The 59,602-nt window shown below is 39.6% G+C and overlaps 6 protein-coding genes and 4 long non-coding RNA genes across 10 annotated transcripts; 7 read left to right on the plus strand and 3 right to left on the minus strand.

Moving 5' to 3' along the window:
* Positions 1-17,855: 17,855 nt before the first annotated feature.
* Positions 17,856-21,507, plus strand: LOC139467686 (putative nuclease HARBI1). The gene is made up of 5 exons (XM_071249203.1): positions 17,856-17,984; positions 18,511-18,841; positions 19,142-19,465; positions 19,629-19,880; positions 21,016-21,507. Exons 1-4 carry the CDS (start codon positions 17,856-17,858, stop codon positions 19,784-19,786), a joined length of 942 nt encoding a protein of 313 aa, XP_071105304.1. The 3' UTR covers positions 19,787-19,880; positions 21,016-21,507.
* LOC139469281 (nuclear apoptosis-inducing factor 1-like) lies at positions 20,164-21,829 on the minus strand. The gene is made up of 3 exons (XM_071251425.1): positions 21,418-21,829; positions 20,520-20,712; positions 20,164-20,313 (listed from the first exon to the last, which is right to left on the minus strand). The coding sequence occupies exons 1-3, from the start codon at positions 21,827-21,829 to the stop codon at positions 20,250-20,252; spliced, it is 669 nt and encodes a 222-aa protein (XP_071107526.1). The 3' UTR covers positions 20,164-20,249.
* Positions 21,830-23,350: 1,521 nt separating this feature from the next.
* Positions 23,351-26,448, plus strand: LOC139469283 (uncharacterized). The gene is made up of 4 exons (XR_011653720.1): positions 23,351-23,398; positions 23,699-24,022; positions 24,186-24,437; positions 25,575-26,448. It is a non-coding gene; the product is annotated as an uncharacterized lncRNA (long non-coding RNA).
* A 1,384-nt stretch (positions 26,449-27,832) lies between these two features.
* Positions 27,833-30,930, plus strand: LOC139469284 (uncharacterized). The gene is made up of 4 exons (XR_011653721.1): positions 27,833-27,880; positions 28,181-28,504; positions 28,668-28,919; positions 30,057-30,930. It is a non-coding gene; the product is annotated as an uncharacterized lncRNA (long non-coding RNA).
* Positions 30,931-31,377: 447 nt separating this feature from the next.
* LOC139467687 (putative nuclease HARBI1) lies at positions 31,378-34,039 on the plus strand. Its single transcript, XM_071249204.1, has 4 exons — positions 31,378-31,506; positions 32,033-32,363; positions 32,664-32,987; positions 33,151-34,039. Exons 1-4 carry the CDS (start codon positions 31,378-31,380, stop codon positions 33,306-33,308), a joined length of 942 nt encoding a protein of 313 aa, XP_071105305.1. The 3' UTR covers positions 33,309-34,039.
* A 1,821-nt stretch (positions 34,040-35,860) lies between these two features.
* Positions 35,861-39,512, plus strand: LOC139467689 (putative nuclease HARBI1). The gene is made up of 5 exons (XM_071249205.1): positions 35,861-35,989; positions 36,516-36,846; positions 37,147-37,470; positions 37,634-37,885; positions 39,021-39,512. The coding sequence occupies exons 1-4, from the start codon at positions 35,861-35,863 to the stop codon at positions 37,789-37,791; spliced, it is 942 nt and encodes a 313-aa protein (XP_071105306.1). The 3' UTR covers positions 37,792-37,885; positions 39,021-39,512.
* LOC139468254 (nuclear apoptosis-inducing factor 1-like) lies at positions 38,169-39,834 on the minus strand. Its single transcript, XM_071250100.1, has 3 exons — positions 39,423-39,834; positions 38,525-38,717; positions 38,169-38,318 (listed from the first exon to the last, which is right to left on the minus strand). Exons 1-3 carry the CDS (start codon positions 39,832-39,834, stop codon positions 38,255-38,257), a joined length of 669 nt encoding a protein of 222 aa, XP_071106201.1. The 3' UTR covers positions 38,169-38,254.
* Positions 39,835-41,355: 1,521 nt separating this feature from the next.
* Positions 41,356-44,649, plus strand: LOC139469285 (uncharacterized). Its single transcript, XR_011653722.1, has 4 exons — positions 41,356-41,403; positions 41,704-42,027; positions 42,191-42,442; positions 43,580-44,649. It is a non-coding gene; the product is annotated as an uncharacterized lncRNA (long non-coding RNA).
* Positions 44,650-46,307: 1,658 nt separating this feature from the next.
* LOC139469286 (nuclear apoptosis-inducing factor 1-like) lies at positions 46,308-47,973 on the minus strand. Its single transcript, XM_071251426.1, has 3 exons — positions 47,562-47,973; positions 46,664-46,856; positions 46,308-46,457 (listed from the first exon to the last, which is right to left on the minus strand). Exons 1-3 carry the CDS (start codon positions 47,971-47,973, stop codon positions 46,394-46,396), a joined length of 669 nt encoding a protein of 222 aa, XP_071107527.1. The 3' UTR covers positions 46,308-46,393.
* Positions 47,974-49,494: 1,521 nt separating this feature from the next.
* On the plus strand, positions 49,495-52,682 carry LOC139469287 (uncharacterized). Its single transcript, XR_011653723.1, has 4 exons — positions 49,495-49,542; positions 49,843-50,166; positions 50,330-50,581; positions 51,719-52,682. It is a non-coding gene; the product is annotated as an uncharacterized lncRNA (long non-coding RNA).
* The last annotated feature ends 6,920 nt before the right edge of the window (positions 52,683-59,602 follow it).

Raw genomic sequence — 59,602 nt, forward strand, 5'->3', positions numbered from 1 at the left:
TCTAATCTAATGAGGATATTGTTTGGAATATATGTCTTGTAAACATACTAAAACATATGTTCCTCGCTTTGGGGGGAACTATTTTATTCCGGGGTGGCCCATTAAATCTAGTAGTAAGTCAAGGCACCATGCGTGATCTGTTATTTTATGTGTTTAAATTACGATTTGGGGCGTTAATAAAATACACTGACGCAAGTTTATTCTATTCAAATCAATTGGATAATTGAATATGCTTTCTTTTACATATTACATAACATCACTGCACAAAATATTAACAGTTGCAGTAACACACTACGGTAATCGCATTAAACATCATTTTCAACTGTAAAGTATTTCAGTATTTCAGTTATATCATGGTGTATCAGACTGATGTGGGATAAAAATCCGAAGTGGTTCAGGTCATCCAATGGGTGTTCGGGAAAAGGTGAGCGTATCCTGCCACACAAGTGGCACCCGTCACAAACACATGCAAGGACAAGTCAATTGTTCACCTGAACAAAGCACGGAAACACATAATGATGCCCGTCCTCAGTTTTACCGAGCATGTAAATTATTTTGTCCGTCAAAAACATGGACGAGTATAAACAATATGTTCATTCACGTAATACATGTCATACATTTGACAAAATGTATTGACTCGGAGCATTATTGTTAATCACAGCGTATGCAGTTGAACTCATCACCCATCCCATTACTGATAACCCTTCTTGAAGATCTATGAAATCAGAAGCTGCAACACTCTATCTTTTAACTGGCATGTCAGACTTCTATTTCATTACTCAGTTTTATTTGCACGGATTACTATGGAAGGGACATTGTCTCGTTGTCGCATTGACGCCTTTACAAAAACAAGCAAAACGTGTCAAAATTAACAAAAGCGCGACAATTGGCCATTTGTCGCATTGTCGCGTGTTCGCATTGTCGCTCTTAGATAATCCTTTTCTTTATTTTACAAAAGGGCGACGATGCCGTAACGCGACATTTTCAAGGTCAAAATATGTCTCGTTGTCGCATTGTCGCCCCATCACAAATGTGTATAAAAGGCGTAAAGTTCAGTTATTGTTACAGTTAGGAAGTTCAACCTGATAAATGTACGTCTTGAAATGAAAACACAAGTCCGTCCGCGAGTCCATAACGTTTTATTGTGATCTCTTCTCTAAAAGTGCTTAGTGTTCAACTCGCAGTTCCAAACACGTAGTACCTCCTCAATAATCCACATACCTCCAGTGCAGTGGTCTTCCGGAAGATCTTACTCTTGACCGTATTAGACAACTGACGAGTGCACGCCTGACCTGTGACCTCGTTACAACCCTCGTGATGTGTTTGCCGAAGGGAGAGGTGTAGGAAATGTGTGCTCCAGCCCCGCGCAGAGCTCGCGACACACTGTATACTGATGTATACAGTATATTGCAGTTGATATACTGTATACTGCATGTGATACTTATTTGCAACTTTCAAGATTCAAGATTCAATTTGCATATATTTCATATACAACAGACCGCCGTCATATATCACTGGAATACTGCTGAGAGCGGCGTTAAAACAAATTGTTTTCATAATGGAGCGCTGCAGTCATTTAAAATAGAACCGTATACATATGTACATGTAGTACCAACTCACTCTATTTGTTTCGAATATTCAGCAGAAAATATATTATTAACCAGGTATTTGGGAAAAGATATCAGATTTTTATAAGCAGCCACATAGGGATGATAAAGGACCCCTCGCTGATTAGGTTCTTGTTTACTTAAGAGCAGAGTTGGCCATGTTAGATGATATAACCAAAATCCGGGAGCTCCGGCGGGGGGCAAGCTGGTCTTGTTAGTGTATGGTATGAGCTGTGACGTTGACCCAAGAGAATAATGTAGAACATGAGACCAACTCAAGTCTATAATGATTGGGAAAGTCTAGATTTCCACAGCCCTAGCCTGAAACTAAGAATTGTTCTAGGCTCCATTTTAATTGTATTATGTTCATTTTGAAGACATGGATGGACCAACCAGGAAAGAAATTGATGGAATATTAATGTCACATGTTACCACTGATCCAGTTAAATTCATCACACAATAATAAATTAGTATTTGACATTACGGCATTTGATTATTAGGGCATGATCATGTACATGTTCACTGTAGTAATGTACACACCGGTCAACTTGATTATAATTTTTATCAAAGTGTAGCGCGGCATCAACGATTACTTTATGATATCCTCACTTGTCATCGATGTATTGACATCGAACAATGGGCGGCAATTCGAAATTCTTGTGGATAGCTTCAATAGGGGACAGCGCCGGTGTCAGTACAATTTTCCTAGTTATATAAGTATCTACAAAATATAATCTGAAGCAGACAAGAACAATATTTTTTTATTAATGCTTACTTTCATGGATAGAATTAAGGCAATCTAGGCTTGCCAAATCGTTCTAGACTTGAGCTGGATTCCTTTTAAATGTATTATTCCGTATGGTCTGGGAGACGAACGGGCGTCGGTATCGCATGGAGAACTGGGACAGCCTTAATCAGTGTAATCGGATATGTTGTGGAGTTTCGATTTTGGGCTGTTTGCTGAATATATAGAATTGCGAGTTATGTATACTCTGTATTCTTTCGTCATGGTAGCATATATATTTTCTATGTTGCTTTTTGAATTATCCACAAATAATGAGAACTACAATGTAAACCTCTCTCTGGAGATATGTAATAATACTACTGAAGGGCATATCTGAAAAATGGGACTTCTCGACAAATATTTCTTTCTTAAATACTACCCGTTACAGGCATTTTGATCATTATATCATACTTTGTACAGTTTAAAAGTCAAATAATGGCAAATTGTGTATCTTTCTACATTTTGAATTAATTATATTTTCTGAAATAAAACCTTAGCATCAGATAGTGATATACGCGAATATGATCTATACTATTATAAATGAATTAACAATTTCGTATTATGAATTAGATAAACAGAAATATGATAGTAAAACAAATTATTTTAATCTATTCTTGTGAATAGGTAACGAGAGATCTAGACAACACACTAACGTAGCCATTTATGAAAAATGAACATGCACATTGAATGACCGGGAAGAAAGCATCGCAATAATTAAATTATGAATCAAATTATGTTATAAATATAACAGAATATTTAGAAAATATAAGTTTAATTTCTCATTGTTGGAAGGTGTTTAATAATTATATAGATTTTGTTTGATTGTTTGTTGTTTAACGCCGCACTCAGCAATATACCAGCTATATGACGGTGGTTCGTAAATAATCCAGTCTGGACCAAACAATTTAGTCATTATCATCAAGAGCACCGATCTACGCATTTTGGGATACGATGACATGCATCAACCAAGTCAGCGAGCCAAGTCGCCTTCGTACAAGCATGGGTTGTTGAATTCCTATTCTAACCCGGATCTTCACGGGTATTATTTTAAATAATAAGGTACAATGAAATTCTGTATATGTCCATAATAAGTGTGTATAAGTAGATGGATAATATGTCCATACACGCCAAGTTAATGGTATATGCATTAATTTAAATGCAAATGTTTCAATGAAGAGTTCTTTCACAAGTCCATATTTCAAGGCATGTATTTGATATTTATAATAACTCCACAAAAGCTACACAATGGCTACAAAACGGTACCAGCATCACAAATACCAATAATACATGAGATACATATAATTACTTTAAAGTTAAAACATGTATCTAAATAGAAAATTAGAAGGATACACTTCCGACATTTTTCGTATTTTGTTTTCGTTTGGAGAGAGAAGTTGTGTTTGGTATCTGATGGGTGCTAACAGGTGTTCCCTTCCGCCCAGGCCTTGCGGCAATGCTATAGCCCAAAATGAAACAAGCCTTGTTCAACAGGTTCAGACTCAAATTTCTATCCCACTTGGGCTCCTTTTAAATTTAAATATAATTTCTCGGGTCGATATGTGTCAGAAGAAATGAAATATTACAGCACTGGAGAATAGGTTATATGCGCATGTCAGCGTCGATCCTATAATATCCTTTTAAGCAAAATACATATATACTGATGAATTAAGGTAGTAATACTACGCAAATATATGTCCAGATGCATACATCAGTATCATCTCGTGATCTTAATTCGTGCTTTGAGCCCTTTTTCTACTGGAGATTCTGGGGTGTTACATCACACCAGAAAGCCAGGTCCAAATTCAAGTCAAAATTTCATGGTCCATCTTGTATGTTGGAAACCAATATCGCAATATGGCTAAATATTGCTGAACGTGGTATTAACCCGATTACTCACATAATTATTCCATTTTCTACAGTCATCTACGAACACTATCTTTAAGGAGGTATATCTGTATCATCCAAATGTCCATACATATATGTCCACATTTATATGTATAAAGCAAGTCGTCCTGCACTCTTCCTTAAAAGATAAATGTTAAGCATTTCCTCTGTGTGGATTTATATAATGTAATATCGTTTTAATGTAATGCTGATGCAGTAAACGTACCACAGACCTGATGCTAGAATAACATCTAATTTCTGAAATGAACATATTTTAAAGAAAAAAACAGTTGTTTAAACAATTCTTATAAAATATAAGAACAAGGAGCCAAGAGCCAAATATTGGGCTGTGTTGGACATATTTGTTTCGGGGTCTTATGACAGACAAACCTGATGCCTTTAAGTATAAAGATAAGTAAGTATAGATGTTGTACATATTCAAATATGTTCGTGATTAACCCAACCTTGAAAAATATTGAAAGATGAGTGGTAGCTATTTATGCCATTATTTCAAATTAGAATGAGAGCACATCAGGAAAGCATGGTACTTTAATATACGTATCTTGTTAACCCAATATTCTTTTTTAAGTAAGAGCAGCATGTATATCGAGAGTATAGGTTTGGTGCGTGACTTATCACACAGTACTTTCAGAAAGTGTGCAAATTCTGTTTATCGGCAATAAATAACATAAGACTATTCATACGGGTAAATACGATTTACTTCAGAACTAGTATAGATTATTTAAGGTTAGGGGGAAATGTATGTAATTAACAGAACTTTGGCCGGGTTTGAGGGATTTGGGTCCTGGCTTGGGCTTTGTGTTGGACGTGTTGACGGCATTTCCAGGTTTGACGTATCAATGACAAAAATGATGTCAGATGCAATTCTCTGCCTTTTCGGGTGAACAATTGGCTTGCCTTTGGATGTGTTTGTGGCGGGTGCCACTAGTGGATCGGAATGAGCTCGCGTTTTTGCGAGCATCCAATGATATCATTTATTATGATGAATCACGAAACATGCTCCTGATGTTGTCGCAATGGTGCAGTTGGTTTAACAACAAACAAACAAAACATAATATCTTTAAGAATTATGTTAACAATTCCGATGCTAAAAATAATCTCACAATCTCCATACCTCTCTCTCTATGAAAACATAATAACTTTTTTTTAATAATCTGAAGGAATAATAATGGCAATACTATCATAATTATCATCATTATTTATGTTACTTATCCTCAAGTGAAGTAGTCCTCCACACTATACATTCAGTGAAGAAGCCCATGAACATATGAACTATGTAACATACATTCATGGAAATTAGATGAACAGTTGAAGTTAGCAAATGATATTATTCGGTCGAACGTCTATCAGCCATCTATTCTATTCATGAAGAACATTTCACGTGGGACCAACAGAGGGAATTATGACTATTGACTTGCTAATTATTTTTTATATTCATGCCAGCTCAAACGATCTATTGGCTTGATTTATTGTTATGGTATCCACAAAATAAGTAGGATCCGATTTTTTCCGTTTTTGTTGAAATAAAACTGAATAATATTTGCTGTTTACATATCAAAGTTTGCCAAATTGTTACAAAATGTTTGCCCACAGCAAGGCTACGTATCCCCAACATATTGTGCTAGGCACAGTATCACTGGACTGAGGGAGGGCGGTATTCCTCCTTGTGGGTCACCTGCTTGGCAATATGGGACGGGAAAACTGCAGGGGGTGAGGGCAGTTAAGTTGATGGTACAGACAGATAAGAGAGATCATTTTACAAATGTGAAACCTCAGTCCACAAAGGAAGAGGCGAAAGCTGAAACTTGGTGAGGTTTACAGAACAAAGGCAGTTATTTCTAGTTTCTTACTGACTCTCGAAGGTACATTTAATAAAACAATTAATGCGTGTGTGTGTGTGTGTGTGTGTGTGTGTGTGTGTGTGTGTGTGTGTGTGTGTGTGTGTGTGTGTGTGTGTGTGTGTGTGTGTGAGGTAGAAGAAGATTTGTACACCATAAAAATGGCTACGTATGTAGTTGGGGTAGATATGTTGAATGCCCGGCCAGTATGTCCTTTGAGTCACTACAGTTTCAGTCATTAAAATGCGTAAAACAGTATTTGAGTGAAAGAAAACACTATAAGTTAGTGAAACAAAAAACCTCAGTACAGGCACACCCAGTCCCCCAACCCCAAGTCTGCATGTACTAATACTCATACCTGCCACATCCTCAACCACTTAACTTACTCACACAATCATCTGACAACATGTTCGCCAACCCTCGTATCACAACGCATGCACGCATGCACGCACGCACGCATGCACGCACGCACGCACGCACGCACGCACGCACGCACGCACGCTACCATTCCCCTACATCCATCGCAGTATAACTATGACTATAACCGCCTTCGTGCATCCGCACTTATGTTCACATTGCATTGCATATGCATCGAATTACAAGTTTAAAATATCGTATATATTTTACAACATGTACATATTATTTATCAGCAAAGAGAGATTATTATAACGCAATAGATTTCATCCGTCAAAACATCACAAAAAAAGGGGCTGCCTGGAATTTTACAATGGCATCTGAATGCACTAAGACGTTCAACTGGTCAGGAGGTGAGAGTTGCGGAAGATTACGGTAAACTTCAGTTACAGATCTCCATTACGAATATCTAAAGTATGAATAAAGATCACAGCTTGCTATGACGTGTACTTCATGCCTGCAGAATTAGCAATGTCCTTAGCTTTAAATTGTATGTCTAAATGCTTATGTAGACAAAGACCCAAATGTATATAGGCATGACCATATTATATTCTACGCAAATATCACCACATTTAAAAACAAAGCTGGTTGAGTCTTTGAAGGGCATTAAGAACTGATACACACAAGGAAAAATGTTTATGGATGTCAACGGAGGAACACTGCGTTTCGGAATATATGTCTTTCTCCTTCATCAGGTGCATATTATTAAATGCTATGAGGCAGAGAACATATATTTGTACCTGTAAGAACAACAAAAGTAAAAAGATAGCAAAGAAGGGAACGCAACAAGGGAAGCCAACAGATAACTGGCATGGCGCTGATTACCCCGCCTCCCGTTTGCCCATTGTCCATTTCCCATTACCAATCATTCATAAGTTAAGTTTTGGCTTTAATTTGTCCATTGATATTCAACCATCAACGTCTATTATCTCCACCCTAAAAATATGTAGTTTACTGAGAAAGTGGTATCCAAATATAATGTGTGTTACTGTTGACCACTTTCTTAAAGGCATTGTTGGTTCAAAGCTTTCGGTCATAGAAGCCGTGCCATTTGTCTCTTGTCAGAGGAGTACACAAAGTATACGTCATCTGGACTAACATTTTTGGTTCGGTGGCTGGGTTAGATCGCCAACTTTGTGTTCCGGCGATTGGGTGCCTCACTCACAGTGTTGGTTCAAATCCCGGACGGGACTCAACCCAAGAAAGTACGAGAATCTGTACTTTACTCAGAAAGTGTTATCCCAATTATAACATTTGTTGTCAAGAAAACACAATAAAGGTATATTCGGCTTTGGATGGGTAATGATATCACAGACATATACGGATATTGATGATGACTTGGAGGAGCTTCGTAACGCACGTCTTCTCAATTCAGGGATTGGTAAATCAAAATATGTGTGTGCGCGTGCGTGCGTAAAAGTGGGCCTGTTGGATGTTACATAAAACATTCATCTTGAGCGGGATGGTAGTTCGAGTTGGATTAGCATGTTAACTATATGATCTTCTATATATGAGATTGGGGGGATAGATGATAGATATAGCAACAAGTAAGGTCATCTTGAGTGGGAGGGTATTCGCAGATGGATTAGCATATGAACTATGATTCTCTTTAGGCAGAAAATGAGGATCCACGATGTTCGACCTGGTAGAAGTGTGTTATCAAACCTCACAGCATTGTTTTTTTGACTGACTGTAGCGTCAAAACAAACTCATTCATTTACTTGAACTGAATGTTCATCTTAATTGTTATTGATAGTCACGGAGCCATGATCCAGAGTACAGGGTGTCATTAGATAGAAATAAACTAAGTAATAATAGGATTACCAGAAAAACGGGGTTTTACACACAAGCCAATAAACTTCGCTCATTAACACCAGAGTAAGTCAGTACAAGATTGAAAACTGCCCCATAATTATGTATGACATGCTTGTCGGGTATTGCTACATATATATGTGAAAACAAAGTTATTAAAATGAAGAGCAAAACTGATGAAAGTTAACAATAAACGTGTATACGTGTTATATCGTCACTGCAAAAATAATGATCGTTTGTCTTTAGTATTAACATTCAAATACGTTATATCTGTATTAGCGATATTGTCATTGTTCCACCGGTGAGTCAGCGTTAGCCGTACTATCTCGTAGTATAATTGTATTTCTGAAGACATCACGATACAGTTTTTACGATGCATCACGTCTGCACTAGCGCTTGATAACAGCCTTGCGTTTGGTGTGAGGTGAGGTGAAATTGGGTTTAACGTCGCGTCCAAGATTATTGCACTTATATAGCGACGTGCATGCACGTGTATGTGTGTGTGTGGCTGCTTGTACTAGTCCGGACTGATGCCGATTTATAGTGCTAGCTCACTGAGATACTATGCCGCAGTTTAACATGAATACCCCACTCAGACACAGTATACTGACTCCGAGCCGACCAGTCCTTGTTTTAGCCCCTTAATGCCGAGCGCCAGACAGGGTAACAACAAGTACAATCTTTTAACGTCTTTTTGTATGACGCGGCCCGGGATCGAACCCTGGACCTTCCGCTCTCCGGGCGGACGCTCTACCTCTAGACCACGGAGGTGGTCCTTGTGCTTGGGTGTTTCAGTGGTTTAAATCGCTGCTCTTGATATTGTTGATTAAACTTTGATACTATGAACAATATAATGTTATGTGAGAGGTTGACGTTAGAACGGTAACATACTAATAGTATATAGGATGACATAAACAGAACAATGAGAAGTTCGTCCAGATTAGTGTATAGGCAACATTTAATAATTAAAATAATTACATTCAACAACTCCCCTTTTAAGTCCATTTTCCTGACTTATAAGTAAATGCAAGAACAATCGACCGGAATACAATGTATAGTTCTTGTCCACTTCCATATGACTATATAGCATACAATAAGCTATCGGGTCCCGTTTAGATCGGTTTGGGTGGCAGCCTAGATAGCCATAGAATAGTTTCATCTTGGAATCTCCCATATCACTGGGGATACTCTTCAATTTAAATGGAGTTACTCGTTACGATTCCGAATCTTCACGTGTCTGTGTTTATGAACCATTGTCAAATAGTGGTGACATTAAATCTAGGAAACAATACGCGAAATCGCGCATGCACAGAACGGAAAATTTGGTCAAGGCATTAAGTAATCCGCATGCGCAGAACGATTGATTTCAGTACTTCCGCTAGGCGCTTCGAGTGCAGCGTCAAACGCGGGCCTGTAATCTAACACGCGGGGACTGACCAATGAAAACTGAGAAGTAGAAATACCGGTAGACGCTGTTGCTTGATTGACAGTGTCAATCAAGAAAGGGAGGAGCTTATTGCTATCGTCCTCTCCCAGTAAATTCCGATGTCAAATAACGACGTTATTTGGACGGAAAAACGATGGTTTGAAAACGTCCAAATAACGTCGTTTTTCCGTCCAATGACCATATACGGAAAAAAACGACGTTTTCGTGTTTGCAGTGTTATCAGACAATTGTAAAAAAAGCTGTTTGGTCGGCTCGGAGTCAGTGAGTGAGGTATTCATGTTAAACTGAGCCATGGTATCTCGGTGAGAGACCACTATAGATCGGAACTACAAGTACATTACTAGTACAAGCACACACACACACACACACACACACACACACACACACACACACACACACACACACACACACACACACACACACGTCGCTATATAAGTGCAATAATCTTTGACGCGATGTTAAACTCCATTTCACCTCACCTCACCTCAACTCACATCACCTCACCCTAAAGGTGCAATTGTTGAAATGAAATTGTCATTCATAAATGTATGAACACATCTGATAACCTCCTTAACAATTTCTGAAAAATATATTCTTTAATTATGCAGATCCTGTGGGTCGTCCTTGAACAAAATTCTGTTGTCATCTATCCCTCTTTCAGGCAATAAGAAAATACTTAAGCCTATATCCGACCCTCCCACTCACTCAAGGAATCAGTTTTCTGTGTTGTCATTTATTGTTTTCATGGACAAACCCGAGGCAATACGTTGGCAGTTGTATTTCGAAATAGTTCTGGTGACTGCAAGGCACACGATTGACATTCAGACAGGGAAGTGCGTTGGTTTTTGTGACGACACTAGAATCGTCCAAGAATCTACCGCCCTTGAACCATATTTTCAATATGCATATGACTAACATTGAAAGTACTTGAGCGAAGGCGTACTTGTGCGATTGATTTGAAGTCCACAATAGGAATCATGTTATCATCCAAGCTCTCAAAATGTCATCCATGATTTGCAGAAGGAAGCCTGACATACGTCTGACATACTCAGTAGTCATGTTTAATTTTCAATTTTAATCAGTTAGGAAAAATAAAAAGCTGATTTCTCTACATTTCCCCTCATATTTCTTTTAATTGCCGCGATTTAATGTTTTATTTTGATGTCAAGTTGTTCTTCCCAAAGGGAACATTTGAGTTTTTGTTGTGGCAAATCGATCAGGAAATCTCTCTTCATGAATTTAGTCAATCCTGTAAAGCATGAGCCGCGATGTAGCTGTAAAACGAGTGCAAAATGATTCACCCGTTGCCCCGGAAACCACATGGTGCGTGTGTGCTTGGTAGGTGTAGGCACATTATCGCTTCAATATACACCAGTTATACAGCCCTGAACTTCTTGAATTTCTTTATTTGTACTCACGTAGTACACACAAATTCTAGGAAATAGATCACCCAACTTTTGTGCTTGTAAGAACAAAATGCACGCGTAGACGAAAGTAATATATCTCTTGTAGAAAATGCAAAATTGGTATACGCAATATCAAACAAATAAGCAACTGTAGTCCTAAATCACAAACGATTGGTCAGTTTCCACTGCTGGTGCCACACAAGTTATTTTGTAAGAAGGAAATGAACTTCCAAAATGCATCCCTTGTGAAGGTTCACTGTCAAGCATACTACGCTTAAAGCTGTTGATGCTTGTACTCACATGGCAGTTCATGTTGTTGTCTAGATGTCTAAATTTCATTCAACAACCTTTGAGTTACAATCGAGCATGCTCTTTCTGCGAATCTTGCTCAAATGGTGTTTGATCAGTGTTACATTATAGTAAAACGTTCAAAACTGTTTATGGTAGACACGTGGAGGTCGTTTCCAAATTTGACGCATCAGTAGTAAAATATGTCAGATGCAATTCCATATTTTGACTTGTACCACATGTTTCCGTGTTTCTGTGGGGATTCTTCGAGTAAACAATTGTTTGCTTGTTTGTTATATGCAGGCGGTCTGTAATAATCGAGTCTGGACCAGTTAGTATAGTGATTGACAATATGAGCATCAATCTACGCAATTGAGATTCATGGGATCCATCATCCAAGTCAAAGAGCCTGACCAACTAATTCCATTCGACTACAGATCCTATTAGTCGTCTCTTACGACATCCCCGTGAGGACCCGGGGAAGATAAACAAGAATGTGTCCTCAGCACCCCATTGCTGGTCGTAAAAGGCGACCGAATTGGGCAGCCTGTTTGCCGTGGGCTGCGACCCTCTGTCGGCAGAGGAAGGCATTCTGGTGGTTGAGGACGACGGAGCCGGCAATAGAGCTCCTTAGTCAAACACACCACTTCGACCCTAACTTTGCCCAGACGGCCGGTAGAATGGGCCCGATTCTATCAATCGGCTGGCCATGTTATGCCCTGTGCATACAATCTTTCGCACATACGTTTGGTATTAAAAAATAAAGATATTCGAAATGTTTTTATTATATCTATAAAACTTGCTTAGAGCCCTATTCCCAGAAGGCGGTGGCTCATGGGCCAATCTGGTGATGCTGACGTCTTCAGCAAATTCTGTACGTCTCCAATTGATTGTCATGGGCAGAACCAGTCTAACCTTTAATTTGGTAGATAGTTATAGCTTTTCGTGTCTAATTTGCTGGAGTATACCACCCCTTTAACTTCGGCTTTCGCTGCTTGGAGATCCGCTGCAGTATAGGATGTGAAACTTCGCATACTTGTTCCTACAGATGATGACACCCTAATTTCTTCAAGCGGTTCGTATCGGAGTTCAATATGGCCGCCACGTCCAAAAGCTGATGAGCATGTCCTGCTCTATCAGTCAAAGTCGAGCGGGTAAGCATGTCCAGCCCTGTCAGTCAAAGTCGAGCGTGTAAGCATGTCCTTCTCTATCAGTCAAAGTCGAGCGGGTGAGCATGTCCTGCTCTATCAGTCAAAGTCGAGCGGATGAGCATGTTCAGCCCTGTCAGTCAAAGTCGAGCGGGTAAGCATGTCCTGCTCTAACTGTCAAAGTCGAGCGGGTATGCATATCAAGCTCTATCAGTCAAAGTTGAGCGGGTAAGCATGTCCTGCTCTATCAGTCAGAGTCGAGCGGGTAAGCATGTCCAGCCCTAACAGTCAAAGTCGAGCGGGTAAGCATGTCCTGCTCTATCAGTCAAAGTCGAGCGGGTAAGCATGTCTTGCTCTATCAGTCAGAGTCGAGCGGGTAAGCATGTCCAGCCGTGTCAGTCAAAGTCGAGCGGGTAAGCATGTCCTGCTCTAACTGTCAAAGTCGAGCGGGTATGCATATCAAGCTCTATCAGTCAAAGTTGAGCGGGTAAGCATGTCCTGCTCTATCAGTCAGAGTCGAGCGGGTAAGCATGTCCAGCCCTAACAGTCAAAGTCGAGCGGGTAAGCATGTCCTGCTCTATCAGTCAAAGTCGAGCGGGTAAGCATGTCTTGCTCTATCAGTCAGAGTCGAGCGGGTAAGCATGTCCAGCCGTGTCAGTCAAAGTCGAGCGGGTAAGCATGTCCTGCTCTAACTGTCAAAGTCGAGCGGGTATGCATATCAAGCTCTATCAGTCCAAGTCGAGCGGGTAAGCATGTCCTGCTCTATCAGTCAGAGTCGAGCGGGTAAGCATGTCCAGCCCTAACAGTCAAAGTCGAGCGGGTAAGCATGTCCTGCTCTATCAGTCAAAGTCGAGCGGGTAAGCATGTATAAGTTGACACTGGAGGTAATAAGAACGTTTGGGCTTTCCGGACGACATTGTTAAAAGACGTATTATGATTATGGAGGCATCAGCGAGTACATAATACGTCTTTTAACAATGTACAACGGTACAAAAATGCAAAATTTAAATTAAGTTCCTTTTAAATAAAATTTTGTAGGAAAACATGGATTGCCTAACTGGCAAATTAAAATGACGGACATCTTTACTGGTCATAATTCGTCACTTTTTCCGTCTATAATATCGCCATGTATTATACTACACAAATGCAGTTTGAATTTCACTTTGACGACACTGTTAAGACATATCTGAAAGATAGTCTTTCTTATTGATTTAAGCTTGAATAGAAGAGTATATGCAACTATATAATACAGTTATAACTATGACTACATGGGCATACCGATAGTCCTCGTAGAGTGAGTGAGTGAAAAGTTAACGTCACTTCGGTAGAGAGTCCTAGTAGAAGAACCATTTTCCTGATTACATATGTTTCCTTTGAATTGTGTATGGCAGCAGGTCCCACTTACATGTATCTTGGGTCCACTTGCACAAAGCGATCTTAGCGCTAAGATGATCGTAACTCCCATACTTTAACATAATTAGGCTTACAATAGTTGTAGCGCTAAGATCGCTTTGTGCAAGTGGGCCCAGGCCATGAAGTGACAGGTTTTTTATAACCCATTTCTATTAATTAACGTGTTGGGCCTCCCTAATTAACGTTTACTTATTCATGCAAACCAACACAGGATTTTTATGAATATTCGGGAATGTCAAAGGGAATGGCGCGACACGTGTTAATAACCGTTAAAGCACTTCCAGCAATGTTAAAGTCACTAAAAATACAATTATAAAATATATCTTAGTTTTGTAAGTGACTTTATTGATAACATTTTTTCACCATAAAGCTAAAATGTCTGCGCAATCACGACTCAAGCATGTATTTGAAGATAATTCACGAAAGAGTTACACATCGATGCTTCAGCTCATGTGTTGACTGAACCAGATCACCATTAGGTCTTCTATTCTATAATGTCACAAGTGAAACTTCTCCATTTAAGTGAAGCCTGTTATATTTTCGTCCACAGGTACGTCATAAGTGTTACACTTAATTAAATATTCTCCTTTACCTTGCTCCACTTTGACTCACTTCAGTACATGTATAGACCAACTTTTTTACAAATACACCATGATAAAATGTACATAACCATTCAATCGAGTGATGAGCGACAATTATCATAAAATTCGTACAGATATACTCGGAACAGGGTACGTAAAACATTATGCATATAAAATATGCTTTCTTCGATGAACGATTAAAAAACCGACTTTGGCAAGTATAAAACACACACTGGCATCACTGAATAGAAAACAAAGTTTGCTGATATCAGGTTTATCTAAACATTCTGGGACATAGCAACACATTCATTAAAAAGAGTTTTTTCTGATATCGTCATATAATACGACGTGAAACAAAACTTGAACCTCGTCTTCCACGCCGTCATTACTGTGACAGAGACCTTCATATGGACCGGTTTCCACTCAAATAGGAGGCACGCCACCCCTAAACGTGTCTAATGCCGATCTGTAGTTTCTGGACATCTTGTTTAAAATAGTCTTCTGTCCCTATACTTGCTTGTAACATCGGTACACACTCAATTTAAGCCCATTTCGCCCTGTTCCTTTCTGAAGAGGGGACACAGGTGGCCCAGTCGTCTAAGGCGCCACGATTCGCTGTGCAGAGTTGCGTCCCTTGGGCACGCAAGAAAACTATGATTGTGGGTTCGAATCCCGGTTCGTCCCGATTATGTTTCTAGATTTGTCAGCACCATACCCGTGCTCGTGGGTTTCACCAAAGCGGTAAACGTCCGAGACCTGCATCCCTTCGGGCTTTCCTCCTACATTAAGCTGACACGCCGTGATATAACTGGAATAATGTTAAAAGCGGCGTTAAAACCCAACTCACTCACTCAATCATTTCTTAATATCACTCCAACGGGTAACACTCATTCATACACCATATTTCCACCTCTCTGTACACAAAAGATGCATCTATCATACCATACCTATCATAAGAGGTGTCCTAAATCTATATCACTAAACCTCATTATACCATACCATTCCAAACTTTACAACCATTTACAGCGTACCCCAAGGTTTAACTCCAAGGTACATTCTTAAGGCACCTCCGTCTGCGATGGGCGATATCCATCCCATATCCATGTGGGGCAAATTAATCCCAAATAAAATCTAATGACTCTATGATGTACAACATGTATTGCTGATGCATCATAATTTCCCCCAAATTGCCGCACGTAGTCAAGAAATGACCACACCATACTATCGCACAACTGGGAATAGGTTTTGAAATGCATACCGTCTATGGTCTTAACATTGGAAATAAGCAGGCCCAAAACCTTATTAGCAGACTACGCTACCGCGAAAATCAAAGTGATCTATAAACAGTAGACTAAGATAATTATACCTTCTAACAATGTCCAAAACCATATTTATTTCAAATATTAACAACATGATTTTTTCTGTATGACAGACGGTGATCTAAATTGGATTTATATCTCATCTTATTTGAGCAACACCATGTATGAAGAACATCTAACAGTGAACAGTTCAACTTCCTTCTCAGCTTGTTATGCCAATTCATCCGCATATGCAATATTATAACTGTCTACATTTACACCAATGTTAAGACTGTTGAGAGTATGTAACAAATTAAGAACAGGTTAAAAAGCAAGGGAGATAACAAACAACCTTGTATTAAACCACGGTTTACCGTGAACCAGGAAGTAAGAAACCGTTCACTCGAACACTGCATTTAACGTCCTTGTATAATGACTGTCTGGCAGTTAACATTTTGCCTCTGATACCATGATATGAGATTTTATCCCTTAAAATATCTCTATCTACAGAGTCGTAAACTTTCTTAAAGGAGATGTACAGAAAACTATAAATATGGGATTAAATCAGTTGCAAAGCATATTAAAACGAATATCTTGAAGGAAAATATTCCAAAGGGAAGTGACAAAAAATACCCATTAAAAACTACTCGTATTCTGGAAACTACCGATAGTTAATGAGCAGAGTTGTCATCACGTGACCTGACGTCATAGTGGAGAGTTGACTTTCAGACGATCACTGTTTCTGTATAGGGTTTGGTGAATTACCATCGTTCGCCATGGCATCACCAGACAATGCCATCAAAGAAAATGTTGAATTTTCGCTCATAGACCTTTCATATATTCGTCCATGTCAACACGAGCCCGTGGTTTGTCAAATTAGTCTCGACAGCAGCGAGGAAATCGAGGAAGATCTACCGAGTGAAGACGATCCAGCTGATGTGAACACGGAAAGACAGTCTGGTTTGAAACACTATCCTGGTATTTGTAAATATAATGGCTGTTTATCAATTAAGAGACAGTTATTGTGTAAAATGTAAAATATGTAGATTGACGCATATCATTGTCAAAATATTGTTCACAAATTGTCTTTATGCCAAACAAATTAGTAATGGGCCAAAGATAAATTTGTTTTCTGTGCAAATGAATGGTATGTGTTGATTGTATTGTCTAGTTATGGTTGGTTCAGTTGGTTTAAACAGTTGTAATAATATAAACTAGGACTTCACTGATCAATAGAGGAAAATCAGTGACTGGCATTTAGCTTACTACCTGCACCGTGACCCTACTCGTCTTGTCCAAAAACATCCTTTACAACATGGACTACCATATATTAGAGAGAGAGAGATACAGATGAAGAATGACAACAAGAAATAAAAGAACTAAAGCTGACAATATAACACAAAAATATCTGTCACAATATAATTTCTCAACCCCCATTCCTTATTAAATCCATACCCCGTAAAAACTAAGATAGGTGGCGTCACGTTCAATAGTGACGTCATCTGTTTTGTACTATGACGTTTCCTTATTTGAATAATTTGGTCTGTGGCATTGGTGTTGATTGCAATAAATGTTTCAAAACCCATATTGTTGTTTCTTTTTATTTGATAACAAATTCCATCCGGTTTAGCTATAATAACATTAACGCTATTTTCCAGGACCCGGTTGTATCAAACTTTAATGATGCATTAACGTGTCATTAAACCTTCATTAACTAATGTATCATTAAATCCAGTTGTACTAACGTTTTAATGACGTCGTGGTGTCATTAGCGCGTCATTAACTTAATGAAGGTTCTGGGGCATCATTAGTGTGTCATTAACAACAAACATGGCCGCGAACATATTGTTTGAACGCTTAGGACGCACAAGGAAAGACCGTGTTTTCAGAAAACGAACTCAACGCCTCGAATCCATGAGCGATGAAGAAGTAAGGGCACGCTACCGTTTTGGGAAGGCAAGCATCAGATATGTCTGCGATCTTGTGAGAGATGAATTACAGCCCAAATCTGCAAGATCGCACGCACTAAGTGTTGAACTACAGGTAAATGTCGTCAATAGAAACTCAGCTAGTTTGAAAAAAACATATTATTATAGCGCCACATTTATAGCGGCAATCTTTACAATGAATGAAAAGCACTTCTACGTGGGTCAGCTCACTGGTCTGTGTTGGTAAAGTCTTATGTGCAGCCTAATGATACCAACCTTGTAAATATATTTCACAATAGAAAGTAATGTAAATTCATGGATCCCTTTCACTTCACTCCAGAAAGATACGTTTTCAACTTGGCGTTGTCAGCCATGATCAATTTCATAAGGGGGAGTTACTCTAATGACTTAAACTAAATGTGTCGTGCACACTGAAGAGAACAGTTTTGCGTGTTCGATTCAGGCCAAAAGAACCTTTTGATTAATTAAAGCATGCACATCTTATATCAATAATTAACACTTTACTTAGTGAGACATAATGAAAACGCAGCCAAATAAATAACAAAGTGGATATAAGTATTATGGAAATATTTGAAAATTTGTCAAACCTATCATTAGCCTCTGTATAATCATTTTATCAGGTTCTGGTAGCCCTACGTTTCTTTGCAAGTGGAAGTTTCCTACAAATCACTGGCGACACAATAGGGATAGACAAATCAACAGCCTCACGAGTTGTGAGGAAAGTTTCCCTTGCCATTGCGTCTCTTGTGCCCAAGTTTATTACCTGGCCGTCCGAGAGGGATATAGGCGACATTAGAAAGGAATTCTACAATATATCTCGATTTCCTGGAGTGATCGGATGTATCGATGGGACACATGTACGGATACAGGGACCATCAGACAGCGAACCTGCCTTTGTCAATAGGAAAGGCTACCATTCGATCAACGTTCAAGCAGTGTGTGACAGCCAAGGTGTGTTAAATAATTTTTTTATAATAACAAATCAAATGTCACTGTTAAACCTGTGCATGGAGCATAAACGTCCTCCCTTCAAAGTCACAAGGACAATATGTTTACGACCCTGACACCATTCACGTTGTTAAACGAAATAGCTATCAGACAAATCTTTATAGAATGATATGATTTCAGCATTTGTTGTTTAACGCCGCGATCAGCAATGTTTCAGCTATATTGCAGTGGCTGCATTATGAACCAAGTTCGATGGTAATATTGACTTATATTAACATTGACCACATTTGTCTCGTTCTGTAGGTAAATTTACTAACTTAGTGGCGAGATGGCCAGGCAGTACGCATGACAGCCACGTGTTCAAGATGAGTAACGTGCGGCAACACCTGGTAACACACCATACGACTCTACAAGACGGCGTTATTCTCGGTGACAGTGGATACGCATGTCGTCCGTATTTGATGACTCCGTATCTAAAGCCATCTAGCCCCGAGCAAGAGCGATTCAACTCTTCCCATAAAAGAACAAGGTCAACCATAGAAAGAGCATTTGGGTGGCTCAAACGGCGTTTCCATGTTCTGCACGGTGAAATCAGGATGAGCCCAGAGAGAGTTTGCACCATCATTGGTTAGTTTACTAAGATAATAATATACACTGTAACTATGAAATACATTTGAAGATAACCGATTTATAAGTGCTAACACCAGTGGGAAACACTCATTCATATAACATAAAAATCGAATGATAACAATTCTGTAGACCCTTTAAACAATCATACTATATTTCACAGGTGCTTGTGCTGTGTTGCATAATCTGGCGATAATTCTTCGTGAACCCATGCTGGATGTTGATGGAGAGGACGACAGTAACATTGAAGGGCAATATACAGGTCCCGAAGATGGACGGGGCATCCGTGATTATATCACAAGGCACTATTTCACTAACTGAAATGATCAAACTGTCTCTGCTTTAATACAACTATACAGAAGAATGCAGAGATACCATCTGTTGTCACTGAAGAAAATAGTTGACAGTGTTCGCAGTATGTATTTGCCAATGCGTGCAAATATAATTTTTACAAATATTTAACCAAAATCTTTTGTGTGCACTTTTGTCTTTTCGTGTTGAATCAAAGGGATATAGTTTCCGAGCTTTGTTTAACTAAAATTTAGATTCCTGCGTAAATATTGTCCAGTGTACACAGTGCACATTTCCCTTCAGAAAAAATACACCTAAACGCTACACGGATACAATGAGTTTGAATTTGTTGCACAACGCCAAGACTTCACGGTGAGCATGTAAGGTTCTTCTGACCTGACCGAAGAGGTTTCAATCTAAGGGATGGGCGAGTAGAGAAAGGACTTGGCACTACATGTTTGTTAGCATTGCTGCAAGAAGTAAGATTCCAGTATTAATTAATACGACATACTCTTCGATGGACACGATTTGATTTCCCCCCAGTCTGGACCAAAGGCCTGAAAAAATACATTGTTTTTGGATCATGCGAGTCTCCGTGTGTATATACAGTGAATGTTACGCTATATACGCGTGTGTTAAAGGCCAAAATTAGTATGAGTGTTTCAATCTAAGGGATGGGCGAGTAGAGAAAAGGACTTGGCACTACATGTTTGTTAGCATTGCTGCAAGAAGTAAGATTCCAGTATTAATTAACAGGACATACTCTTCGATGGTACTAATGTCGTCATGTAATGCAGATGCGTCGACAGACATTTCTCCTTCTGGGTAGATCTGTGTGCTGGAACAACTGGGCACAGACGCTTCCTGAGTAGGGACATCGCAAACATTTTCTTCTAAAGCCCGTGCTAACAGGTGTAATGTCGAAGGAGAGCCAATTACATCGGCGACTTCCGTACCTGCACACACAGAGTTTTTTGCGCACTTATTGAACATCAGTTAATAATATAATTAATATTTTTACACTGTTAAAACGGGAGAGGTACGGCACCAGGGTTATTATCATTTGTTTTATTACCAAAGGAAATGATATATTAGAATTGTATGATATATTTGTGTGATGACACGGCCTATTTTATGTCTGCAGCCACCTTCAGAAAAATGACTGCTATAATGTGAAATATTTTTTCAACCAATTTTCGTTGTCATAAGAAAATTCTCTCATGAAAAGTATAAATGCTTCACATAAAATTTGCATTTAGAGACGAAGAATGTCAAGATTTGAACTTAACATCGAAAGACACAACATGAACTTCTTGGTTTGGAATAGGGGTAATGAGAGTTGCCCCCCCTTCTCTTTCCACAATGGCTGCCTGTCGGAGAACGGATGAGAAATACCATTACAAATGTAAATATGCACTGTGTATTTTATCACACGCTCCAATTTAATTGAAAGTGTTGTCAAAAAGGTTGGTTAAATGTTCTTTTTTCATTTCCTTTTGATTAATGATCATCAAATCATGTGCAATACCCGATTCCCCATAACCTTGTTCAACGTGTATGAACAGCTGATTAGGCTACTAGTTCGTTGTATCATGTAAAGTACTTTTTTAACACTTACAACAGTTTGTGTATCGATATTTTATTGAATGCACGCGACATACCCATTTGCATCACTAGATCGTCCGATTCGATGCCCGTGAGTCCAGTGAAACTGGGACATTCCTTGTAAATGTCGACTATCTTTTCACTCGTCGTGGAAAGTGGGGCAATACAGGGCCCTCCCCCGGTCTTTCTCATGTCCAGCTGTCTGTTACTGAATTCCCTTTTGGCCGTCTGGTGCATGTTCGTCCATTTTGTTTTTATTTCTTTTGTTGTACGCTGACAAACACCGAGAGCGTTAACTTTGGAAGTAATGTCTGCCCAAATAGCCTTCTTTCTTTCGTGGGTGACGGTGCTACACAACTTACTGTTAAGTATGGAGATGTGTTTCTCCACCAACTCGGCAATAAGCTGAATTTCGGAGCTGTCGAAATTCTTGTTTCTATTCCTAGGTTTAGGTTGATACGATGCCATTTTGACAGACGACCGGAAGTAACGCGTACGTGTTTACATCAAGGAATTGTGGGAAATATTTAGGGGAAACACCGAATTTAATGACAGGTTAATGAAGACACTTACATTAAGGCATCATTAGATAATGATATGCTAATAAACGTTTGATACAACCGATTTTAATGATGCCATTAACTAATGGTGCATTAAGCATTTAATGTATCATTAGGGTTTAATGTAGCCATTAGTTAATGAGGCTTTGATACAACCGGGTCCAGGGCATTATCATTTGCCCGACGAAGGAGGGCAGTTGAAAAGACCGAGGACTTCTGCAAATGATAATGCCCTGGACCCGGTTGTATCAAACTTTAATGATGCATTAACGTGTCATTAAACCTTCATTAACTAATGTATCATTAAATCCAGTTGTACTAACGTTTTAATGACGTCGTGGTGTCATTAGCGCGTCATTAACTTAATGAAGGTTCTGGGGCATCATTAGTGTGTCATTAACAACAAACATGGCCGCGAACATATTGTTTGAACGCTTAGGACGCACAAGGAAAGACCGTGTTTTCAGAAAACGAACTCAACACCTCGAATCCATGAGCGATGAAGAAGTAAGGGCACGCTACCGTTTTGGGAAGGCAAGCATCAGATATGTCTGCGATCTTGTGAGAGATGAATTACAGCCCAAATCTGCAAGATCGCACGCACTAAGTGTTGAACTACAGGTAAATGTCGTCAATAGAAACTCAGCTAGTTTGAAAAAAACATATTATTATAGCGCCAAATTTATAGCGGCAATCTTTACAATGAATGAAAAGCACTTCTACGTGGGTCAGCTCACTGGTCTGTGTTGGTAAAGTCTTATGTGCAGCCTAATGATACCAACCTTGTAAATATATTTCACAATAGAAAGTAATGTAAATTCATGGATCCCTTTCACTTCACTCCAGAAAGATACGTTTTCAACTTGGCGTTGTCAGCCATGATCAATTTCATAAGGGGGAGTTACTCTAATGACTTAAACTAAATGTGTCGTGCACACTGAAGAGAACAGTTTTGCGTGTTCGATTCCGGCCAAAAGAACCTTTTGATTAATTAAAGCATGCACATCTTATATCAATAATTAACACTTTACTTAGTGAGACATAATGAAAACGCAGCCAAATAAATAACAAAGTGGATATAAGTATTATGGAAATATTTGAAAATTTGTCAAACCTATCATTAGCCTCTGTATAATCATTTTATCAGGTTCTGGTAGCCCTACGTTTCTTTGCAAGTGGAAGTTTCCTACAAATCACTGGCGACACAATAGGGATAGACAAATCAACAGCCTCACGAGTTGTGAGGAAAGTTTCCCTTGCCATTGCGTCTCTTGTGCCCAAGTTTATTACCTGGCCGTCCGAGAGGGATATAGGCGACATTAGAAAGGAATTCTACAATATATCTCGATTTCCTGGAGTGATCGGATGTATCGATGGGACACATGTACGGATACAGGGACCATCAGACAGCGAACCTGCTTTGTCAATAGGAAAGGCTACCATTCGATCAACGTTCAAGCAGTGTGTGACAGCCAAGGTGTGTTAAATAATTTTTTTATAATAACAAATCAAATGTCACTGTTAAACCTGTGCATGGAGCATAAACGTCCTCCCTTCAAAGTCACAAGGACAATATGTTTACGACCCTGACACCATTCACGTTGTTAAACGAAATAGCTATCAGACAAATCTTTATAGAATGATATGATTTCAGCATTTGTTGTTTAACGCCGCGATCAGCAATGTTTCAGCTATATTGCAGTGGCTGCATTATGAACCAAGTTCGATGGTAATATTGACTTATATTAACATTGACCACATTTGTCTCGTTCTGTAGGTAAATTTACTAACTTAGTGGCGAGATGGCCAGGCAGTACGCATGACAGCCACGTGTTCAAGATGAGTAACGTGCGGCAACACCTGGTAACACACCATACGACTCTACAAGACGGCGTTATTCTCGGTGACAGTGGATACGCATGTCGTCCGTATTTGATGACTCCGTATCTAAAGCCATCTAGCCCCGAGCAAGAGCGATTCAACTCTTCCCATAAAAGAACAAGGTCAACCATAGAAAGAGCATTTGGGTGGCTCAAACGGCGTTTCCATGTTCTGCACGGTGAAATCAGGATGAGCCCAGAGAGAGTTTGCACCATCATTGGTTAGTTTACTAAGATAATAATATACACTGTAACTATGAAATACATTTGAAGATAACCGATTTATAAGTGCTAACACCAGTGGGAAACACTCATTCATATAACATAAAAATCGAATGATAACAATTCTGTAGACCCTTTAAACAATCATACTATATTTCACAGGTGCTTGTGCTGTGTTGCATAATCTGGCGATAATTCTTCGTGAACCCATGCTGGATGTTGATGGAGAGGACGACAGTAACATTGAAGGGCAATATACAGGTCCCGAAGATGGACGGGGCATCCGTGATTATATCACAAGGCACTATTTCACTAACTGAAATGATCAAACTGTCTCTGCTTTAATACAACTATACAGAAGAATGCAGAGATACCATCTGTTGTCACTGAAGAAAATAGTTGACAGTGTTCGCAGTATGTATTTGCCAATGCGTGCAAATATAATTTTTACAAATATTTAACCAAAATCTTTTGCGTGCACTTTTGTCTTTTCGTGTTGAATCAAAGGGATATAGTTTCCGAGCTTTGTTTAACTAAAATTTAGATTCCTGCGTAAATATTGTCCAGTGTACACAGTGCACATTTCCCTTCAGAAAAAATACACCTAAACGCTACACGGATACAATGAGTTTGAATTTGTTGCACAACGCCAAGACTTCACGGTGAGCATGTAAGGTTCTTCTGACCTGACCGAAGAGGTTTCAATCTAAGGGATGGGCGAGTAGAGAAAGGACTTGGCACTACATGTTTGTTAGCATTGCTGCAAGAAGTAAGATTCCAGTATTAATTAATACGACATACTCTTCGATGGACACGATTTGATTTCCCCCCAGTCTGGACCAAAGGCCTGAAAAAATACATTGTTTTTGGATCATGCGAGTCTCCGTGTGTATATACAGTGAATGTTACGCTATATACGCGTGTGTTAAAGGCCAAAATTAGTATGAGTGTTTCAATCTAAGGGATGGGCGAGTAGAGAAAAGGACTTGGCACTACATGTTTGTTAGCATTGCTGCAAGAAGTAAGATTCCAGTATTAATTAACAGGACATACTCTTCGATGGTACTAATGTCGTCATGTAATGCAGATGCGTCGACAGACATTTCTCCTTCTGGGTAGATCTGTGTGCTGGAACAACTGGGCACAGACGCTTCCTGAGTAGGGACATCGCAAACATTTTCTTCTAAAGCCCGTGCTAACAGGTGTAATGTCGAAGGAGAGCCAATTACATCGGCGACTTCCGTACCTGCACACACATACAGTTTTTTGCGCACTTATTGAACATCAGTTAATAATATAATTAATATTTTTACACTGTTAAAACGGGAGAGGTACGGCACCAGGGTTATTATCATTTGTTTTATTACCAAAGGAAATGATATATTAGAATTGTATGATATATTTGTGTGATGACACGGCCTATTTTATATCTGCAGCCACCTTCAGAAAAATGACTGCTATAATGTGAAATATTTTTTCAACCAATTTTCGTTGTCATAAGAAAATTCTCTCATGAAAAGTATAAATGCTTCACATAAAATTTGCATTTAGAGACGAAGAATGTCAAGATTTGAACTTAACATCGAAAGACACAACATGAACTTCTTGGTTTGGAATAGGGGTAATGAGAGTTGCCCCCCCTTCTCTTTCCACAATGGCTGCCTGTCGGAGAACGGATGAGAAATACCATTACAAATGTAAATATGCACTGTGTATTTTATCACACGCTCCAATTTAATTGAAAGTGTTGTCAAAAAGGTTGGTTAAATGTTCTTTTTTCATTTCCTTTTGATTAATGATCATCAAATCATGTGCAATACCCGATTCCCCATAACCTTGTTCAACGTGTATGAACAGCTGATTAGGCTACTAGTTCGTTGTATCATGTAAAGTACTTTTTTAACACTTACAACAGTTTGTGTATCGATATTTTATTGAATGCACGCGACATACCCATTTGCATCACTAGATCGTCCGATTCGATGCCCGTGAGTCCAGTGAAACTGGGACATTCCTTGTAAATGTCGACTATCTTTTCACTCGTCGTGGAAAGTGGGGCAATACAGGGCCCTCCCCCGGTCTTCCTCATGTCCAGCTGTCTGTTACTGAATTCCCTTTTGGCCGTCTGGTGCATGTTCGTCCATTTTGTTTTTATTTCTTTTGTTGTACGCTGACAAACACCGAGAGCGTTAACTTTGGAAGTAATGTCTGCCCAAATAGCCTTCTTTCTTTCGTGGGTGACGGTGCTACACAACTTACTGTTAAGTATGGAGATGTGTTTCTCCACCAACTCGGCAATAAGCTGAATTTCGGAGCTGTCGAAATTCTTGTTTCTATTCCTAGGTTTAGGTTGATACGATGCCATTTTGACAGACGACCGGAAGTAACGCGTACGTGTTTACATCAAGGAATTGTGGGAAATATTTAGGGGAAACACCGAATTTAATGACAGGTTAATGAAGATACTTACATTAAGGCATCATTAGATAATGATATGCTAATAAACGTTTGATACAACCGATTTTAATGATGCCATTAACTAATGGTGCATTAAGCATTTAATGTATCATTAGGGTTTAATGTAGCCATTAGTTAATGAGGCTTTGATACAACCGGGTCCCGGTTGTATCAAACTTTAATGATGCATTAACGTGTCATTAAACCTTCATTAACTAATGTATCATTAAATCCAGTTGTACTAACGTTTTAATGACGTCGTGGTGTCATTAGCGCGTCATTAACTTAATGAAGGTTCTGGGGCATCATTAGTGTGTCATTAACAACAAACATGGCCGCGAACATATTGTTTGAACGCTTAGGACGCACAAGGAAAGACCGTGTTTTCAGAAAACGAACTCAACACCTCGAATCCATGAGCGATGAAGAAGTAAGGGCACGCTACCGTTTTGGGAAGGCAAGCATCAGATATGTCTGCGATCTTGTGAGAGATGAATTACAGCCCAAATCTGCAAGATCGCACGCACTAAGTGTTGAACTACAGGTAAATGTCGTCAATAGAAACTCAGCTAGTTTGAAAAAAACATATTATTATAGCGCCAAATTTATAGCGGCAATCTTTACAATGAATGAAAAGCACTTCTACGTGGGTCAGCTCACTGGTCTGTGTTGGTAAAGTCTTATGTGCAGCCTAATGATACCAACCTTGTAAATATATTTCACAATAGAAAGTAATGTAAATTCATGGATCCCTTTCACTTCACTCCAGAAAGATACGTTTTCAACTTGGCGTTGTCAGCCATGATCAATTTCATAAGGGGGAGTTACTCTAATGACTTAAACTAAATGTGTCGTGCACACTGAAGAGAACAGTTTTGCGTGTTCGATTCCGGCCAAAAGAACCTTTTGATTAATTAAAGCATGCACATCTTATATCAATAATTAACACTTTACTTAGTGAGACATAATGAAAACGCAGCCAAATAAATAACAAAGTGGATATAAGTATTATGGAAATATTTGAAAATTTGTCAAACCTATCATTAGCCTCTGTATAATCATTTTATCAGGTTCTGGTAGCCCTACGTTTCTTTGCAAGTGGAAGTTTCCTACAAATCACTGGCGACACAATAGGGATAGACAAATCAACAGCCTCACGAGTTGTGAGGAAAGTTTCCCTTGCCATTGCGTCTCTTGTGCCCAAGTTTATTACCTGGCCGTCCGAGAGGGATATAGGCGACATTAGAAAGGAATTCTACAATATATCTCGATTTCCTGGAGTGATCGGATGTATCGATGGGACACATGTACGGATACAGGGACCATCAGACAGCGAACCTGCTTTGTCAATAGGAAAGGCTACCATTCGATCAACGTTCAAGCAGTGTGTGACAGCCAAGGTGTGTTAAATAATTTTTTTATAATAACAAATCAAATGTCACTGTTAAACCTGTGCATGGAGCATAAACGTCCTCCCTTCAAAGTCACAAGGACAATATGTTTACGACCCTGACACCATTCACGTTGTTAAACGAAATAGCTATCAGACAAATCTTTATAGAATGATATGATTTCAGCATTTGTTGTTTAACGCCGCGATCAGCAATGTTTCAGCTATATTGCAGTGGCTGCATTATGAACCAAGTTCGATGGTAATATTGACTTATATTAACATTGACCACATTTGTCTCGTTCTGTAGGTAAATTTACTAACTTAGTGGCGAGATGGCCAGGCAGTACGCATGACAGCCACGTGTTCAAGATGAGTAACGTGCGGCAACACCTGGTAACACACCATACGACTCTACAAGACGGCGTTATTCTCGGTGACAGTGGATACGCATGTCGTCCGTATTTGATGACTCCGTATCTAAAGCCATCTAGCCCCGAGCAAGAGCGATTCAACTCTTCCCATAAAAGAACAAGGTCAACCATAGAAAGAGCATTTGGGTGGCTCAAACGGCGTTTCCATGTTCTGCACGGTGAAATCAGGATGAGCCCAGAGAGAGTTTGCACCATCATTGGTTAGTTTACTAAGATAATAATATACACTGTAACTATGAAATACATTTGAAGATAACCGATTTATAAGTGCTAACACCAGTGGGAAACACTCATTCATATAACATAAAAATCGAATGATAACAATTCTGTAGACCCTTTAAACAATCATACTATATTTCACAGGTGCTTGTGCTGTGTTGCATAATCTGGCGATAATTCTTCGTGAACCCATGCTGGATGTTGATGGAGAGGACGACAGTAACATTGAAGGGCAATATACAGGTCCCGAAGATGGACGGGGCATCCGTGATTATATCACAAGGCACTATTTCACTAACTGAAATGATCAAACTGTCTCTGCTTTAATACAACTATACAGAAGAATGCAGAGATACCATCTGTTGTCACTGAAGAAAATAGTTGACAGTGTTCGCAGTATGTATTTGCCAATGCGTGCAAATATAATTTTTACAAATATTTAACCAAAATCTTTTGCGTGCACTTTTGTCTTTTCGTGTTGAATCAAAGGGATATAGTTTCCGAGCTTTGTTTAACTAAAATTTAGATTCCTGCGTAAATATTGTCCAGTGTACACAGTGCACATTTCCCTTCAGAAAAAATACACCTAAACGCTACACGGATACAATGAGTTTGAATTTGTTGCACAACGCCAAGACTTCACGGTGAGCATGTAAGGTTCTTCTGACCTGACCGAAGAGGTTTCAATCTAAGGGATGGGCGAGTAGAGAAAGGACTTGGCACTACATGTTTGTTAGCATTGCTGCAAGAAGTAAGATTCCAGTATTAATTAATACGACATACTCTTCGATGGACACGATTTGATTTCCCCCCAGTCTGGACCAAAGGCCTGAAAAAATACATTGTTTTTGGATCATGCGAGTCTCCGTGTGTATATACAGTGAATGTTACGCTATATACGCGTGTGTTAAAGGCCAAAATTAGTATGAGTGTTTCAATCTAAGGGATGGGCGAGTAGAGAAAAGGACTTGGCACTACATGTTTGTTAGCATTGCTGCAAGAAGTAAGATTCCAGTATTAATTAACAGGACATACTCTTCGATGGTACTAATGTCGTCATGTAATGCAGATGCGTCGACAGACATTTCTCCTTCTGGGTAGATCTGTGTGCTGGAACAACTGGGCACAGACGCTTCCTGAGTAGGGACATCGCAAACATTTTCTTCTAAAGCCCGTGCTAACAGGTGTAATGTCGAAGGAGAGCCAATTACATCGGCGACTTCCGTACCTGCACACACATACAGTTTTTTGCGCACTTATTGAACATCAGTTAATAATATAATTAATATTTTTACACTGTTAAAACGGGAGAGGTACGGCACCAGGGTTATTATCATTTGTTTTATTACCAAAGGAAATGATATATTAGAATTGTATGATATATTTGTGTGATGACACGGCCTATTTTATATCTGCAGCCACCTTCAGAAAAATGACTGCTATAATGTGAAATATTTTTTCAACCAATTTTCGTTGTCATAAGAAAATTCTCTCATGAAAAGTATAAATGCTTCACATAAAATTTGCATTTAGAGACGAAGAATGTCAAGATTTGAACTTAACATCGAAAGACACAACATGAACTTCTTGGTTTGGAATAGGGGTAATGAGAGTTGCCCCCCCTTCTCTTTCCACAATGGCTGCCTGTCGGAGAACGGATGAGAAATACCATTACAAATGTAAATATGCACTGTGTATTTTATCACACGCTCCAATTTAATTGAAAGTGTTGTCAAAAAGGTTGGTTAAATGTTCTTTTTTCATTTCCTTTTGATTAATGATCATCAAATCATGTGCAATACCCGATTCCCCATAACCTTGTTCAACGTGTATGAACAGCTGATTAGGCTACTAGTTCGTTGTATCATGTAAAGTACTTTTTTAACACTTACAACAGTTTGTGTATCGATATTTTATTGAATGCACGCGACATACCCATTTGCATCACTAGATCGTCCGATTCGATGCCCGTGAGTCCAGTGAAACTGGGACATTCCTTGTAAATGTCGACTATCTTTTCACTCGTCGTGGAAAGTGGGGCAATACAGGGCCCTCCCCCGGTCTTCCTCATGTCCAGCTGTCTGTTACTGAATTCCCTTTTGGCCGTCTGGTGCATGTTCGTCCATTTTGTTTTTATTTCTTTTGTTGTACGCTGACAAACACCGAGAGCGTTAACTTTGGAAGTAATGTCTGCCCAAATAGCCTTCTTTCTTTCGTGGGTGACGGTGCTACACAACTTACTGTTAAGTATGGAGATGTGTTTCTCCACCAACTCGGCAATAAGCTGAATTTCGGAGCTGTCGAAATTCTTGTTTCTATTCCTAGGTTTAGGTTGATACGATGCCATTTTGACAGACGACCGGAAGTAACGCGTACGTGTTTACATCAAGGAATTGTGGGAAATATTTAGGGGAAACACCGAATTTAATGACAGGTTAATGAAGATACTTACATTAAGGCATCATTAGATAATGATATGCTAATAAACGTTTGATACAACCGATTTTAATGATGCCATTAACTAATGGTGCATTAAGCATTTAATGTATCATTAGGGTTTAATGTAGCCATTAGTTAATGAGGCTTTGATACAACCGGGTCCCGGTTGTATCAAACTTTAATGATGCATTAACGTGTCATTAAACCTTCATTAACTAATGTATCATTAAATCCAGTTGTACTAACGTTTTAATGACGTCGTGGTGTCATTAGCGCGTCATTAACTTAATGAAGGTTCTGGGGCATCATTAGTGTGTCATTAACAACAAACATGGCCGCGAACATATTGTTTGAACGCTTAGGACGCACAAGGAAAGACCGTGTTTTCAGAAAACGAACTCAACACCTCGAATCCATGAGCGATGAAGAAGTAAGGGCACGCTACCGTTTTGGGAAGGCAAGCATCAGATATGTCTGCGATCTTGTGAGAGATGAATTACAGCCCAAATCTGCAAGATCGCACGCACTAAGTGTTGAACTACAGGTAAATGTCGTCAATAGAAACTCAGCTAGTTTGAAAAAAACATATTATTATAGCGCCACATTTATAGCGGCAATCTTTACAATGAATGAAAAGCACTTCTACGTGGGTCAGCTCACTGGTCTGTGTTGGTAAAGTCTTATGTGCAGCCTAATGATACCAACCTTGTAAATATATTTCACAATAGAAAGTAATGTAAATTCATGGATCCCTTTCACTTCACTCCAGAAAGATACGTTTTCAACTTGGCGTTGTCAGCCATGATCAATTTCATAAGGGGGAGTTACTCTAATGACTTAAACTAAATGTGTCGTGCACACTGAAGAGAACAGTTTTGCGTGTTCGATTCAGGCCAAAAGAACCTTTTGATTAATTAAAGCATGCACATCTTATATCAATAATTAACACTTTACTTAGTGAGACATAATGAAAACGCAGCCAAATAAATAACAAAGTGGATATAAGTATTATGGAAATATTTGAAAATTTGTCAAACCTATCATTAGCCTCTGTATAATCATTTTATCAGGTTCTGGTAGCCCTACGTTTCTTTGCAAGTGGAAGTTTCCTACAAATCACTGGCGACACAATAGGGATAGACAAATCAACAGCCTCACGAGTTGTGAGGAAAGTTTCCCTTGCCATTGCGTCTCTTGTGCCCAAGTTTATTACCTGGCCGTCCGAGAGGGATATAGGCGACATTAGAAAGGAATTCTACAATATATCTCGATTTCCTGGAGTGATCGGATGTATCGATGGGACACATGTACGGATACAGGGACCATCAGACAGCGAACCTGCCTTTGTCAATAGGAAAGGCTACCATTCGATCAACGTTCAAGCAGTGTGTGACAGCCAAGGTGTGTTAAATAATTTTTTTATAATAACAAATCAAATGTCACTGTTAAACCTGTGCATGGAGCATAAACGTCCTCCCTTCAAAGTCACAAGGACAATATGTTTACGACCCTGACACCATTCACGTTGTTAAACGAAATAGCTATCAGACAAATCTTTATAGAATGATATGATTTCAGCATTTGTTGTTTAACGCCGCGATCAGCAATGTTTCAGCTATATTGCAGTGGCTGCATTATGAACCAAGTTCGATGGTAATATTGACTTATATTAACATTGACCACATTTGTCTCGTTCTGTAGGTAAATTTACTAACTTAGTGGCGAGATGGCCAGGCAGTACGCATGACAGCCACGTGTTCAAGATGAGTAACGTGCGGCAACACCTGGTAACACACCATACGACTCTACAAGACGGCGTTATTCTCGGTGACAGTGGATACGCATGTCGTCCGTATTTGATGACTCCGTATCTAAAGCCATCTAGCCCCGAGCAAGAGCGATTCAACTCTTCCCATAAAAGAACAAGGTCAACCATAGAAAGAGCATTTGGGTGGCTCAAACGGCGTTTCCATGTTCTGCACGGTGAAATCAGGATGAGCCCAGAGAGAGTTTGCACCATCATTGGTTAGTTTACTAAGATAATAATATACACTGTAACTATGAAATACATTTGAAGATAACCGATTTATAAGTGCTAACACCAGTGGGAAACACTCATTCATATAACATAAAAATCGAATGATAACAATTCTGTAGACCCTTTAAACAATCATACTATATTTCACAGGTGCTTGTGCTGTGTTGCATAATCTGGCGATAATTCTTCGTGAACCCATGCTGGATGTTGATGGAGAGGACGACAGTAACATTGAAGGGCAATATACAGGTCCCGAAGATGGACGGGGCATCCGTGATTATATCACAAGGCACTATTTCACTAACTGAAATGATCAAACTGTCTCTGCTTTAATACAACTATACAGAAGAATGCAGAGATACCATCTGTTGTCACTGAAGAAAATAGTTGACAGTGTTCGCAGTATGTATTTGCCAATGCGTGCAAATATAATTTTTACAAATATTTAACCAAAATCTTTTGCGTGCACTTTTGTCTTTTCGTGTTGAATCAAAGGGATATAGTTTCCGAGCTTTGTTTAACTAAAATTTAGATTCCTGCGTAAATATTGTCCAGTGTACACAGTGCACATTTCCCTTCAGAAAAAATACACCTAAACGCTACACGGATACAATGAGTTTGAATTTGTTGCACAACGCCAAGACTTCACGGTGAGCATGTAAGGTTCTTCTGACCTGACCGAAGAGGTTTCAATCTAAGGGATGGGCGAGTAGAGAAAGGACTTGGCACTACATGTTTGTTAGCATTGCTGCAAGAAGTAAGATTCCAGTATTAATTAATACGACATACTCTTCGATGGACACGATTTGATTTCCCCCCAGTCTGGACCAAAGGCCTGAAAAAATACATTGTTTTTGGATCATGCGAGTCTCCGTGTGTATATACAGTGAATGTTACGCTATATACGCGTGTGTTAAAGGCCAAAATTAGTATGAGTGTTTCAATCTAAGGGATGGGCGAGTAGAGAAAAGGACTTGGCACTACATGTTTGTTAGCATTGCTGCAAGAAGTAAGATTCCAGTATTAATTAACAGGACATACTCTTCGATGGTACTAATGTCGTCATGTAATGCAGATGCGTCGACAGACATTTCTCCTTCTGGGTAGATCTGTGTGCTGGAACAACTGGGCACAGACGCTTCCTGAGTAGGGACATCGCAAACATTTTCTTCTAAAGCCCGTGCTAACAGGTGTAATGTCGAAGGAGAGCCAATTACATCGGCGACTTCCGTACCTGCACACACATACAGTTTTTTGCGCACTTATTGAACATCAGTTAATAATATAATTAATATTTTTACACTGTTAAAACGGGAGAGGTACGGCACCAGGGTTATTATCATTTGTTTTATTACCAAAGGAAATGATATATTAGAATTGTATGATATATTTGTGTGATGACACGGCCTATTTTATGTCTGCAGCCACCTTCAGAAAAATGACTGCTATAATGTGAAATATTTTTTCAACCAATTTTCGTTGTCATAAGAAAATTCTCTCATGAAAAGTATAAATGCTTCACATAAAATTTGCATTTAGAGACGAAGAATGTCAAGATTTGAACTTAACATCGAAAGACACAACATGAACTTCTTGGTTTGGAATAGGGGTAATGAGAGTTGCCCCCCCTTCTCTTTCCACAATGGCTGCCTGTCGGAGAACGGATGAGAAATACCATTACAAATGTAAATATGCACTGTGTATTTTATCACACGCTCCAATTTAATTGAAAGTGTTGTCAAAAAGGTTGGTTAAATGTTCTTTTTTCATTTCCTTTTGATTAATGATCATCAAATCATGTGCAATACCCGATTCCCCATAACCTTGTTCAACGTGTATGAACAGCTGATTAGGCTACTAGTTCGTTGTATCATGTAAAGTACTTTTTTAACACTTACAACAGTTTGTGTATCGATATTTTATTGAATGCACGCGACATACCCATTTGCATCACTAGATCGTCCGATTCGATGCCCGTGAGTCCAGTGAAACTGGGACATTCCTTGTAAATGTCGACTATCTTTTCACTCGTCGTGGAAAGTGGGGCAATACAGGGCCCTCCCCCGGTCTTCCTCATGTCCAGCTGTCTGTTACTGAATTCCCTTTTGGCCGTCTGGTGCATGTTCGTCCATTTTGTTTTTATTTCTTTTGTTGTACGCTGACAAACACCGAGAGCGTTAACTTTGGAAGTAATGTCTGCCCAAATAGCCTTCTTTCTTTCGTGGGTGACGGTGCTACACAACTTACTGTTAAGTATGGAGATGTGTTTCTCCACCAACTCGGCAATAAGCTGAATTTCGGAGCTGTCGAAATTCTTGTTTCTATTCCTAGGTTTAGGTTGATACGATGCCATTTTGACAGACGACCGGAAGTAACGCGTACGTGTTTACATCAAGGAATTGTGGGAAATATTTAGGGGAAACACCGAATTTAATGACAGGTTAATGAAGACACTTACATTAAGGCATCATTAGATAATGATATGCTAATAAACGTTTGATACAACCGATTTTAATGATGCCATTAACTAATGGTGCATTAAGCATTTAATGTATCATTAGGGTTTAATGTAGCCATTAGTTAATGAGGCTTTGATACAACCGGGTCCCGGTTGTATCAAACTTTAATGATGCATTAACGTGTCATTAAACCTTCATTAACTAATGTATCATTAAATCCAGTTGTACTAACGTTTTAATGACGTCGTGGTGTCATTAGCGCGTCATTAACTTAATGAAGGTTCTGGGGCATCATTAGTGTGTCATTAACAACAAACATGGCCGCGAACATATTGTTTGAACGCTTAGGACGCACAAGGAAAGACCGTGTTTTCAGAAAACGAACTCAACACCTCGAATCCATGAGCGATGAAGAAGTAAGGGCACGCTACCGTTTTGGGAAGGCAAGCATCAGATATGTCTGCGATCTTGTGAGAGATGAATTACAGCCCAAATCTGCAAGATCGCACGCACTAAGTGTTGAACTACAGGTAAATGTCGTCAATAGAAACTCAGCTAGTTTGAAAAAAACATATTATTATAGCGCCACATTTATAGCGGCAATCTTTACAATGAATGAAAAGCACTTCTACGTGGGTCAGCTCACTGGTCTGTGTTGGTAAAGTCTTATGTGCAGCCTAATGATACCAACCTTGTAAATATATTTCACAATAGAAAGTAATGTAAATTCATGGATCCCTTTCACTTCACTCCAGAAAGATACGTTTTCAACTTGGCGTTGTCAGCCATGATCAATTTCATAAGGGGGAGTTACTCTAATGACTTAAACTAAATGTGTCGTGCACACTGAAGAGAACAGTTTTGCGTGTTCGATTCAGGCCAAAAGAACCTTTTGATTAATTAAAGCATGCACATCTTATATCAATAATTAACACTTTACTTAGTGAGACATAATGAAAACGCAGCCAAATAAATAACAAAGTGGATATAAGTATTATGGAAATATTTGAAAATTTGTCAAACCTATCATTAGCCTCTGTATAATCATTTTATCAGGTTCTGGTAGCCCTACGTTTCTTTGCAAGTGGAAGTTTCCTACAAATCACTGGCGACACAATAGGGATAGACAAATCAACAGCCTCACGAGTTGTGAGGAAAGTTTCCCTTGCCATTGCGTCTCTTGTGCCCAAGTTTATTACCTGGCCGTCCGAGAGGGATATAGGCGACATTAGAAAGGAATTCTACAATATATCTCGATTTCCTGGAGTGATCGGATGTATCGATGGGACACATGTACGGATACAGGGACCATCAGACAGCGAACCTGCCTTTGTCAATAGGAAAGGCTACCATTCGATCAACGTTCAAGCAGTGTGTGACAGCCAAGGTGTGTTAAATAATTTTTTTATAATAACAAATCAAATGTCACTGTTAAACCTGTGCATGGAGCATAAACGTCCTCCCTTCAAAGTCACAAGGACAATATGTTTACGACCCTGACACCATTCACGTTGTTAAACGAAATAGCTATCAGACAAATCTTTATAGAATGATATGATTTCAGCATTTGTTGTTTAACGCCGCGATCAGCAATGTTTCAGCTATATTGCAGTGGCTGCATTATGAACCAAGTTCGATGGTAATATTGACTTATATTAACATTGACCACATTTGTCTCGTTCTGTAGGTAAATTTACTAACTTAGTGGCGAGATGGCCAGGCAGTACGCATGACAGCCACGTGTTCAAGATGAGTAACGTGCGGCAACACCTGGTAACACACCATACGACTCTACAAGACGGCGTTATTCTCGGTGACAGTGGATACGCATGTCGTCCGTATTTGATGACTCCGTATCTAAAGCCATCTAGCCCCGAGCAAGAGCGATTCAACTCTTCCCATAAAAGAACAAGGTCAACCATAGAAAGAGCATTTGGGTGGCTCAAACGGCGTTTCCATGTTCTGCACGGTGAAATCAGGATGAGCCCAGAGAGAGTTTGCACCATCATTGGTTAGTTTACTAAGATAATAATATACACTGTAACTATGAAATACATTTGAAGATAACCGATTTATAAGTGCTAACACCAGTGGGAAACACTCATTCATATAACATAAAAATCGAATGATAACAATTCTGTAGACCCTTTAAACAATCATACTATATTTCACAGGTGCTTGTGCTGTGTTGCATAATCTGGCGATAATTCTTCGTGAACCCATGCTGGATGTTGATGGAGAGGACGACAGTAACATTGAAGGGCAATATACAGGTCCCGAAGATGGACGGGGCATCCGTGATTATATCACAAGGCACTATTTCACTAACTGAAATGATCAAACTGTCTCTGCTTTAATACAACTATACAGAAGAATGCAGAGATACCATCTGTTGTCACTGAAGAAAATAGTTGACAGTGTTCGCAGTATGTATTTGCCAATGCGTGCAAATATAATTTTTACAAATATTTAACCAAAATCTTTTGTGTGCACTTTTGTCTTTTCGTGTTGAATCAAAGGGATATAGTTTCCGAGCTTTGTTTAACTAAAATTTAGATTCCTGCGTAAATATTGTCCAGTGTACACAGTGCACATTTCCCTTCAGAAAAAATACACCTAAACGCTACACGGATACAATGAGTTTGAATTTGTTGCACAACGCCAAGACTTCACGGTGAGCATGTAAGGTTCTTCTGACCTGACCGAAGAGGTTTCAATCTAAGGGATGGGCGAGTAGAGAAAGGACTTGGCACTACATGTTTGTTAGCATTGCTGCAAGAAGTAAGATTCCAGTATTAATTAATACGACATACTCTTCGATGGACACGATTTGATTTCCCCCCAGTCTGGACCAAAGGCCTGAAAAAATACATTGTTTTTGGATCATGCGAGTCTCCGTGTGTATATACAGTGAATGTTACGCTATATACGCGTGTGTTAAAGGCCAAAATTAGTATGAGTGTTTCAATCTAAGGGATGGGCGAGTAGAGAAAAGGACTTGGCACTACATGTTTGTTAGCATTGCTGCAAGAAGTAAGATTCCAGTATTAATTAACAGGACATACTCTTCGATGGTACTAATGTCGTCATGTAATGCAGATGCGTCGACAGACATTTCTCCTTCTGGGTAGATCTGTGTGCTGGAACAACTGGGCACAGACGCTTCCTGAGTAGGGACATCGCAAACATTTTCTTCTAAAGCCCGTGCTAACAGGTGTAATGTCGAAGGAGAGCCAATTACATCGGCGACTTCCGTACCTGCACACACAGAGTTTTTTGCGCACTTATTGAACATCAGTTAATAATATAATTAATATTTTTACACTGTTAAAACGGGAGAGGTACGGCACCAGGGTTATTATCATTTGTTTTATTACCAAAGGAAATGATATATTAGAATTGTATGATATATTTGTGTGATGACACGGCCTATTTTATGTCTGCAGCCACCTTCAGAAAAATGACTGCTATAATGTGAAATATTTTTTCAACCAATTTTCGTTGTCATAAGAAAATTCTCTCATGAAAAGTATAAATGCTTCACATAAAATTTGCATTTAGAGACGAAGAATGTCAAGATTTGAACTTAACATCGAAAGACACAACATGAACTTCTTGGTTTGGAATAGGGGTAATGAGAGTTGCCCCCCCTTCTCTTTCCACAATGGCTGCCTGTCGGAGAACGGATGAGAAATACCATTACAAATGTAAATATGCACTGTGTATTTTATCACACGCTCCAATTTAATTGAAAGTGTTGTCAAAAAGGTTGGTTAAATGTTCTTTTTTCATTTCCTTTTGATTAATGATCATCAAATCATGTGCAATACCCGATTCCCCATAACCTTGTTCAACGTGTATGAACAGCTGATTAGGCTACTAGTTCGTTGTATCATGTAAAGTACTTTTTTAACACTTACAACAGTTTGTGTATCGATATTTTATTGAATGCACGCGACATACCCATTTGCATCACTAGATCGTCCGATTCGATGCCCGTGAGTCCAGTGAAACTGGGACATTCCTTGTAAATGTCGACTATCTTTTCACTCGTCGTGGAAAGTGGGGCAATACAGGGCCCTCCCCCGGTCTTTCTCATGTCCAGCTGTCTGTTACTGAATTCCCTTTTGGCCGTCTGGTGCATGTTCGTCCATTTTGTTTTTATTTCTTTTGTTGTACGCTGACAAACACCGAGAGCGTTAACTTTGGAAGTAATGTCTGCCCAAATAGCCTTCTTTCTTTCGTGGGTGACGGTGCTACACAACTTACTGTTAAGTATGGAGATGTGTTTCTCCACCAACTCGGCAATAAGCTGAATTTCGGAGCTGTCGAAATTCTTGTTTCTATTCCTAGGTTTAGGTTGATACGATGCCATTTTGACAGACGACCGGAAGTAACGCGTACGTGTTTACATCAAGGAATTGTGGGAAATATTTAGGGGAAACACCGAATTTAATGACAGGTTAATGAAGACACTTACATTAAGGCATCATTAGATAATGATATGCTAATAAACGTTTGATACAACCGATTTTAATGATGCCATTAACTAATGGTGCATTAAGCATTTAATGTATCATTAGGGTTTAATGTAGCCATTAGTTAATGAGGCTTTGATACAACCGGGTCCAGGGCATTATCATTTGCCCGACGAAGGAGGGCAGTTGAAAAGACCGAGGACTTCTGCAAATGATAATGCCCTGGACCCGGTTGTATCAAACTTTAATGATGCATTAACGTGTCATTAAACCTTCATTAACTAATGTATCATTAAATCCAGTTGTACTAACGTTTTAATGACGTCGTGGTGTCATTAGCGCGTCATTAACTTAATGAAGGTTCTGGGGCATCATTAGTGTGTCATTAACAACAAACATGGCCGCGAACATATTGTTTGAACGCTTAGGACGCACAAGGAAAGACCGTGTTTTCAGAAAACGAACTCAACACCTCGAATCCATGAGCGATGAAGAAGTAAGGGCACGCTACCGTTTTGGGAAGGCAAGCATCAGATATGTCTGCGATCTTGTGAGAGATGAATTACAGCCCAAATCTGCAAGATCGCACGCACTAAGTGTTGAACTACAGGTAAATGTCGTCAATAGAAACTCAGCTAGTTTGAAAAAAACATATTATTATAGCGCCAAATTTATAGCGGCAATCTTTACAATGAATGAAAAGCACTTCTACGTGGGTCAGCTCACTGGTCTGTGTTGGTAAAGTCTTATGTGCAGCCTAATGATACCAACCTTGTAAATATATTTCACAATAGAAAGTAATGTAAATTCATGGATCCCTTTCACTTCACTCCAGAAAGATACGTTTTCAACTTGGCGTTGTCAGCCATGATCAATTTCATAAGGGGGAGTTACTCTAATGACTTAAACTAAATGTGTCGTGCACACTGAAGAGAACAGTTTTGCGTGTTCGATTCCGGCCAAAAGAACCTTTTGATTAATTAAAGCATGCACATCTTATATCAATAATTAACACTTTACTTAGTGAGACATAATGAAAACGCAGCCAAATAAATAACAAAGTGGATATAAGTATTATGGAAATATTTGAAAATTTGTCAAACCTATCATTAGCCTCTGTATAATCATTTTATCAGGTTCTGGTAGCCCTACGTTTCTTTGCAAGTGGAAGTTTCCTACAAATCACTGGCGACACAATAGGGATAGACAAATCAACAGCCTCACGAGTTGTGAGGAAAGTTTCCCTTGCCATTGCGTCTCTTGTGCCCAAGTTTATTACCTGGCCGTCCGAGAGGGATATAGGCGACATTAGAAAGGAATTCTACAATATATCTCGATTTCCTGGAGTGATCGGATGTATCGATGGGACACATGTACGGATACAGGGACCATCAGACAGCGAACCTGCTTTGTCAATAGGAAAGGCTACCATTCGATCAACGTTCAAGCAGTGTGTGACAGCCAAGGTGTGTTAAATAATTTTTTTATAATAACAAATCAAACGTCACTGTTAAACCTGTGCATGGAGCATAAACGTCCTCCCTTCAAAGTCACAAGGACAATATGTTTACGACCCTGACACCATTCACGTTGTTAAACGAAATAGCTATCAGACAAATCTTTATAGAATGATATGATTTCAGCATTTGTTGTTTAACGCCGCGATCAGCAATGTTTCAGCTATATTGCAGTGGCTGCATTATGAACCAAGTTCGATGGTAATATTGACTTATATTAACATTGACCACATTTGTCTCGTTCTGTAGGTAAATTTACTAACTTAGTGGCGAGATGGCCAGGCAGTACGCATGACAGCCACGTGTTCAAGATGAGTAACGTGCGGCAACACCTGGTAACACACCATACGACTCTACAAGACGGCGTTATTCTCGGTGACAGTGGATACGCATGTCGTCCGTATTTGATGACTCCGTATCTAAAGCCATCTAGCCCCGAGCAAGAGCGATTCAACTCTTCCCATAAAAGAACAAGGTCAACCATAGAAAGAGCATTTGGGTGGCTCAAACGGCGTTTCCATGTTCTGCACGGTGAAATCAGGATGAGCCCAGAGAGAGTTTGCACCATCATTGGTTAGTTTACTAAGATAATAATATACACTGTAACTATGAAATACATTTGAAGATAACCGATTTATAAGTGCTAACACCAGTGGGAAACACTCATTCATATAACATAAAAATCGAATGATAACAATTCTGTAGACCCTTTAAACAATCATACTATATTTCACAGGTGCTTGTGCTGTGTTGCATAATCTGGCGATAATTCTTCGTGAACCCATGCTGGATGTTGATGGAGAGGACGACAGTAACATTGAAGGGCAATATACAGGTCCCGAAGATGGACGGGGCATCCGTGATTATATCACAAGGCACTATTTCACTAACTGAAATGATCAAACTGTCTCTGCTTTAATACAACTATACAGAAGAATGCAGAGATACCATCTGTTGTCACTGAAGAAAATAGTTGACAGTGTTCGCAGTATGTATTTGCCAATGCGTGCAAATATAATTTTTACAAATATTTAACCAAAATCTTTTGCGTGCACTTTTGTCTTTTCGTGTTGAATCAAAGGGATATAGTTTCCGAGCTTTGTTTAACTAAAATTTAGATTCCTGCGTAAATATTGTCCAGTGTACACAGTGCACATTTCCCTTCAGAAAAAATACACCTAAACGCTACACGGATACAATGAGTTTGAATTTGTTGCACAACGCCAAGACTTCACGGTGAGCATGTAAGGTTCTTCTGACCTGACCGAAGAGGTTTCAATCTAAGGGATGGGCGAGTAGAGAAAGGACTTGGCACTACATGTTTGTTAGCATTGCTGCAAGAAGTAAGATTCCAGTATTAATTAATACGACATACTCTTCGATGGACACGATTTGATTTCCCCCCAGTCTGGACCAAAGGCCTGAAAAAATACATTGTTTTTGGATCATGCGAGTCTCCGTGTGTATATACAGTGAATGTTACGCTATATACGCGTGTGTTAAAGGCCAAAATTAGTATGAGTGTTTCAATCTAAGGGATGGGCGAGTAGAGAAAAGGACTTGGCACTACATGTTTGTTAGCATTGCTGCAAGAAGTAAGATTCCAGTATTAATTAACAGGACATACTCTTCGATGGTACTAATGTCGTCATGTAATGCAGATGCGTCGACAGACATTTCTCCTTCTGGGTAGATCTGTGTGCTGGAACAACTGGGCACAGACGCTTCCTGAGTAGGGACATCGCAAACATTTTCTTCTAAAGCCCGTGCTAACAGGTGTAATGTCGAAGGAGAGCCAATTACATCGGCGACTTCCGTACCTGCACACACATACAGTTTTTTGCGCACTTATTGAACATCAGTTAATAATATAATTAATATTTTTACACTGTTAAAACGGGAGAGGTACGGCACCAGGGTTATTATCATTTGTTTTATTACCAAAGGAAATGATATATTAGAATTGTATGATATATTTGTGTGATGACACGGCCTATTTTATATCTGCAGCCACCTTCAGAAAAATGACTGCTATAATGTGAAATATTTTTTCAACCAATTTTCGTTGTCATAAGAAAATTCTCTCATGAAAAGTATAAATGCTTCACATAAAATTTGCATTTAGAGACGAAGAATGTCAAGATTTGAACTTAACATCGAAAGACACAACATGAACTTCTTGGTTTGGAATAGGGGTAATGAGAGTTGCCCCCCCTTCTCTTTCCACAATGGCTGCCTGTCGGAGAACGGATGAGAAATACCATTACAAATGTAAATATGCACTGTGTATTTTATCACACGCTCCAATTTAATTGAAAGTGTTGTCAAAAAGGTTGGTTAAATGTTCTTTTTTCATTTCCTTTTGATTAATGATCATCAAATCATGTGCAATACCCGATTCCCCATAACCTTGTTCAACGTGTATGAACAGCTGATTAGGCTACTAGTTCGTTGTATCATGTAAAGTACTTTTTTAACACTTACAACAGTTTGTGTATCGATATTTTATTGAATGCACGCGACATACCCATTTGCATCACTAGATCGTCCGATTCGATGCCCGTGAGTCCAGTGAAACTGGGACATTCCTTGTAAATGTCGACTATCTTTTCACTCGTCGTGGAAAGTGGGGCAATACAGGGCCCTCCCCCGGTCTTCCTCATGTCCAGCTGTCTGTTACTGAATTCCCTTTTGGCCGTCTGGTGCATGTTCGTCCATTTTGTTTTTATTTCTTTTGTTGTACGCTGACAAACACCGAGAGCGTTAACTTTGGAAGTAATGTCTGCCCAAATAGCCTTCTTTCTTTCGTGGGTGACGGTGCTACACAACTTACTGTTAAGTATGGAGATGTGTTTCTCCACCAACTCGGCAATAAGCTGAATTTCGGAGCTGTCGAAATTCTTGTTTCTATTCCTAGGTTTAGGTTGATACGATGCCATTTTGACAGACGACCGGAAGTAACGCGTACGTGTTTACATCAAGGAATTGTGGGAAATATTTAGGGGAAACACCGAATTTAATGACAGGTTAATGAAGACACTTACATTAAGGCATCATTAGATAATGATATGCTAATAAACGTTTGATACAACCGATTTTAATGATGCCATTAACTAATGGTGCATTAAGCATTTAATGTATCATTAGGGTTTAATGTAGCCATTAGTTAATGAGGCTTTGATACAACCGGGTCCCGGTTGTATCAAACTTTAATGATGCATTAACGTGTCATTAAACCTTCATTAACTAATGTATCATTAAATCCAGTTGTACTAACGTTTTAATGACGTCGTGGTGTCATTAGCGCGTCATTAACTTAATGAAGGTTCTGGGGCATCATTAGTGTGTCATTAACAACAAACATGGCCGCGAACATATTGTTTGAACGCTTAGGACGCACAAGGAAAGACCGTGTTTTCAGAAAACGAACTCAACACCTCGAATCCATGAGCGATGAAGAAGTAAGGGCACGCTACCGTTTTGGGAAGGCAAGCATCAGATATGTCTGCGATCTTGTGAGAGATGAATTACAGCCCAAATCTGCAAGATCGCACGCACTAAGTGTTGAACTACAGGTAAATGTCGTCAATAGAAACTCAGCTAGTTTGAAAAAAACATATTATTATAGCGCCACATTTATAGCGGCAATCTTTACAATGAATGAAAAGCACTTCTACGTGGGTCAGCTCACTGGTCTGTGTTGGTAAAGTCTTATGTGCAGCCTAATGATACCAACCTTGTAAATATATTTCACAATAGAAAGTAATGTAAATTCATGGATCCCTTTCACTTCACTCCAGAAAGATACGTTTTCAACTTGGCGTTGTCAGCCATGATCAATTTCATAAGGGGGAGTTACTCTAATGACTTAAACTAAATGTGTCGTGCACACTGAAGAGAACAGTTTTGCGTGTTCGATTCAGGCCAAAAGAACCTTTTGATTAATTAAAGCATGCACATCTTATATCAATAATTAACACTTTACTTAGTGAGACATAATGAAAACGCAGCCAAATAAATAACAAAGTGGATATAAGTATTATGGAAATATTTGAAAATTTGTCAAACCTATCATTAGCCTCTGTATAATCATTTTATCAGGTTCTGGTAGCCCTACGTTTCTTTGCAAGTGGAAGTTTCCTACAAATCACTGGCGACACAATAGGGATAGACAAATCAACAGCCTCACGAGTTGTGAGGAAAGTTTCCCTTGCCATTGCGTCTCTTGTGCCCAAGTTTATTACCTGTTTATTACAACATAAAAATCGAATGATAACAATTCTGTAGACCCTTTAAACAATCATACTATATTTCACAGGTGCTTGTGCTGTGTTGCATAATCTGGCGATAATTCTTCGTGAACCCATGCTGGATGTTGATGGAGAGGACGACAGTAACATTGAAGGGCAATATACAGGTCCCGAAGATGGACGGGGCATCCGTGATTATATCACAAGGCACTATTTCACTAACTGAAATGATCAAACTGTCTCTGCTTTAATACAACTATACAGAAGAATGCAGAGATACCATCTGTTGTCACTGAAGAAAATAGTTGACAGTGTTCGCAGTATGTATTTGCCAATGCGTGCAAATATAATTTTTACAAATATTTAACCAAAATCTTTTGTGTGCACTTTTGTCTTTTCGTGTTGAATCAAAGGGATATAGTTTCCGAGCTTTGTTTAACTAAAATTTAGATTCCTGCGTAAATATTGTCCAGTGTACACAGTGCACATTTCCCTTCAGAAAAAATACACCTAAACGCTACACGGATACAATGAGTTTGAATTTGTTGCACAACGCCAAGACTTCACGGTGAGCATGTAAGGTTCTTCTGACCTGACCGAAGAGGTTTCAATCTAAGGGATGGGCGAGTAGAGAAAGGACTTGGCACTACATGTTTGTTAGCATTGCTGCAAGAAGTAAGATTCCAGTATTAATTAATACGACATACTCTTCGATGGACACGATTTGATTTCCCCCCAGTCTGGACCAAAGGCCTGAAAAAATACATTGTTTTTGGATCATGCGAGTCTCCGTGTGTATATACAGTGAATGTTACGCTATATACGCGTGTGTTAAAGGCCAAAATTAGTATGAGTGTTTCAATCTAAGGGATGGGCGAGTAGAGAAAAGGACTTGGCACTACATGTTTGTTAGCATTGCTGCAAGAAGTAAGATTCCAGTATTAATTAACAGGACATACTCTTCGATGGTACTAATGTCGTCATGTAATGCAGATGCGTCGACAGACACTTCTCCTTCTGGGTAGATCTGTGTGCTGGAACAACTGGGCACAGACGCTTCCTGAGTAGGGACATCGCAAACATTTTCTTCTAAAGCCCGTGCTAACAGGTGTAATGTCGAAGGAGAGCCAATTACATCGGCGACTTCCGTACCTGCACACACAGAGTTTTTTGCGCACTTATTGAACATCAGTTAATAATATAATTAATATTTTTACACTGTTAAAACGGGAGAGGTACGGCACCAGGGTTATTATCATTTGTTTTATTACCAAAGGAAATGATATATTAGAATTGTATGATATATTTGTGTGATGACACGGCCTATTTTATGTCTGCAGCCACCTTCAGAAAAATGACTGCTATAATGTGAAATATTTTTTCAACCAATTTTCGTTGTCATAAGAAAATTCTCTCATGAAAAGTATAAATGCTTCACATAAAATTTGCATTTAGAGACGAAGAATGTCAAGATTTGAACTTAACATCGAAAGACACAACATGAACTTCTTGGTTTGGAATAGGGGTAATGAGAGTTGCCCCCCCTTCTCTTTCCACAATGGCTGCCTGTCGGAGAACGGATGAGAAATACCATTACAAATGTAAATATGCACTGTGTATTTTATCACACGCTCCAATTTAATTGAAAGTGTTGTCAAAAAGGTTGGTTAAATGTTCTTTTTTCATTTCCTTTTGATTAATGATCATCAAATCATGTGCAATACCCGATTCCCCATAACCTTGTTCAACGTGTATGAACAGCTGATTAGGCTACTAGTTCGTTGTATCATGTAAAGTACTTTTTTAACACTTACAACAGTTTGTGTATCGATATTTTATTGAATGCACGCGACATACCCATTTGCATCACTAGATCGTCCGATTCGATGCCCGTGAGTCCAGTGAAACTGGGACATTCCTTGTAAATGTCGACTATCTTTTCACTCGTCGTGGAAAGTGGGGCAATACAGGGCCCTCCCCCGGTCTTTCTCATGTCCAGCTGTCTGTTACTGAATTCCCTTTTGGCCGTCTGGTGCATGTTCGTCCATTTTGTTTTTATTTCTTTTGTTGTACGCTGACAAACACCGAGAGCGTTAACTTTGGAAGTAATGTCTGCCCAAATAGCCTTCTTTCTTTCGTGGGTGACGGTGCTACACAACTTACTGTTAAGTATGGAGATGTGTTTCTCCACCAACTCGGCAATAAGCTGAATTTCGGAGCTGTCGAAATTCTTGTTTCTATTCCTAGGTTTAGGTTGATACGATGCCATTTTGACAGACGACCGGAAGTAACGCGTACGTGTTTACATCAAGGAATTGTGGGAAATATTTAGGGGAAACACCGAATTTAATGACAGGTTAATGAAGACACTTACATTAAGGCATCATTAGATAATGATATGCTAATAAACGTTTGATACAACCGATTTTAATGATGCCATTAACTAATGGTGCATTAAGCATTTAATGTATCATTAGGGTTTAATGTAGCCATTAGTTAATGAGGCTTTGATACAACCGGGTCCAGGGCATTATCATTTGCCCGACGAAGGAGGGCAGTTGAAAAGACCGAGGACTTCTGCAAATGATAATGCCCTGGACCCGGTTGTATCAAACTTTAATGATGCATTAACGTGTCATTAAACCTTCATTAACTAATGTATCATTAAATCCAGTTGTACTAACGTTTTAATGACGTCGTGGTGTCATTAGCGCGTCATTAACTTAATGAAGGTTCTGGGGCATCATTAGTGTGTCATTAACAACAAACATGGCCGCGAACATATTGTTTGAACGCTTAGGACGCACAAGGAAAGACCGTGTTTTCAGAAAACGAACTCAACACCTCGAATCCATGAGCGATGAAGAAGTAAGGGCACGCTACCGTTTTGGGAAGGCAAGCATCAGATATGTCTGCGATCTTGTGAGAGATGAATTACAGCCCAAATCTGCAAGATCGCACGCACTAAGTGTTGAACTACAGGTAAATGTCGTCAATAGAAACTCAGCTAGTTTGAAAAAAACATATTATTATAGCGCCAAATTTATAGCGGCAATCTTTACAATGAATGAAAAGCACTTCTACGTGGGTCAGCTCACTGGTCTGTGTTGGTAAAGTCTTATGTGCAGCCTAATGATACCAACCTTGTAAATATATTTCACAATAGAAAGTAATGTAAATTCATGGATCCCTTTCACTTCACTCCAGAAAGATACGTTTTCAACTTGGCGTTGTCAGCCATGATCAATTTCATAAGGGGGAGTTACTCTAATGACTTAAACTAAATGTGTCGTGCACACTGAAGAGAACAGTTTTGCGTGTTCGATTCCGGCCAAAAGAACCTTTTGATTAATTAAAGCATGCACATCTTATATCAATAATTAACACTTTACTTAGTGAGACATAATGAAAACGCAGCCAAATAAATAACAAAGTGGATATAAGTATTATGGAAATATTTGAAAATTTGTCAAACCTATCATTAGCCTCTGTATAATCATTTTATCAGGTTCTGGTAGCCCTACGTTTCTTTGCAAGTGGAAGTTTCCTACAAATCACTGGCGACACAATAGGGATAGACAAATCAACAGCCTCACGAGTTGTGAGGAAAGTTTCCCTTGCCATTGCGTCTCTTGTGCCCAAGTTTATTACCTGGCCGTCCGAGAGGGATATAGGCGACATTAGAAAGGAATTCTACAATATATCTCGATTTCCTGGAGTGATCGGATGTATCGATGGGACACATGTACGGATACAGGGACCATCAGACAGCGAACCTGCTTTGTCAATAGGAAAGGCTACCATTCGATCAACGTTCAAGCAGTGTGTGACAGCCAAGGTGTGTTAAATAATTTTTTTATAATAACAAATCAAACGTCACTGTTAAACCTGTGCATGGAGCATAAACGTCCTCCCTTCAAAGTCACAAGGACAATATGTTTACGACCCTGACACCATTCACGTTGTTAAACGAAATAGCTATCAGACAAATCTTTATAGAATGATATGATTTCAGCATTTGTTGTTTAACGCCGCGATCAGCAATGTTTCAGCTATATTGCAGTGGCTGCATTATGAACCAAGTTCGATGGTAATATTGACTTATATTAACATTGACCACATTTGTCTCGTTCTGTAGGTAAATTTACTAACTTAGTGGCGAGATGGCCAGGCAGTACGCATGACAGCCACGTGTTCAAGATGAGTAACGTGCGGCAACACCTGGTAACACACCATACGACTCTACAAGACGGCGTTATTCTCGGTGACAGTGGATACGCATGTCGTCCGTATTTGATGACTCCGTATCTAAAGCCATCTAGCCCCGAGCAAGAGCGATTCAACTCTTCCCATAAAAGAACAAGGTCAACCATAGAAAGAGCATTTGGGTGGCTCAAACGGCGTTTCCATGTTCTGCACGGTGAAATCAGGATGAGCCCAGAGAGAGTTTGCACCATCATTGGTTAGTTTACTAAGATAATAATATACACTGTAACTATGAAATACATTTGAAGATAACCGATTTATAAGTGCTAACACCAGTGGGAAACACTCATTCATATAACATAAAAATCGAATGATAACAATTCTGTAGACCCTTTAAACAATCATACTATATTTCACAGGTGCTTGTGCTGTGTTGCATAATCTGGCGATAATTCTTCGTGAACCCATGCTGGATGTTGATGGAGAGGACGACAGTAACATTGAAGGGCAATATACAGGTCCCGAAGATGGACGGGGCATCCGTGATTATATCACAAGGCACTATTTCACTAACTGAAATGATCAAACTGTCTCTGCTTTAATACAACTATACAGAAGAATGCAGAGATACCATCTGTTGTCACTGAAGAAAATAGTTGACAGTGTTCGCAGTATGTATTTGCCAATGCGTGCAAATATAATTTTTACAAATATTTAACCAAAATCTTTTGCGTGCACTTTTGTCTTTTCGTGTTGAATCAAAGGGATATAGTTTCCGAGCTTTGTTTAACTAAAATTTAGATTCCTGCGTAAATATTGTCCAGTGTACACAGTGCACATTTCCCTTCAGAAAAAATACACCTAAACGCTACACGGATACAATGAGTTTGAATTTGTTGCACAACGCCAAGACTTCACGGTGAGCATGTAAGGTTCTTCTGACCTGACCGAAGAGGTTTCAATCTAAGGGATGGGCGAGTAGAGAAAGGACTTGGCACTACATGTTTGTTAGCATTGCTGCAAGAAGTAAGATTCCAGTATTAATTAATACGACATACTCTTCGATGGACACGATTTGATTTCCCCCCAGTCTGGACCAAAGGCCTGAAAAAATACATTGTTTTTGGATCATGCGAGTCTCCGTGTGTATATACAGTGAATGTTACGCTATATACGCGTGTGTTAAAGGCCAAAATTAGTATGAGTGTTTCAATCTAAGGGATGGGCGAGTAGAGAAAAGGACTTGGCACTACATGTTTGTTAGCATTGCTGCAAGAAGTAAGATTCCAGTATTAATTAACAGGACATACTCTTCGATGGTACTAATGTCGTCATGTAATGCAGATGCGTCGACAGACATTTCTCCTTCTGGGTAGATCTGTGTGCTGGAACAACTGGGCACAGACGCTTCCTGAGTAGGGACATCGCAAACATTTTCTTCTAAAGCCCGTGCTAACAGGTGTAATGTCGAAGGAGAGCCAATTACATCGGCGACTTCCGTACCTGCACACACATACAGTTTTTTGCGCACTTATTGAACATCAGTTAATAATATAATTAATATTTTTACACTGTTAAAACGGGAGAGGTACGGCACCAGGGTTATTATCATTTGTTTTATTACCAAAGGAAATGATATATTAGAATTGTATGATATATTTGTGTGATGACACGGCCTATTTTATATCTGCAGCCACCTTCAGAAAAATGACTGCTATAATGTGAAATATTTTTTCAACCAATTTTCGTTGTCATAAGAAAATTCTCTCATGAAAAGTATAAATGCTTCACATAAAATTTGCATTTAGAGACGAAGAATGTCAAGATTTGAACTTAACATCGAAAGACACAACATGAACTTCTTGGTTTGGAATAGGGGTAATGAGAGTTGCCCCCCCTTCTCTTTCCACAATGGCTGCCTGTCGGAGAACGGATGAGAAATACCATTACAAATGTAAATATGCACTGTGTATTTTATCACACGCTCCAATTTAATTGAAAGTGTTGTCAAAAAGGTTGGTTAAATGTTCTTTTTTCATTTCCTTTTGATTAATGATCATCAAATCATGTGCAATACCCGATTCCCCATAACCTTGTTCAACGTGTATGAACAGCTGATTAGGCTACTAGTTCGTTGTATCATGTAAAGTACTTTTTTAACACTTACAACAGTTTGTGTATCGATATTTTATTGAATGCACGCGACATACCCATTTGCATCACTAGATCGTCCGATTCGATGCCCGTGAGTCCAGTGAAACTGGGACATTCCTTGTAAATGTCGACTATCTTTTCACTCGTCGTGGAAAGTGGGGCAATACAGGGCCCTCCCCCGGTCTTCCTCATGTCCAGCTGTCTGTTACTGAATTCCCTTTTGGCCGTCTGGTGCATGTTCGTCCATTTTGTTTTTATTTCTTTTGTTGTACGCTGACAAACACCGAGAGCGTTAACTTTGGAAGTAATGTCTGCCCAAATAGCCTTCTTTCTTTCGTGGGTGACGGTGCTACACAACTTACTGTTAAGTATGGAGATGTGTTTCTCCACCAACTCGGCAATAAGCTGAATTTCGGAGCTGTCGAAATTCTTGTTTCTATTCCTAGGTTTAGGTTGATACGATGCCATTTTGACAGACGACCGGAAGTAACGCGTACGTGTTTACATCAAGGAATTGTGGGAAATATTTAGGGGAAACACCGAATTTAATGACAGGTTAATGAAGACACTTACATTAAGGCATCATTAGATAATGATATGCTAATAAACGTTTGATACAACCGATTTTAATGATGCCATTAACTAATGGTGCATTAAGCATTTAATGTATCATTAGGGTTTAATGTAGCCATTAGTTAATGAGGCTTTGATACAACCGGGTCCTGGGAAATAGCGTTACCCTTATAATAATGTACGTGATGATGAGTGTTAAACTGTTTTATATTTTTCTTTAAAATGACGACTCAAATTATTTCAGAAGATTCTAGACTTCAAGTCTAGTTTACTTAAGACGTCCTAAAAATTTAGAAACGTTCGCTCGGCATGTTTCATGAGAGGCCTTTCCTGCAGAATCAAACTTATGCAAGGGTTAAAGTATCCAAGACCATGAAATGAATATGTTAATTTATGTACACCAAAACTATGCAAAATATATTGCCTTAGCATGTAATGTGATCAATTGGCATGGTCCTTTGTAACGGTTGTACGATGGGAGCCAGTCATGAATCATTTTTAACAAAGAATGCTAAATTTATTTTCGTAACCAAGTTATTTTAGTTTGTGTGAATCTCTCTCATAGACAGATGCCTCCAAATGTAAGAAACACAAAACGGCATGTTTTCCCTTTTCCTTCTCGCTGACATCGCTGTATCCAAACTTTCCTCCTCATTAAGTCGGCCTTTCAGCTTGGAGATTTCAGGACGTGACAAGAGTACGCCCCCACGCAACACAATACGCCTAGAATAACGGAAAATGACTTCAATGGCATTTAGATTAATGCACTGTAAACAAAACAAAATGGCGGACGTCTCTCCACTATGACGTCACAGCTACTCCTCGGCCTCTAGCTGGGATTTCGATTTGCATACGCGTTGGTTGTCATGGCAGTTGTATGCTGCTATTTAGATAACAATGAAATCGCAAATGACTTTATTTTATGTGAATATATTACAGTGTATGACTATTTAACATGTTTTAAAAGTTCTTTCAATAGATCTCCTTTATAGTCTATAAATGAAACAAATGTTGATCCCTTTTTAACATTTTCTATTTTCTATATTTGCTATTTGCGTCTGGACGTAGTCAATGGTAGATCTCTTTTGTCTGAATCTGTTCTGTGCATCATGGAGTACGTACTTAGTTTCTGTCCGCAGTTGTTGTCTTCTGTTTAGGGGGGCACGGGTAGCCCAGTCGTCTGAGGCGCCGCAATTTGCTGTGCAGAGTTGCGTACCCTTCGGCACGCGTCAGAAACCAATGATTGTGGGTTCGAATCCCGATTCGCCCCGATTATGTTTCTATGTTTGTCAGCACGTCTAAGACCTGTATCACTTGGGGCTTTCCTCCCACATTAAGTTGACACGCCGTGTTTGACTGGAATTCTGTTCAAAGAGGCGTTAAACACAACTCACTCACAAACTTCTGATTAGAATACTACCATGCAGTTAACTGTTTAGGATACTACAATGCTATTTATAAATGGGCGTAGTCAGTGTGATTCGCTGAGAGAGGATCTCTGCGGAATAGTTTTGAATGGGACTAATGGTGCTTTTCGACCATATCTTTGGAACGTTTCCTGTATTAAAACAACTATAAAACATGATTGAGCATTTTAGCGATATCGTCAGACCTCAAATTTTCAAATAAACTCATGCTGTCATTAAAAAGAACATGACATGAGTCACTGCTTTGCTGTTACGATCTTACTGAACAGAGAAATGTGCTCACTGAGCCTCTATTTGACAATGTTAGCTTCGACAGTCATCTCAGACTTGAGGAGTGATGACGTCAAGGTTCCGACATACCTCGGTGCCATTACAGATGTGGTCCAGGACATGACACTTGACAGCTGGGCAACATTCGTTGAGTATCGTCGCTAAACATGTCAGCTCACGGAATTTATAATCCATATTGTATTTGTGAATATATGCTACACATCATGTAAATACAGTTTTACGCATCTCTTCATTTCTGCTTGCCCAGTTTAATCTGTTGTATTTATACGTATTTTGTCATGCCATTAACATATAATGTAAATTATATAGAGGTAATTGTATGTACTATACTCTCCAAATCATTGGGGGAAAGAAAGAGTATTCATTCATTCATTATGTTTGTCTCCCTGGTTTAGATCACTGACACAAAGAACAGAGTAGAGAAATTATAGGCTTTAAAATAGATACGCGCCTCAGCATTGTCAGCTGAGACGCCGATAAGACTGAGGAGTGCGGTGATTAACATCGTTAAGCTTGTGTATTTCTACGCTGACTCCACTCCGATACTCTATGTGTTTCTGTGTTTGTCTACGATTCGGCAATACATAAAATCAGTTACCTGAACCTGATGTTGTCTTGACCATGCAAGGCGGTTAGTTCGATGACGTGGCTACATAATTAGATGTACAGCTGGTCGGATGTTAGAAGATTCTTCACAGTCCTCAGACTTATCGGGCGTAATCCAGGGATACTGCGGGCCGTCAAAGATGTAGTCTGAAACCGCAATCTGAACGGACCTGACGGATATGATTATCTCGCCGGCGTGACGTTACTCATTGGCGTCCAGATCGTGGTTGATCATTGTTGCCAGTATTGAAACAGCAGTCTGAACCAGACGGATATGATTGTCTCGCCAGCGATACATTACTCTTGGGCGTCCAGATCGTGGTTGGTCATTGTTGCAAGTATTGAAACAGCAGTCTGAACCAGACGGATATGATTGTGTCGCCGACGTGACTTTAGTCGTGAGCGTCCAGATCGTGGTTGGTCATTGTTGCCAGTATTAAAATAGCAGTCTGAACCAGAAGGATATGATTCTCTTGCTGACGTGACGTTACTCTTGGGCGTCCAGATTGTGGTTGGTCCCTGGTGTTGCTAATATTTAAGTACCAACCCCAGAGTGAGTGTATGGTGTGTACGATGAACACTAAAACGCCTAGCAACAGAGTTTTGTGCAATGCCTGTTTCAAGCATTCCAATTGCACGCCACCGCTCATTTTCAGATAAGCTTGGCATAACGTTTCAGGGGTTTTGCCATGAACACAGTCAGTTATTTTTCACAGTTAAAACATTTTACGATTTACTCTGTGTTTGAACTGACGCGGTCCCACCTGGACTGTGATTGTGTATCAAACTCATGGGATTTGATGCATGCAATGACCGGGATGTACGTGCAATTTCAGGCTCATCATGAGTAATCATGACAACGTGTTTCACGTGTGCACGTGATTATCATGCATGATTCCAAAGAACAACAAAACTTCTGTGATACCCATTTACTGCGATGATTTGCATGAAAGTATTTTGGGGGTCGGAACTCGATATGAAACTTAACGCATGAAACAGGTTACGTAAAAACACCAAATGCGATAAGAGGAGATGGTATTGAACATCTCGGGCAACAGGTGATAATCATGATATTTATTAAAGTGTCTTAATTAAACCGACAGTTTGTCACATTACAATAAGGCATAAAGAAGCCACGCTTTTCAGAAAATGGCCGCTGTAAAGCAATTGGCATGATGGAATCAGGAGCGTCAAGTCACAACGTTAAATCACAACGTCAAGTCACAACGTCAAGTCACAACGTCAGGTGCACGTGGAAGGCCAGTTCAACGTTCACAGAAACACATTCTGGAACTTCTGGATACGATGGCAGCAAAACAGAATCACGTAAGGAGAGGTCCCGTATTGATTTTTTTGTTTTTTTGGTTAACTTTAATGCCGAAATATTCCAGCTATATGACGGCGGTCAGTAAATAATCGAGTCTGGACCAGACAATCCAGTGATTGACATCATGAGCATCGATCCACGCAATTGGGATACGATGACATGCATTTACCAAGCCAGCGAGCCTGATCACCCGACCCCGTTAGTCCCCTCTTACGACAAGCAAAGTCGCCTTTTACGGCAAGCATGGGTTGCTGAAGACCTATTCTACCCCGGATCTTCACGGAATTCTTGGGTATGTGTACTCTGTGGCAAGATTATTTTTCCACTTATGTACCGCTATCCATGAACAAATTAAAACCTAATTATTTGCCACAACTGTCTTTGGTATGCTATTGTGTTGGTGTTTCTGTTGAAACTAAGAATAGCAATGTTAAGGCAGGTATCGCCCATTTAAGCAATCAACGACATTCAATAACTTCCGAGGCACGTTGACCGCCTCTGTGGGTCTACCGTGCGCCCGGATAGCGGAAGATCCGGGGTTCGATCCCCGGCCGCGTCATACCAAAAGACGTTAAAAGATGGTACTTGTTGTTACCCTGTCTGGCGTTCGGCATTAAGGGGCTAAAACAAGGACTGGTCGGTTCGGAGTCAGCATACTGTGTCTGAGTGGGGTATTCATGTTAAACTGCGGCACGGTATGTCACACACACACACACACACACACACACACACACACACACACACACACACACACACACACACACACACACACACACACACGTGCATCCACGTCGCTATATAAGTGCAATAATTTTGGCCCGCGACGTTAAACCCAATTTCACCTCTTCTCACCTCTTAGTGAAAAGTTGAAATCCACAGCAGCTGGCGAGAGTCGAGTTTTAAACTCGTGGGCGTAACGCAAGCGGAGACTGAGTGTATCAGGCGCTTCTCTGTGGCCTCGAGGAGGGTCAGGTGATGACACAGTAGATGTGGCCGCTTGTACTCCATCATACCCCGACGGCGTTTCTCGACGGCGTTTCTCGACGGCGTTTCACATCCTCCTGAAGTAGTTTGCCTGGTGTCATTGTTTACATTGTTTGCCTTAAAACATTGTTTACATTGTTTGCCTTAAAACATAACACCCTGACGAATTGATACCACGCTGTAATCCCATAATTAAAACACATGCAAGATCTTGTACATTCCTTTGAAGTATGCAGTTCTGAAGCTATATCTCGGCAACGCCTACACGTCAAGGATCTGTACTGACCCTCTTACGTTTCGTTTCTTACGGTATATTCTGTGTAATGCCATGGCACAGAGAAGGTTAATTACTTCCTTATCCTGCACAATGGCTTCTTGTCAAGTGCTCATTTGAGTGTGCATCTCTCAGCCATCTTCTCTGGTGTATGGTGCGTCAAGCTGTTAAGCTTTGTTGAAAAATGCAGGACTTCTCTTTGTTGGAACATTGCTCAGGATAATTAAGGATATTCTTTCGAAAGATCATAGGTGTGCGTGGGTCCTTCTCAAACCATGGCATACAGGTTCGGTTTTTGAAACACAAAGTGATTTTCTCGGAATAAATATATGTCCTTGATTCAATAGATATTGTCGTCTATTCACGAGAAAGCAACGAGATACACAATGTAAAGTAACAGTGACTCAACTCACACTTGTCATCCGCGGAAACCTTTGACATTGGTTGGAGTGTCTTTAGTAAAGAGGACACACCAATGACTGATTAAGAGACACAAGGAAAAAGCATTGGATTCACTGAATATGTCGCGGAAGTGCTTAAGTTGATGAAAGTTGAAGAGGTGAGGTAGAATGGGATTTAACGTCGCGTTCAAGATTATTGCACTTATATATAACAACGTGTGTGTGTGTGTGTGTGTGTGTGTGTGTGTGTGTGCGTGCGTGTGTGTGTGCGTGCGTGTGTGTGTGTGTGTGTGTGTGTGTGTGTGTGTGTGTGTGTGTGTGTGTGTGTGTGTGTGCGTCTTGTGAAGCAAGGATGTTGACTGGCTCATAAAGTCCAGTTTGCCGAATTAGTCTGGAATTCCGGAGTTACTTTTGACTGGACTAACGAGTCTATGCATAATCCAATCTAAATCGCGTAACGAACTAGACATCTGGTTCGTAAACAACATAGATTTTAACCTTGTGATTTACGGTCGATTGCAGAATTTGTAAAGCATCTATACCGCCAACATGGCGTGGACAGATATTTTCCAAAACTTTTCATGTTTTTAATCAAGGTGCTCAAGTGATTTGAAGCACTTCGCGGGGTAAGACACGTTTTATTACAGTATAGATCTTGACAGTGTGCCGCTATTTTGTTTGAAGCAAAGGAAAAAGACCGTCACGTCGGCAAGACAATTATATCCGTCTGATTCAGACTGCTATTTCAATACTGGCAACAATGACCAACCACGATATGTAGTCTATGTCTAGATATTTTGTGGATACTATGTATTGTTTTGTGCCAGACAAATTAATTCTTTTTCAACATTCTGAAGCAGATATATTTTGGGGGTTACCTCAATATGTCTCACTGCAATATTGTGAAAAATTGCTGAAATCACAGAACAACTCACAAAGTAACATGACTATTCTATTAATAACTACTGTAAAGGTTGTACATGTATCAAAATTTTAAAGTTAGTTGAAGATCATTTACTCCTTAAATATTTTTATTTACTTTTTATATGGAACATATTTATTGTCAGTAACATATTTGTAACAACAAAAGGTCTGCAATAAGAATAGGGTTTCGGATGTGATTGGCGAAGTCAAGGCAACACAATGTGCAGTATACGTCCAAGACAGCTATGGTTGGAATTCAATTAGTTGTTATACATATGGTCTCTTTGTTGGGGTATAATTTAGAGAAGAAGAACCTCTGTGATTTAAATATATTTTGCTCAACGGGAACTGGATTGGGGGATCAGTTCTTACTAAGATTGCCCTCTCCCACTGTTTTTTTATGATGCCAACCTGCCAAGAACATTGACGGCAACGTTGAGGTCCTCGTTGTCGTCACAGCGCTTTCCACGGAGGTGTTCTTTCAGTATAGGTGGAAATCACTTGGTGCCAGGTCTGGCGAGTATGAAAGGTGATGATGCTCTGCGAACCCACATTGTCACACAGCAGCCTTTGCAAGTCGAGAGCTCTGAGAAGAGGCGTTGACATGAAGTAGTATAACTCCAGCAGGTATCCACGTATACACTTGTGACATGCGAGCATGAATTGGTTGGGAAGCAGTTTTCCCTAAAGTCAAAAACTTGATGACTGCTTTTCCATATCTGTGTCCATTT

The sequence above is a fragment of the Haliotis cracherodii genome, unplaced genomic scaffold (assembly GCF_022045235.1).
Source record: "Haliotis cracherodii isolate W230 unplaced genomic scaffold, xgHalCrac1.p SCAF_2, whole genome shotgun sequence".
NCBI classification, from domain to species: Eukaryota; Metazoa; Mollusca; class Gastropoda; order Lepetellida; family Haliotidae; genus Haliotis; species Haliotis cracherodii.

Coding starts and splice junctions, on each gene's coding strand:
- LOC139467686 (XM_071249203.1), top strand. CDS start 17,856: ATGAGCGATGAAGAAGTAAGGGCACGCTACCGTTTTGGGAAGGCAAGC. Junction 17,985..18,510: donor CACTAAGTGTTGAACTACAG/GTAAATGTCGTC, acceptor TCATTTTATCAG/GTTCTGGTAGCCCTACGTTT. Junction 18,842..19,141: donor AGCAGTGTGTGACAGCCAAG/GTGTGTTAAATA, acceptor CTCGTTCTGTAG/GTAAATTTACTAACTTAGTG.
- LOC139469281 (XM_071251425.1), bottom strand. CDS start 21,829: ATGGCATCGTATCAACCTAAACCTAGGAATAGAAACAAGAATTTCGAC. Junction 20,713..21,417: donor CGATCTAGTGATGCAAATGG/GTATGTCGCGTG, acceptor CTGTGTGTGCAG/GTACGGAAGTCGCCGATGTA. Junction 20,314..20,519: donor GACATTAGTACCATCGAAGA/GTATGTCCTGTT, acceptor GTATTTTTTCAG/GCCTTTGGTCCAGACTGGGG.
- LOC139467687 (XM_071249204.1), top strand. CDS start 31,378: ATGAGCGATGAAGAAGTAAGGGCACGCTACCGTTTTGGGAAGGCAAGC. Junction 32,364..32,663: donor AGCAGTGTGTGACAGCCAAG/GTGTGTTAAATA, acceptor CTCGTTCTGTAG/GTAAATTTACTAACTTAGTG. Junction 32,988..33,150: donor GAGAGTTTGCACCATCATTG/GTTAGTTTACTA, acceptor TATATTTCACAG/GTGCTTGTGCTGTGTTGCAT.
- LOC139467689 (XM_071249205.1), top strand. CDS start 35,861: ATGAGCGATGAAGAAGTAAGGGCACGCTACCGTTTTGGGAAGGCAAGC. Junction 36,847..37,146: donor AGCAGTGTGTGACAGCCAAG/GTGTGTTAAATA, acceptor CTCGTTCTGTAG/GTAAATTTACTAACTTAGTG. Junction 37,471..37,633: donor GAGAGTTTGCACCATCATTG/GTTAGTTTACTA, acceptor TATATTTCACAG/GTGCTTGTGCTGTGTTGCAT.
- LOC139468254 (XM_071250100.1), bottom strand. CDS start 39,834: ATGGCATCGTATCAACCTAAACCTAGGAATAGAAACAAGAATTTCGAC. Junction 38,718..39,422: donor CGATCTAGTGATGCAAATGG/GTATGTCGCGTG, acceptor CTGTGTGTGCAG/GTACGGAAGTCGCCGATGTA. Junction 38,319..38,524: donor GACATTAGTACCATCGAAGA/GTATGTCCTGTT, acceptor GTATTTTTTCAG/GCCTTTGGTCCAGACTGGGG.
- LOC139469286 (XM_071251426.1), bottom strand. CDS start 47,973: ATGGCATCGTATCAACCTAAACCTAGGAATAGAAACAAGAATTTCGAC. Junction 46,857..47,561: donor CGATCTAGTGATGCAAATGG/GTATGTCGCGTG, acceptor CTGTGTGTGCAG/GTACGGAAGTCGCCGATGTA. Junction 46,458..46,663: donor GACATTAGTACCATCGAAGA/GTATGTCCTGTT, acceptor GTATTTTTTCAG/GCCTTTGGTCCAGACTGGGG.